At 41.3% G+C, this 72,089-nt stretch overlaps 2 protein-coding genes across 4 annotated transcripts; both read left to right on the plus strand.

The window, feature by feature from the left end:
* Positions 1–395: 395 nt before the first annotated feature.
* Positions 396–40,157, plus strand: HSPA4L (heat shock protein family A (Hsp70) member 4 like; the record flags this gene model as incomplete). Of its 3 annotated transcripts, XM_080697713.1 has the most annotated exons (19): positions 396–502; positions 9,171–9,228; positions 16,146–16,286; positions 17,862–17,984; positions 20,224–20,323; positions 20,555–20,688; positions 22,401–22,645; positions 22,783–22,859; positions 23,454–23,605; positions 24,353–24,459; positions 26,249–26,382; positions 29,852–30,051; positions 30,685–30,783; positions 32,821–32,958; positions 33,960–34,085; positions 34,364–34,471; positions 36,926–37,045; positions 38,184–38,345; positions 39,966–40,157. In XM_080697713.1, 19 exons carry the CDS (start codon positions 396–398, stop codon positions 40,155–40,157), a joined length of 2,523 nt encoding a protein of 840 aa, XP_080553839.1. The 3 variants fall into 3 exon arrangements, with proteins under 3 accessions (XP_080553839.1, XP_080553841.1, XP_080553840.1); XM_080697715.1 differs by lacking the exon at positions 33,960–34,085; XM_080697714.1 differs by lacking the exon at positions 17,862–17,984.
* An 8,063-nt stretch (positions 40,158–48,220) lies between these two features.
* PLK4 (polo like kinase 4) lies at positions 48,221–69,752 on the plus strand (the record flags this gene model as incomplete). The annotated part of the gene is made up of 16 exons (XM_080697938.1): positions 48,221–48,250; positions 48,758–48,853; positions 50,856–50,951; positions 51,031–51,145; positions 54,720–55,746; positions 56,511–56,611; positions 60,891–61,042; positions 62,694–62,798; positions 63,262–63,364; positions 64,360–64,509; positions 65,366–65,499; positions 65,593–65,684; positions 65,818–65,959; positions 66,937–67,080; positions 68,578–68,684; positions 69,650–69,752. The coding sequence occupies 16 exons, from the start codon at positions 48,221–48,223 to the stop codon at positions 69,750–69,752; spliced, it is 2,697 nt and encodes an 898-aa protein (XP_080554064.1).
* Positions 69,753–72,089: the final 2,337 nt, after the last annotated feature.

A 72,089-nucleotide genomic window follows, 5' to 3' on the forward strand; every position in this document is an offset into this window, starting at 1 on the left:
CGGCGCTTTCCAGATCCTTCTGGAAGGCGCGGCGCCGCAGCGGCCGTTCTCCGAGCGCCGAAGGGAGCAGCCGAGCGCCGCCGGAAGTGGCCGAGCGCCGCCGGAAGTGGCCGAGCGCCGCCGGGAGCGGCCGAGCGCCGCCGGAAGTGGCCGAGCGCCGCCGGGAGCGGCCGAGCGCCGCCGGAAGTGGCCGAGCGCCGCCGGGAGCGGCCGAGCGCGCGGCGGGCGGCGGCGCAGTGCGCAGGCGCGGCCGTAACCGCCGTTGGCTGGGACCGCGGGCGGCGGCGGCGGCGGCGGCGGCGGCGGCTCTCCCTCGGTCGCGGCCGGCTCTCACGGCGGCCCTCTGCCTTCCCCGCAGGAGTCGCGGGCCCGCCCCCCGCCCGGTGCGCGCCGGCATGTCGGTGGTCGGCATCGACCTGGGCTTCCTCAACTGCTACGTCGCCGTGGCGCGGAGCGGCGGCATCGAGACCATCGCCAACGAGTACAGCGACAGGTGCACCCCGTGAGTGCCGCGCCGCCGGCCGCCGGCCGCGCCTTTCTTTCCCTCTGCCCCAGGGCCGCGGGAGGACGCCCGAGCTCGGCGGGGCCGTCCGCGGGGCCTGCGGCGGCCGCCCGGCACCCAGGCCACGGCGCCCGGGCTTGCTGGTCAAGCCGGGGAGGTTTGTTGGCCAGGAGACAAGTGACCCCGGGTAGGAGAGGCCGGCGTCTCCCTGTAGGCGCCTGCTCGCAGTTTGGGGAGGAGTATTCTGCTCAGGTATTGCTTTTTATGGAAAGGTAAATAATTTGACCTTTCCGAAGGGCCCAAAACATAATGCTTTATATCGGCTAACCTTAAACGTGATCAGGGCTAAGATGATCTTTGAGTGCCTAAATCTCCATAATTCTGTGAATAGGTTTAAAATGCGGCAGTGTGTTGGGAGAAGGCCGTATTTGATGCGGCGTGCTGGTGTCTTTCCAAAAACATTCTAGAAAGGGTATTTTTCTAGCTTTACCCACATCTTTTGTGGAAATTTTGGATGCTTATATCGTAAACATGGGCATAGGTCGGGTAATCCTTAGAGTACTGTTTGAAGTCTTTGGTATTCTTTTCTTTCCGACTGTAATGCACAGTAAGAGGCCAAAGCAGTCATTGTGAATTATGATTCATCTCTACAAAATTTTTGTTTTAAGCCACAACAATTACGGCTTTCTCCCAAAAAGGACCAGGAAATTTACTCTCTCAGCAGAATAGAAGTAATGTGGGCTTCATCTGTAGAAAGACTTACTCCACAATTTCAGAAACCAGAATTGAAATTCTGATGCCGCGTTTCCAGGCTCAGAAATCTCTTCAGGAATGAGTCTTGAAAGTGTTTGGTCAGACTTATAGAAAGAGTTCTTTAAAATTAGACTTTAGACTGAGAAGTTTCATTACTATTAGCTAATTCTCTATGTGGCTAAGATTTAAAGTGATATTTCTGATTTATGTGTAAAAAAGCCAAGAATCTATTAGATTTGAATGAACCTATTCCCAAGTAGAAAGTTTCTGAGGTGAAAGATCATGTTCTCATTTAGCTTGCATCAGCAGCTCTGTTTTCTCCATAGCTGTACACTATCATTCATGTAAGGTGTACACTTCTGTTGATGCTGAACAAAAATACCTCACAATCCTTTGATGTGATACTCTTGCACTGTCTACTTAGCGGGACTTAAATTACTGAAGGAAGATAGTTTTTCCGGGCCCCCTGGTCAGGAGGAACTACTATGTATTTAATAACATAAACTAGCTTTGCCCCCCAAAAAAGCTATTCTTGATATTGACATCTATATGATATGACATATATATCTAGAATACGATATATTCTAGATGTTGACATCAAGGTATTATGTTCTGGGGGAAAGGAGAGGGGTACTGGGGAGTGAACCCAGGAACAGTCTACCTCCAAGCTACACACTCCCACAGCCATGTTGTCTCAGCCTCTCAAGTAACCCCAGTACTTGAGATACTGGGATAAACTAGGCAGTGGCGCTTAGTTTATGACGTGTGTGTGTGTGTGTGTGTGTGTGTGTGTGTGTGTGTGTGTGTGTTACTGGGATTCCTGGAAACCCTTCTACCTCCGGGCTACACTCCCAGACCTACTTTTACACTATTTTATTTGGAAACAGGGTCTCTTAAGCCAGCGCACGCGGCTGGCTTCAAACCTGCGCGATCCTCCTGTCTCCGCCGCCCAAGCGCGGGGATTATAAGCGTGCGCCCCACGTCAGGCGTGTGACAATTATTTTTTAAGATGCAGGTTTTTTTTTTTTATAAAAGGAGCCTGTGGAAAGAGGAAGTAACTTCAGTTTAGTTGCTGTCACAATTTTTCATATTTGTTAACATATTTGACTATATATACATAGGAGAATCTCATATAAACCAAGGACAAATAATGAAAAAGAGAATTAAGTTTTGGCTTACAATTAAGAGCAAGTAATACAACTTTATTCTTCAGATTCACCTTCTATTAAGTTGGGGTATATTTGTGTTAACTTTCCATTGCTGTTAACAAAGTAGCCTGAGTCAACTTTTTAAGGAAAAAAGGTTCGTTTGGCTCACTGCTCTGGAGGTGGCAGTTCATGGTTGCATATTCTGTTGCTTCTCGCCTTTGGGGATATAGTGTGAGCATGTAGGAGAAGAAGCTTCTCACATGATGGTGGCCAGGAAACTGAAATGGAAGGGGCGAGGGTCCAGGAGTCCCCTTCAGGAACAAGTCCCCAAGTGACCCAACTTCCTTAACAATAGGTCCCACTTCGCAAAGGTTCCACCACCTCCAGAAGGGCCACAGTTTGACAACTAAGATTTCAACTCATGGGTCTTTGGAGTGACAGTCTATAACTGTGTAATAGTCTTTCCTTCTGCATAACTGAAGAGGAGCTAGGTGTGGTGGCACTCACTTGCAATCCCAGTACTAGCGAGGCTGAGACAGGAGGATCACAGGTTTATGGCCAGCCTCAGCAACTTGGTAAGGCCTTCTGCAACTTAGGGAGACGCTGCTACAAATTTAAAAATAAAATAGAGCTGTGAGTGTAGCCCAGAGGTATAACAGACATGTGCCACCATGCCTATCTAATAAATTATTTTAAAAATACTTAATTTACTAAGAAACAATATTTAGATGTCTTCTACACTCCAGAACTTCTCAGATTCCTTAATGTATCAGTAAGCACTGAAACTTTTTAAGAAAAGAATGTTTTCTAAGCTGGGTGTGGTGGTGCACACTTGTAATCCTAGTACTTGGGAGGCTAAGACAGGAGGGTCTCAGGGACACAGCCAGCCTCAGCTACTTAGGCCCTCTGCAACTTAGACCTTGTTTCAAAATAAAGAATAAAAAATAGGGCTGAGGGTGTAGCATGGAGGTAGAATGCCTCTAGGTTCAATTCCCAGTACTGCAAAAGGAAAAAGAAAGTTGTTTTCCCAAGCTTATTTGAACATCTAAGGAATTACATTTCATTGAATACTATTTCAGCCGGGCGTGGTGGCACACAGGCTAGTACTTAGGAAGCTGAGACTGGAGGAGGGCAGGTTTGAGCCAGCCTTGGCAACTTAGTGAGGCTATCAGCAACTTGGGGAGACCTTGTTTTTAAATAAATAAAATAGGCCTGGGGTGTGTCCTGGAGGTAGAAGGCCCCTGATTTCTATATCCCCATTACCACCAAAAAAAAAAAAAAAAATGCTATTTCAAAAATGCTTTAAGGCCATGTGTTGGCCCATGTTTGTATTCCTATATTCCGAGTACTTGGGAGCTTGGGAGGCTGAAACGGGCCAGTGTCAGCTACTTAGTGAGCCCCTTTTTCAAAATAAAGAATAAAAAATAAGGCTGGGATGTAGCTCAGCAGTAGAATGTCCCTGGCTTCAATCCTCAGTAGTGGGGGTGGGGGGGAAATGCTCTTAAGGCAGTGGTTCAAAACTAGAAGCACAAGCTGGGCATGATGGTGCACCCTTATAATCCCTGCACTTGGGAGGCTGAGACAGAAGGATCGTACAGGTTCAAAGCCAGTCTCAGCTACTTAGTGAGGCTCTCAGCAACCTAGTGAGACCCTGTTTCCAAATAAAATAGAAAATAGGTCTGGGAGTATAGCCCGGAGGTAAAAGCCTCTAGGTTCCACCTTCAGTACCTTAAAAAAAAAATTGCCCCCTAAGGGACAATTTTCTACATCTGAAGATATTTTTGGCCATCACAACTAGGAGTGGTGAGGAAGGGGTACCACTGGCATCTAGTGGGTAGAAGTCAGAGATATTTCTAAAATCCTGTAGTACATAGTATAACCTCACTCCTAATAAGTAATTATCTGGCCCTTTTCAAAATGTTTGTAATGCCAAGGTTGAGAATTCTTGACCCCTTGGTTTAAAACTCTTGGTTGCCCTCTCATATCATCATTAATGCAGCTGATCTTAGTATTAATTCAATGAAGTATTGTAAAGAAAAAACTGATCTTCTTGAACTGATAAGTGAAAGTGAAATTTTAAAAAAAAACAGGGCTAAGTGATAAAATTGAGAGATTTTGGACCCCAATTTAGAAAGAGAAGAAGGTAGCCAACGGACATAAAGACAGCTGACTCCTGGGTGACAGATGCCCTAGTCTGCCAGCAGTATGTATTTTCTCCCACCTAGTCAATGCTTGGAAAAATAGAAGCTTGCTAAGAGGTCTAAAAAATTAATCTTAAATGTTAAAGTAAACATACAGATGCTTTTTTAGGATAACATCCTGTCATTTGATTTTTATGCCCATTTCCTACTAAAACAGACAAAGGACATGTTGAGGTCCAAACAGAACTTTGTGGCAGTTCCTGAGATCTGGGACTTCCACAGAAGTAGGAACATTGGATAGTTAAGAGGTAGCAACATTATAAACCCCCATGTTTTTAGGTATGAAGTGTTTTGCTTTTTTGTTTTTTTATTTGTGTTTTTGTTTGCCATACTGTGGATGGAACCCAGGGGCATTCTACCTTTAGCTACACCCCCAGCCCAGTATTTGATTCTTTATTTTGAAACAGGGTCTCACTGAGTTGCAGAGGGCCTCACTCAGTAGCTGAGGCTGGCTGAGAACCCAGATCCTCCTGCTCAGCCTCCCAAGCATGGGGATTACAAGCGTGCGCCTCCATGCCTGGCTTTTTAGAATCTTCTTGAAAGAAAATTGGAGGAAGTAGTTTGGAACTAGGCATTTCCAAACCCAGTTACATTTGTATTTTTCTTTTTTCTTTAGTAAAAGTTGTCTGCCTTTTACTTGAGAGAATATCTGATAGTGATAACTTTTGACTACAGTGTGAAGCATATTTCAAAGAACCTAGCAATTAATAAATGGTAGTTGAATATGAATCTGATTTAGATAAACTGTTCTAACAAATTAAACTCTTGAGATTCAACTTAAGGAAAAGATTTTCTGAAAATCGGGAGTGAAGGCACACATCTGTAATCCAATTAGAAGTATTTGGAAGTGGGACTAAATAATGGAGTTAGGAACAAGACAGATATTAAGGTACCTGAAAGATGGCAAATCCATATTTCCTCTGAATGGTGAGTTTTAGGATGGAATGCCAGCCATCCACACATATTACCCTGTTGAACATAGATATTTGTACTTTGTCAAAGAATATGTTGAATCAAGGAATTACTTGCAGGAGTTGTGAAGATATCATCAGGCCTGGTAGTTCCTGCAGTATCCTTATTTTACTATTTGTCACCAGATCTCCATCAAAGAACAGTAACTTCCATTTTCTCTTGCATCTGACCACCTCACTTTTAATATTTAGTTCTGAATATGTATCTGCATGGATATTTCCAAGGTATCTCTAACTCAGCATGTCCACAAGAGCATGTGATTGTCCTTCCCTAAACCTGCCCCTTTTATATTTTCTCTGTCATTGGATAGCTCCAACATCTAGCCTGTGTGCAAACTGGAAACCTGCACATTATTTGTGTCACTTGCCTCTTCCTCCTGATCTAATTCAGCACTGTCTTTAAAAATAGATGAGCCACATACGTGTTTTTTTTTTTTTTTTTGGTGTTTCAGTAGCCACATTAAAAAAAAAAATAAAACCATATATCTGATATCTTATTTCACAATATAATCAATTTTTTTTTTCTTTGTGGTACTAGGGATTGAACTCCCAGAGGCATTCTACCTCTGAGCTACACCCCAGCCCTATTTTTTACTTTTACTTTGAAACAGGGTCTCACTAAGTTGTAAAGGGTATCACAAGGTTGCTGAGGGCTGGCCATGAACCTGCAATTCTGTCTAAGCTTCCTAAGTACTAAGATTACTTTTTGTGTGCCACCACACCTGGCTATCAGTATTTTCTAAATAAAATTTGCTTTTTAAACATGAAGTCTTCAAAATATAGGGTATATTTTTACTTACAATAAGCATATCTCAGTTCAGACTAGCCACATTTTATGTGCTGAATACTCACAGGTGCTGGTGGCGATTTTTTTATCTCCTAAATGTGTCTCAATTCTTTCTTTTGCTTCAGCTGTCACCATCTTTATACAGATTCCTAGTAACTTCTTGCCCTCCACTCGGCTCACACTGTAGTCGGATGGTCTTTAACAAACTCTGCCACTTCTGTGGTATGTTTACTCTCCCATCAAATTTAATCATTTCCTTGGGTAAGCCTTTTCTGTCCTTCTAGATCAACCCCTACTATTATTGCTCATATCCCCAGTCTGTTGTACCTGGTTTACTTTGATTTGTGTGAGAATAGCATTGTTAAGATTCAAGAGAGCCAAAACCATGTCTGTCTTTTTTTCCCCTCACCATTGTTATTTCTAGCAACTAACAGTGCAAGGTAATATTCAACAAACACTAATAGTAGTAAATTTTCAGCTAATATTAAGTCTACTAAATGAATCTATGTGTGCCCGTGTGTACAACTGAGGGTTGAACCAAGGGATATTTTACCTCCAGCCATACCACACCTTATTTTTTTTTTTTTTTTTTTTTTGGAAACAAGGTCTCACAAGCTTGCTTGGGAGTCTTGCTAAGTTGCTGAGGCTGTTCTTGAACCTGTGACCCTCCTGTCTATGTCTTCCAAGTACTAGGATTACAGGTGTGTGCCATCCTGCCCAGCTTAGATGAACATTTTTAACTATTTGACCTCCTTGAAAATCTAGTGATCCCCAGCATAATAGCAGTTTGTTCAGCCCTTGAAAAGCATTCCTCCAGATTCTTACCTCTCTGTTTTGGTATTATATACCAGCATAAAGTGTTTTCTCTCCTATTCAGAATTTTTAATTAATTCCCATTACCTACTGAATTTCAAATTTATAATCTGGCCTGTGAGGCTATACATAATCTGCCCTTGATATTATTTTACCAAACTGTCCTATGAAAAAATCCAAGTTATAGTCTTCCTAGTCTCCAAATAAGCATTATTCTTAGGTGCTACATTTAGTAAGGACCAATGCTCTCGATCAACACTATCCAGTAGAACTTTGTTATCTGTATATCTGTTTTGCATATATTTTCTCTGTATATCCACTAGCTACATGTGGCTACATAAGCACTGAAATGTGACTAGATCTGAGGAGCTAAATTTTTAATTTTAGTTCATTTAAATTTACTGGCATATTAGATACCACAGATCAAAGCAGTGGGTATATGCTCTCCTACCTTCGTAAAATTTATGTTGTGACACGAAGATACAGGATGTATGATGGTGTGTGTTAGTGGTGATAAAATTGGATGAACGATTTGAAATATATTGTGGAGGAGCAAGAATGTTCATGTAAGGTTTTTAGAGGTAGTATCTTTAATTGAGCAGAGAACTGAATCGGAGTGCAAGCTATGAGGATGTAGTCACAAGTGTCCAGGCCATGCTTTTCAGTAACTTATTGAGCCCTCTTTCTGTATTTTTTTTGTTTTGTTTTTAGAGATACTAGGGATAGACCAAGGGGCATTCTACCTCCTAGCTACACCCCCAGCCCTATTTTTTATTCTTTATTTTGAAACAGGGTTTCACTGTTTCAGGCCAAGGGCCTCACTAAGTAGCTGAGGCTGTCCACGAACCATGATCCTCCTGTCTCAGCCTCCCAAATGCTGGGATTACAAGCATGCGCCACCACACCCAGCTCTTCAGTATTTCCTCCCAAGTAAAAGAACTAATCCAGTCACGGGAAACCTAACTACTGCTGTGAAGTGGGCACTAATCCTCGCTGAGGGTGGTGCCCGTGGGATTTAATCCCTCTATGCACCACCGTTTAAAAGTTCCTTCCCTTCAGTATCTTCATGTCGGGGACCAGGTTTGTAGTACGTAAGGTTGGGGTACACGTCCTATCCAAACCGTAGTAACACTGTATGCCAGGAATATTATTTTCCACAAAACACCTAACAAATGCTTCATCTCCTTCCAAGTATTAATTTATGGTTGCCTCCTCTTGTTTTATAAAAGGAATTATTTGTCCTTGTGTTAATGTTGTTCTTAATCCTCTACATTCCATCTATTGATTTTTTTCAGTAGACATCAGTTCTATAAGGACAGGAATTATGGCTTGTATACACACAGTGCCCGTAAACATTTGTTGATTTAATAGTTTCCTGTAGTTATAACTGAAATCATGGAACATTTTCTTAAATCATAATGTGAAATGGTATTTTGATGAAAGTGTTATATTTAATTTTGTTACACTGAAAATGCAGTAAGTAATTAGATGCAGTTCATTTGTGCAGTGTTTATTATGTACCAGATTTTGTTAAAAGTATTTACCTGTCTTCTCTCTCCTAATCCTCACTAAACCCTGTAATAGGTGTCAGCATCATCGCCTCCCATCTGGGAAGCAGAAACAGATAAAGGTTATGTACTTCCCGAGTTACTCAGCGATCGCGTGGCAGGATCCGAGTACCATCAGCCTTGCCTTACTGAATATAGCTGATTTTTTAATAGTGATAGGACGATAGAATTTGAAAAAAAATTGGAAGGAAAAATAGTAGTATTGCCAGTTATTAGGACCTTTTTAAAAATTCTAGCATTCATTGTGACCACTGTTCCATTATTTAGGAAAGTTTTTAATTATTAAATTTTTGGTTTAGGTTATCTGCTTCTAAAATAATTTATGAGTTTAGCCTTTAAGGTTTAGTGCTGTATAAAGAGAATGAAAATAATGACACATTAGTATAAAAATACCATGGAAACAAACTTTGTTTTTTTCTCTATTTAGGGCCTGTATATCTTTGGGAACAAGAACTCGAGCCATTGGAAATGCAGCTAAGAGTCAGGTACATTGTTAATGTGAATGTTTTGGCTTTTAATAAAATTAAGAGTTGCAAATGTAGCTGGGTGTGGTGGTGCATACCTGTAATCCTGATCCCTTTACTTGTTAGACCAAGACAGGAGGGTTACAGGTTCAAGGCCAGTGCACCATAATTTAGTGAATAAATTTCAAAATAAAGAAAAGAGCCAGGCATGGTAGCACATGCTTGTAATCCCAGTACTTGGGAGGTTGAGACAGGAGGATCACAGGTTTGAGGCCAGCCTCAACTACTTAGTGAGGCCCTCCACAATTTAGTGAGACCCTCTTTCAAAAGTCAAGAATAAGACATAGGGCTGGGGGGTATAGCGTGAAAGTAGAATGCCCCTGGGTTCAATCCTGGTACCACAAAAGGGGGAAGGGGTTACAAATGTGACATATCCTAAGGTCTTTGTATAGATTGCTTTGAGTTGAATAGTATTTCTTGAATTTTATTTTTGAAGTCTTAAGGGTTTTTTGTTTTGTTTTGTTGTTGTTTTGTTTTGTTTTGTTTTGGTTTTGGTGGTACTGGGGTTCCTGGAAGCCCTTCTACCTCTGAGCTACACTCCCAGACCTATTTTATATTTTTATTTGGAAACAGGGTCTCTTAAAGCCATTGCGGCTGGCTTCGAACCTGCGCGATCCTCCTGTCTCTGCCTCTCAAGCGCGGGGATTACAAGCGTGCGCCACCATGCCCGGCACTAGAAGTCTTTAGTTTTGAAGTTTGGGTGTGCTACCATGCAACACTAGTTTTTCCTTGTATAGTAACACTCTATACAGGGATAGTCTATCTAAAACATACTTCAAAGCCCAGTGTGGTAGCATTCACTTGTAATCCCAGCATTTGGGAGGCTGAGACAGGAGGATCGTGGTTTGCAGATAGCCCCAGCTCTTTAGTGAGGCCCTTTATAGCTCAGTAAGACCCAAGAATAAAAAGTAGGGCTGGGTGTATCTTGGAGGTAGATTGCTCCTGGGTTCCATCCCCAGTACCACCAAAAACAAACAAACAAACAAACAAAAAAATAATAATAATAATAAATAGTAATAATAATAATAAAAACACAGTTCAATGAGTAGTAAGAAATGTCTTTGTAAAAGAAGGTGGGAAAAATGGAGGAATTAGTTCCAGGGTAACCCCATATAGCATACCACTACATTTCATGGCATCTGCTTAAATATATTTATAGGCTTCTGAAAAAAAATTTTTTTACTTTGTTACCTTCTCTGAACCAAAAACTATTAATGATTACTATATTTTATTTTTTATATATAAATAACTGGGGTCTACATTTCTTCTTCTTCTTTTTTTTTTTTTTTTTTTTTTGGTGGTAACTGGGGGTGGAACCTAGGGGCTTTTTCTACCTCCGGGCTATACTCCCAGACCTATTTTATACTTTTTTTGTGTGTGGGGAGGGGTCTGGGGATGGAACCCAGGGGCATTCAGTCTCTGAGCTACACCCCTTACCCTATTTTTTATTCTTTATTTTGAAACCGGGTCTCACTGAGTGGCAAGAGGGCCTCACTAAGTAGCTGAGGCTGTCCGCGAACCACAATCCTCCAGTCTCAGCCTCCTGAATGCTGGGATTACAAGCGTGTGCCACCACGCCGGCTCTTTATACTTTATTTGGAAACAAGGTCTCACTGAGTTGCTGAGAGCCTCACTTCAGTATCTGAAGCTAGCTTCAAACCTGTGTGATCCTCCTGTCTCAGCCTCCCAAGCGCTGGGATTACAAGCGTGCACCACCATGCCCGGCTCCCCAGCACTTTTTTTTTATTATTATTCTTTATTTGAAAACAGGTTCTCTCTGAGTTGCAAAGGGCCTCATTAAGTAGTTGAGGCTGTCCACGAACCGTGATCCTTCTGTCTCAGCCTCCCAAGTGCTGGGATTATAAGTGTGCGCCACCAAAAGTCAAAGACTATTTGAAGTTGGGTGTGGTGACACGCTTTTATAATCCCAGTACTTGGGAGGCTGAGACAAGAAGATCAAAGGTTCACGGCCAGCCTCATCAACTTGTGAAGCCCTCCACAACTTAGTGAGACCCTGTTTCTTTTTTAGAATAAATAGCCAGCATGGTGGTCATGCCTGTAATCCTAGCATTTGGGAGGCTGAGACAGAAGGATCGTGGTTCGTCGCCATCCTCAACTACTTAGTGAGGCTCTTTGCAACTCACTGAGACCCTGTTTCAAAATAAAGACTAAAAAATAGCACTGGTGTTTAGCTTGGAGGTACAATGCCTCTGGGTTCCATTCCCAGTGCAGCATTTAAAAAATAAATAAATAAATAGAGCTGGAGGTACAGTGTGGCAGTAGAATGCCCCTGGGTTCAGTTCCCAGTGCCACACATACCAAAAAAAAAAAAAAAAAAAAAGACTCTTTGGCTTTAAAAGTCTCTAGAATGGCAGATAGGAGATCTCAGTAACAGTCTATAGTTTGGACTAAAATCACCTACTTAAAAATAAACCAGGCTTGCACCACACTTTAATCCCAGCGCTTGGGAGGCTGAGACAGGAGAATCACACAAGTTCGAAGCCAGCCTCTGCTACTTAGTGAGGCTCTCAGCAACTTAGACCCTGTTTTCAAATAAAATATAAATATAGGTCAGGAAGTATACCCTAGAGATAGAAAACCTCTGGGTTCTACCCCAGTACCACAAAAAAAAAAAAAAAAAAAAAAAAGCTGGGTGTGGTGGTACATGCTTGTAATCCCAGTACTTAGGAGGCTGAGACAGGATGGTGGCAAGTTTGTGACCAGCCTGGGCAACTTAATGAGATCCTCTTTCAAAATAAAGAATAAAGGGGCCAAGATGGCAGTGGCCAAATAGAACATGTATTCCTCTGAGAAACTCGGGACATCAGATTTTGGTTTAATGTCTGATTGGGACAACATATAGAGACATTTATAGCCATGACTTCCTACCTAAAATATAAGAAAGAAGAGACAGACCTAGATGGCGGGGGCAGCCAGTATTCAGGAGAGGTAGATAAATCCAATCCAACCTGCCTTGAACTATTGGAGAAATCTCCCAAAAAAAGACTGCTCCTGCCTCACATGCTCAGGAAATCTGGACAACATACTATGTAAGAAAAATGCTCTGGAGGAGGGCCAAGATGGCAGCAGCGGCCAGTATTGGGGAGAGGCAGGTAGATTCATTCTAATCTACCCTGAACTTTTGAGGAAATCTCCCCAAAAGTAGGCTGCACCTGCCCCATGTGCTCAGGAACTATACTATGTAAGAAAAATGTTCAGATCACGTCAGATGGAGCCCCACGTAATCAGGTCACCCAGCGCCGTGCGTCCCAGGAGCCAAGGGCACTCCTGGCCGCCACGCTCCTCTGCACAGTTGTTGGGGCTGGGTGCGCTCGAAGCAGCAGAACCCACTCTCCATGGGGAAGCTGTGGGTCTCTGCTCTTGGCAGGGAGATAAAACACATTGCTACTAAGTACTTGGGCCCCCAGCTCCTGCAAAAGACACATACTATTTTCTTTTATTAAAAAATATTGAGCCAGGTATGGTGGCGCACGCTTATAATTTCCATGCTCAGGAGGTGGAGACAGGAAGATCGAACAGGTTTGAAGCCAGCCTCGCTGGCTTAAGAGACCCTTTTTCCAAATAAAATATAAAATAGGCCTGGGAATGTAGCCCAGAGGTAGAAGGGTTCCATCCCCAGTGCCACCAAAAAAGAATATTTAAGAGGGAGGAAGATGGCGCCAGCAGCGGCTGCAGCCACGACCACAGCCAGAGCCATGTAGGTTGGCAGCAGCTGAATAGGACGTGCATCCCTCTGAGAAACCCTGGATAACAGATTTTGATTTAATAGCTGATCGGGACAACACAGAAACATTTCTAGTCATGACTTCCTATCTGAAATATAGGAGAGAGAGTGAAAAATGGCAGAATTAGAGGCAAGACGGCAGTGGGGCCCCGCCACTGCAAGAAAAGTGATTCTTGGAGTGATATCCCAGAAGAGATTAGAAGGCAGACTGCTCTTGCCACACATGCATAGGAATACTTAACAACAACATACTCTAGGAGAGACCACGAAGGCAGTGGTGGCCACCGCCAGTATTCAGGAGAAACAGACAGAATTTTTGAAGAAATCTCCCCAAAAGTAGACTTTTCCTGCCCCACATGCTCAGGAACTCTGGACAACATAATATGTAAGAAAAAGTTTCGCAGAGACACACCAAGATGGTGGCGATGACAGCAGTGGCGGTGGCCAGTATTTAAGAGAGGCAGACAGCCGGGCGTGGTGGCGCACGCTTGTAATCCCCGCGCTTGGGAGGCAGAGACAGGAGGATCACGCAGGTTCAAAACCAGCCGCACGCGCTGGCTTAGGAGACCCTGTTTCAAAAAAAAAAAAAAAAAGCTTTTTAGTTTTTTTAAATAGGTCTGGGAGTGTAGCCCGGAGGTAGAAGGGCTTCCAGGAACCCCAGTACCACCAAAAAAAAAAAAAAAAAGAGAGAGAGAGAGAGGCAGACAGATCCAATCCACCTTGAATTTTTAAGAAATCTTCCCAAAAGTAGACTCCTCCTGCCACACATGTGCAGGAATTCTGGACAACATACTATGTAAGAAAAATGTCTGGGGCAAGTCAGAGGGAGTCGCCCGTATTGCTGGGCCAGCTTGCTGCGCAGGTGTCCTGAGAGATCTCAGCTCATCTGTGCTGTGCTGGGGGCCAGAGTGTGCTTGGAGTAGCGGATCCCACTCTCCATGGTGAGGCTGCAAGCCTCTACTTTCACTGTGGAGATAAAATCCATTGCTGCTAGGGAATTGGGCTCCCGGCTTCTGCAAATGACATATGCTGTTTTCTCCTACTTAAATATATATATGGAGGGGAAAATGGGAACCTCTATAAATGTCCTGCCCACAGTGATAGGGACCAGAGCTCGCCCTGCAGCAAGGCCAGGCCTGGAGCCCTTCACACGGCGAGGCCGGGTCTGGAGCCAACAAGACCGGGTCTGGAGCTGGCAAGGCCGGGCCTGGAGCCTGTTGCACTGCAGGCCGGAACTGGGGCCTGCTCCACAGCAAAGAACCAGCAGGTTTCTTCAACTGTGTGGCCAGGAAGCACTAGGAGTTGCCACTGCCTCACCTAATCTCTCAGCAGATTTCCAGATCCAAGTGACCTCTATTAAAAAAAAAATGGGTCGTGAATGGATCATCTTGTCAAAGTTACTGACCTTCTGGCTTTCAAGTTTTCAGTAAGTGGGAATAAGTGTGGAGATATAGAAGCTCATTGTTGGTGGGATTGCAAGTTTGTGTAACCACTTTGGAGAACAATATAGAAGATCCTCAAAAGAAGGAAAATGAACTTACCTTATGATCCAGCACTACCACCTCTGAGTATCTACCAAAAAGAATGAAAACCAAAATACCAAACTAATGCATGAGCAACCATGTTCATAGCTGCACAGTTCACCATTGCCAAACTGTGGAACCAGCCAAGATGTCCTTCAGCAGATGAATGGATTTCAAAACTATGGGATATGTACACAATGGAATTTTGCCCACCATAAGGAAGAACAAAATTACTGCATTTACAGTGAAATGTCAAAAAATAAGAAATCAGATGCCTTTTTAATGTGCAAAATATTAGGGAGAAATGAGTAACAGGAGGAACTCTAGATGAAGGAGGGACCCTATAGAGGAGCAGTTAAGGTGACATCTGGGGGGATAAGAGGAGGAGAAGGGAAACTCTTTAAAGCACATGGTGTATTTAAACATATCAAAGTCAATCGGGAAGCCAAGCATGGTAGGAGAGAGGAGTTGGGAAGGGGTTAGAGATTGGGTAGGGGCTGATTGGGCGATGAGTGCATGTATATCTCAAGTGTTTTATCCCATTGAGATGTATGACTACAATGCACCAATAAAAATTTATTTTAAAAAACCCACAAAAACATAATTAAAAATAATAAAGCCAGGCATGGTGGCACTTATAATCCCACCGCTTAGGAGGTTGAGACAGGCAAATCGTACAAGTTTGAAGCCAGCCTCAGCTACATAGTGAGGCTCCTGGCAACTTAGTGAGACCCTGTTTTCCAAATAAATTATAAAATAGGAAAAAAAATAAAATAGGGCTGAGGATATAGCCCGGAGGTCGAAATCCCCTGGGTTTTACCCCCCAGTACCACAAAATGAGGGAGGGAGGGAGGGAAGGAAAGGCTGAGGCTGTGTATCAGAGGTAAAATGCTCATGCATTCAGTGACCCCAGTTTCACACAAAATAAAAATCATTTTGCTAAAATATAAAACATTGATAAATTAAGCAAGAGAAGCAACATACTAGTGCATGAAAAAATGAACAAATAATTCGATGTTGAGAAAAAAAGAGGAACTGGATAGTAAAAAAAAAAAAAAAAAACAAAGACAAAAGTGGAAAGAAGATAAAGAGCAATTCACTGGAGCAAAAGCATTAGGAAAACAGATGAGTTCTAGAAAAGGTTTTCATTATAGTATTTGGAAAGTTTTAAAGTTTTGTTCTCTTTATTTGTTTTGTACTGGGGGTGGAACCCAGGGGCTTTTCTACCTTGGGCTATACTTTGAGACTTATTTTATACTTTATTTGGAAACAGGGTCTCACTAAGTTGCTGAGAGCCTCACTAAGTAGCTGAGGCTGGCGATCCTTCTGTCTCAGCCTCCCAAGCGTGGGGATTACAGCGTGCGCCACCACGCCCGGCTGTTCTCTTGTTTTGAAGACACTAATTGCTATGATAAGAGGAGAATATGGGAGGCAGTGTGTGATATGTATACACTTGCACTGTATACCTTTGGTAGCAGAAACCAGAAAAATGAAATATTATTTGTAATTCTGAGCTTGCATGTGTAGGATAAAAAGACCACCAAGACTCTTTTTATCCTAAAAGTATTTTATATTTACTAAGTAAGTGATAAATGTGTTCACTTCAACAGATTGTCACCAATGTAAGAAATACGATTCATGGCTTCAAGAAGCTTCATGGGCGATCATTTGATGATCCCATTGTGCAAACTGAAAGAGTCAGGCTTCCCTATGAACTGCAGAAGATGCCTAACGGAAGTGCAGGCGTTAAGGTACGCTTTAAATTCTGAGTAAGAATGTTTATTCAAACGCAGATCACCAAATACAATCATGTTGCTGTTTGTAGTTTAACTTGTCTTACTCTGGACACAGTAATACACACCTAAGAGATAGGCAGTTTTTATAATCATTTTAGTAAATGTAACAAAAATCTAATTTTGATCATTTAAATTCAAATATTTTCACTGTGCGTAGTTATACATGCTTTTAATCCCTGCATTCAGGAGGCTGAGACCTGAGGGTCGTGGTTTGTGGACAGCCTCAGCTATTCAGTGAGGCACTCTGCGACTTAGTGAGACCCTGTTTCAAAGTAAAGATTTAAAAATAGGGCTAGGGATGTAGCTTGGAGTTAGAATGCTCCTGATTTCCATCCGCAGTACAACAAAAAAAAAACCAGATTGAAGTGCAGATATGTTCTATAACATGTATTAGCTTTGAAACCACATTAAATGAAAAAAGCCTGATTTAAAAAAAAAAAAAGTCCACATCTCCTGGGAGTCATAGCACATGTTTGTAATCCAGCACCTGAGAATCTGACACAAGAAGGTAGCAGGATTATGGCCAGCCTCAGCTCCTTAGTGAGGCCCTCCACAGCTAAGTAAGTTCTGTTTCAAAATAAAGGGGAAAAAATAGGGCTGGGGGTGTAGCCCAGAGGTAGAATGCCCCTGGCCGCCATCCCCAGTATTACAAAAAAATAAATATGTTCCTATATACATACATACATTGTGCTGCCTGAGACAGTTCTCCAGAACTCTTCCAAAAGTTAGTATTATGGAATAAAATTATTTAAGGATCCTCAGGTAAAAGACAGCATTTTTCTTGGGTAGTTAAATGGAGTTATGTTTTATATGGGTTTGAAAGGAGCTTTGTATAGCTTTTAAATTTTGTGATTTTCATAAAGGTTTGATTATTTGAATAAAGTTCAGGTTCTTTAGTATTCCTTGGTCAAGAAACAATTTGAAAAGTTCTGTTTTATATACCAAAATGCATCTATCTATAAAATATTATAAAGTCTATAAAATATATAAAACCTATTTATAAAATGAGTCAATTTATTTTAAAGTGTTAATAAATTTCATATTTAATTTTATACCTAATTCATAGTTGGGTCCAGAATTTTGGAGTAATATATATTAAATTGCCTTTTTCTAAATAACTTTCCTCTGTTTTCATTACCTTTTCCCAAAACTGTAACTAAGGTTTTCATCTTAAACACAGAGAGTTGTAAGTTTTAAAATTATTCTGTCTTTTTCTCCACTGTTTATTGTCTCATTTGGAAATTAATTAAGGTTGTTTTGGGAGGTGGCTGAGCAGTTGAATGCAGTGCCAGCTGTAAGGAGCTGGGCCTCAGAAATGAGATGCCCTGCCACTGTCTTGAACGTGGCCATGATTGTAGGAAGGATCTTCTTGTGGAATAAAGCTTTTTTGAGCCCAGGACTTTGTTTTTCACTATTGTAGGTAGTGAAAAAACATTGTTGATGTCCCATATCTACAATATGGGAGACACGTATTCATGACGTACTCATTGGATGAGTAAGTGCTGCTCATGTCTCAACTTCTGCTTTCAGGTGCGGTATCTAGAAGAAGATAGGCCTTTTGCAATAGAGCAAGTTACTGGAATGCTCTTGGCCAAGCTAAAAGAGACTTCAGAAAATGCCTTAAAGAAACCAGTGGCGGACTGTGTGATTTCAGTAAGTTTTACTTTAGTAAATCATACTTTCCACTGTATTCATGTCATATGGAAATATTTTTCTTACCATTATACTTTCATTACTCATTCAATAAATAGCCTCAATTCATTTTTACTTTTTTTTTGGAAAAAAATGACCTTATTTGGTAAAAAGGTAAAGTTTTTATAAAGTCAACAGTGATGACCAGTGACCCTTAAAAAATTAATAGTTGTGAGCCAGGCATGGTGGCACATGCTTATAATCCCAGCGCTTGGAAGGCTGAGACAGGAGGACCACACAAGTTCAAAGCCAGCCTCATCTACTTAGTAAGGTTCTCATTTAGCAGAGTTTTTGGTTTTTTACCTTTTATTATTAATGATGAACAAAGTCTGGGAATATTAGCTCAGTTGTACAGGGCTTGCTTGGCAAAAATGAGGCCCTGGGTTTGATTCCTGGTACCACGAAAAAGGAAAGAAAAGATATGTTTGGAGCCATGCAAAGTGGCATGCCTGTATTCCCAGTACTTGAGAGGCTGAGAGAAAAATCACAGGTTCGAGGATAGCCTCAGCAATGCGGCAAGACTCTCAACAACGTAGCAAGACCCTGTTTCAAAATAAAAAACTGAGCTGGGCGTGGTGGCGCATGCTTGTAATCCCCGCGCTTGGGAGGCTGAGACAAGAGGATCACGCAGGTTCAAAGCCAGCCTAAGTTACTTAGTGAGGCTCTCAGCAACTTAGTGAGATCCTGTTTCCAAATAAAGTATAAAATAGGTCTGGGAGTATAGCTTGGAGGTAGAAAGCCTCTGGGTTCCACCCCAGTACCACCCCAAAAAAAAAACAAAAAACAAAATAAAAAACAGGGCCAGAGGTATAACTTGGAGGACGAATGCTCCTGGGTTCAATCCCCAGTAACACACACACAAAAAAGCCAAAAAGATGAACAAAGTTCCAGTGCATTAATCCTGTTTTCATTACTCTATCCGAATACTGGAGCCATGGTAACTTTATAAAGAAAACAGGTTTAGTTAGCTCACAATTTCTGGGAGAGATAGCCCATTGATGTGTCCTCTGGTGAAGGCCTAACAACATGTTGCATCTTGGCAGTATTGTGTGTGGAAAGAAGGCTCACATGCCAAAATGAAAGCCAAGGAGATTGGTGTTTCACAATCCTTTCCTAAGTTGAATTCCCCTAAGGACCTACCAGTAGGCTTTAACTATATATATAATATATATATATAAATTTTTTTTTTTTTTTTGTGGTACTAGGAATTGAACTCTGGGAGTTCTACCTCTGAGCTCCTCTATTTTATTTTTAATTTTTAAAGAATTTCACTAAGTTGCAGAGGGCCTCCTTAAATTACTGAGCCTGGCTATGAACCTATAGTCCTCCTATTTCAGCCTCCCAAGTACTAGAATTAAGTGTGTGCCACCACACCCAGCTTAGGCCCCGAATGTCTACTGAGAACCATGTCCCAACATTTCAACCTTTGAGGGACATACAATATCCAAACCATAGCAACCAGACTAACAGGGGAAGTGTTTAAATGTTTAAATTAACACAGCTTTGTCACTCCTGCCATATTATTAATTACTTTAGTGTCCATACTTTTTAGGTCAGATCTATATAGTGTAGAAATTTTAAAATAAAAAATAAACTAGTGCTTTAGCTGGACGTGATGGCGCATGCTTGTAATCTCAGCGCTTGGGAGGCTGAGGCAGGAGGATCACACAGGTTCGAAGCCAGCCTCAGCTACTTAGCAAGGCTCTCAGAAACTTAGTGAGACCCTGTTTCCAAATAAAAGTGTAAAAATGGTTCTGGGAGTGTAGCCCGGAGGTAGAAAAGCCCCTGGGTCCCACCCCTAGTACCACCAAAAAAAATAATAATAATGATTTCCCTTTTTTGGGGGGAGGGCACTGGGGGTGGAATCTAGGGGTTTTTCTACCTCCAGGCTATACTCCCGGACTTATTTTTTTATACTTTATTTGGAAACAGGGTCTCACTAAGTTGCTGAGAGCCTCACTAAGTAGCTGAGGCTGGCTTTGAACCTACGCGATCCTCCTGTCTCAGCCTCCCAAGTGCAGGATTACAAGTGTGCGCCACCACACCTGACTTGTATTTTCTCTTTTTTATTAAAACAATATTCTTCATCTCAAACTATACATAATTTATATTTATGCAATATCTTACATATTTCGTTTGATTAAAGATCTAATTAAAGCCTATATTGTACACTGACATACTTATTATTTTTAAATACCAGATCCCTAGCTTTTTCACTGATGCCGAGAGAAGGTCTGTGATGGCTGCAGCTCAGGTCGCAGGCTTAAACTGCTTACGGCTGATGAACGAAACTACTGCAGGTCAGCACTCTATACTTTGAACATTACTATCAGAAAATAATTATTTCTGGTTAATAACAATTTTCTAAAACTTCATTATATACTAGTTCTTGTAAGCTTGTTGTTTGGGAGTCTATTTTGGTGGAGGTTAAATATGTTACTGTGCTATGTATTAATGTACAGTATCAGTTAACTCTTCTTTTCCAAGTAACTGTTAGTCTAGAATTAACCTAATTCTTTATTCTTACACAGTTGCACTAGCATATGGAATTTACAAACAGGATCTTCCCTCATTAGATGAAAAACCAAGAAATGTAGTATTTATTGATATGGGACATTCTGCCTATCAGGTCTCAGTTTGTGCTTTTAACAAAGGAAAACTTAAAGTAAGTAAATAAATGCTTTGCTATAAATAATGTTAATAATTAGGAGTACAGACTACCTAATCACTGCACTTAAATTCTCTCTCTGCCCCTTAAAAACCGTGACCTTGAGCATATTTCTTAAGAATTTTTCTAAACTTTAGTTTTCTTGTAGGAGGAAAATATCAGTAACTACCTCTTAGAATTTTTTAGGACAAAATGAGTCACTGTATATGAAATGCTAGGAAGCCTGGCATATAGCAGAAGCTATATGAACTAGCTATTTTTATTACTGTTTTAATTGAGGTGGTATGTTAGCAGCATAAATTATTCATAAATATACTTAAAGGAAACATCTTTTTATTTGTGTGTATGTGGTACTGGGAATTGAACTTAGGGGCATTCTACTTCTGAGCTATACTCCTAACCCTATTTTACTTTTCGCTTGGAAGCAGAGTTTCTCTAAGTTTCAGAGGGCTTCCTACGTAGCTGAGGCTGGCTGCAAATTTGTAATCCTCCTGTCTCAGCCTCTCAAATACTGGGATTACAAGTATGCACCACCACACCCGCTCACAAGAAACATTTTCTAAAATGAGTCACATTATTAGTAGAAACGTTTCTAGGAGTCCTAATGATAATTTTGTAAAGTATAACATTTCTTCTATGTGTTTATTTTCTTATGGTCTGTGTTTTGTTTTATGCTCATTTTTACATTGACTTTGTCTAGACAGGCTTTCTCTCTGCCATAAACATATGAGAGTCTACTTAGAAGATAAGGTGCTTTGGCTTTTCCAACTCGTCAAGAGTCTTTTGTCCTGTAGCTTATACAACTATAATATCCTTATAGTCAGAAAAATTAAAGGGAAGTGACTTATGCTAAATATATCAGTCTTTAGCATAAATTGCTTTAATTTTTTGTCTCTAGCCTTAAATTTCAACTTAATTAAAAAGAACATATTCTTTTCCGTGGTGATCACTGAGATTTAGATCCTTCTCCATGCCAGTCTGCTGGGTAGGTGGCACACTCAGATTGTGTCACATCCTGCTGTTAGGTTCACTCGCTCCCACCCCCTTGTGAAGAGCAGAATCCCCAGCAGGGATTCAGGTTTAGTAATGACGATCAGTAAGTAGATACTTTGCCCTAGGTTGAAAGATTAGACATACTGGTTATGCAGGGTTCGTGTTCTGGGACTAACCCTCTCCACACAACGAGGTGGGAGCCACGTGCTCAACAAGGCTTACACAGTTCAACTCTACTTTTTGTTTTCTTTTTTCCTGTCATGTATTTTCTACATTTTTGTAAAAATAAGTTCTTGTTAAAAAATAATCGAAGTCCTAAATTCTGACCTATAAATGGACCAATTACAATATTTTAGATTCAATCTTTGGCTCTGCTTTTCTTGAATAGTTTCTGTTTATATGCTCAGAAAGGGTATTTTGCTTTTCTTTGCTTTGGTCTTTAGTTCAGTGTTGTTGCAAAATCAAAGGATGCAGATAACATTTTAGTTGTAATTCGATGATTTCAGAATTACAATTATTTTAGATATATGAATCTATAAATTTAAAGTAGATAATTTGAAATAGGAGAATATGTTAGTAAGTGATCCTTTAATTCTCTTTGCAAGTTTGGAACCTCTGTGATTTAAACATTCTTTAGCTTTGTTTTTTTTTTTTAATTAGAGATTTTTTTAAGAATATATTTCTAAAAATTCAGTTCTGCCTTTTCAATTAAACAGGTCTTGGCTACTACCTTTGACCCGTATTTGGGTGGCAGGAACTTTGACGAGGCTTTAGTAGACTACTTCTGTGATGACTTCAAGACCAAGTATAAGATAAATGTGAAAGAAAACTCTCGGGCCTTGTTGCGTTTATATCAGGAATGTGAAAAACTCAAGAAGCTAATGAGTGCAAACGCATCAGACCTTCCACTGAACATTGAGTGCTTCATGAATGACCTCGATGTTTCTAGTAAAATGAACAGGTACCATGTATGTTCAGTTTGAAAAGTGTTTCCTTATTTAATAATATTTAGATATGTCTGATTTTTTCCCTATTATTTTGGAAGATATGCTTAACCTTTTATCCCAAAACAATGAATTTTATTTCATTTTCTTATAGGGCTCAATTTGAACAGTTATGTGCTTCCCTCTTGGCCAGGGTTGAGCCACCTTTAAAAGGAGTAATGGAGCAAGCTAGTAAGTAGAAACTGTGCCATTCATAACAGCCAGGCATGATGGTGCATGCTCATAATTGCAGTGCTTGGGAGGCTGAGACAGGAGGATTGCAAGTTTGAGGCCAGCCTCAGCAACTTAGTGAGATCCTGTTAGCAATAAATAATCAAGGTTGCTCAGAGGTAAAATACCTCTAGATTCAATCCCTAGTTCAAAAAATAAAAAATAAAAAGTACTTGACTAGTGAGGCCTTCCACAACTTAGTGAGATCCTGTTTTAAAAAAATAAAATAGGACTAGAGATATATTTCAGAGATAGAATGCCCCTCGGTTCAACTTTCAGCACCATACACATGCACTTTTTCCAAAGCCCTACTGTTCGTGAATTTTTAAAGACTTATTTTTCTCATTGAAAAAATATTTTATAGCTGAGTGTGGTGGCGCACATGTTTAATCCCAGTGCTTGGGAGGCTGAGACGGGAAGATCATGGGTTCAGGGACAGCCTCAGCAACCTAGTGAGAGCCTGTTTCAAACCAAAAAGTAAAAGAGGGCTGGGGGAGCTCAGAAGTGGGACTTCTCTGGGCTCTATCCCCAGTACCAAAAAAATTTACGTTCCAGATTTACAACGTGAAGACATAAATAGTATAGAAATTGTAGGAGGAGCGACACGAATTCCTGCAGTGAAGGAGCAGATCACTAAATTCTTCCTTAAAGACATAAGCACCACCCTGAATGCTGACGAAGCTGTTGCAAGAGGATGTGCACTGCAGGTGGGGTTTCCTTTTTTTTTTTTTTTTTTTTTTTTTTTTTCCCCCAGAATGTTTGTTTTGCCAGAAATGGGTGCTAGCTCTAAAAATGCCTTGCATCGTCTATTGCAGCCACTTGTCAGTAGGCCAAAGTAAGTTTAAAACATTCCTGACAAGTAACTCATACCTTATAGTTTTAAACTTAAAATAGGACTGCTGTGTCTGTGATTATACTGACAGGACATTATTTGAATTATGTCCTTTTGGAGGCTTTAAATGTTCTTATATTTTTGTAAGAGCACATAAAAAGCACCCTGGAGTCAGGTGTGATGATGTACACCTTTAATCTAAGAACTTGGGAGACTTAAGAAAGAGGATTAAAGGTTTGACCTCTTTTCAAAATAAAAAGGGATAAGAAAGCCAAACGTGGTGGGCACGCTTGTCATCCCAGCATTCGGGAAGCCAAGACAGGAGGATCGCGATTCAGGGACAGCCTCAGCTACTGAGTGAGGCCCTCTGCAACTCAGTGAGACCCCGGTTCAAAATAAAGAATAAAAAATAGGATACTTCGGAGGTAGTGTACTTCGGAGTACATTATTTTCATTATTATTTATTATTATTATTATTATTATTTATTATTATTTTCATTATTCATTACCAAAAAAATAGTAATTTAAGATACATAACAATTTTACTATAAAGACTTTATTAGGTGGTTTAATTAGGGATAGCTTAGGGTGTGGCTTATATTTTATGGTATATTTTTTTCAGTGTGCGATTCTCTCACCAGCATTTAAAGTGCGGGAATTTTCCATAACAGACCTTGTTCCTTACTCAATCACATTAAGGTGGAAGACCTCTTTTGAAGATGGAACTGGGTAAGTTATTAAGAAAACCTTGGTTAGAGCTTATCATAAACCTTTAGCCAATTAAACCTCTTTTTCAATTTAGAAAAAAATTTATATTCTTAAAATTCTCTTAACTACTTTATTAGAATAAAGATAAAATAAATGTCCGGGCATGGTGACGCACATTTGCAATCCCAGCATTTGGGAGGCTGAGACAGAAAGATCGCAGTTCACAGAACCTCCGTTACTACATAGTGAGGCCCTCTGCAACTCAGTGAGACCCTGTTTCAAAATAAAGAATAAAAAGTAGAGCTGGGGTAGAGCTCAGAGGTAGAATGTCCATAGGTTCTATCCCCAGTACCAAAAAAGGAAATAATAAAATCAATGTATTACTCATATGTTATAAAAAGCAAAACATTGCCAGGCATGGTTGTGCACACCTGTAATCCCAATACTGGTGAGGCTGAGACAGGAGGATCACAGGTTTGAGACCAGTCTAAGCAACTTAGTACTAATACTTTCAACCTAGTAAGACTTGTTTCAAAACCACAGATTAAAAAGTCTGAAGAATGAGCCAGGCGTGGTGGCGCACGCTTGTAATCCCCGCGCTTGGGAGGCGGAGACAGGAGGATTGTGCAGGTTCGAAGCCTTCTGTGCTGGCTTAAGAGACCCTGTTTACAAATTTTAAAAAAGTATAAAATAGGTCTGGGAGTGTAGCCCGGAGGTAGAAGGGCTTCCAGGAACCCCAGTACCACCAAGAAAATAAAGTCTGAAGAATGACCCTCAGTTCAATCCCCAGAACCAAAAAAAAAAAAAAAGGGTAGAGGAAAAGGTTCATAAAGTGGGATTTTTTTTACCTTTACATAATTAAGGTACTAGTATGATATAAAATTAAAGAGTAAATTGCTAGCCTGCAGCGGTGGTACACACCTATAATCCCAATCCTTGTGAGGCTGACAGAATCACAGGTCTAAGTAGCCCTTGGCTACTTAGCAAGGCCTTCTGCAACATAGTGAAACCCTGTTTCAAAATTAAAAAATAAAATGAGCCTGGGAGTGTAGCTCAGGTATAACACTCCTGGATTCAGCCCCCAGCGCATGCACTATTGCTGAGCCACTATATACAGTAGTCACAAACCATATCTGTCACAGTATTTAAGGAATAGGGATTGCTGTGTCAGTTTAAAAACTTGCTGTGCTGGAGGGGAAAAGATACTGAAATATTTAGGGTTAAAAAACATAATGGGTGTGTTTTAGTCTTACTTCAGAAAAAGATGCCCAGAGAGACAGTGCTTTCAGATGATAAGACAAATAGGATAAGATACTAAAGGAGCGAATGTAGGTAAAGGTTGTTCAGATGTTTCATGTTTGATCTTTATTTTCACACTTTTTGGTAAGTTTAACATTTTTTAACAAAAGCTTTTTATAAGGGAGCTGGAATATAAAGTGTTATATATGCAAAGTATTTGGGAAATTAATGGGCAGAACTTGATCAGCAAATGTTAACAAAAACTAATAATTCCTTCCTATTGTACATTCATGGGTGGTTTTTCTCTGTCTAGTAGTATACAATTGTCCTACTAAAATAGACATTCTAAAACTGAACCATAAGCTTGTCAAAATGCATATTTATACAAAATCAGTCATTGTTTTTCCATTTATTGTGTATGGAGATCCTTGCATTTGCTGTTTATGAATTAGAATGAGACAGGTTCTGTAATTAGGTTAATAAGCAGCATTTTACTAGTTTTTTGTTGTTGTTGTTGTTGTTTTTTAATCTGAATCTACTCGTTTTTAAATAAATGTCTTTCCCACTTCAGGGAATGTGAGGTATTCTGTAAGAACCACCCTGCCCCATTCTCAAAAGTCATTACTTTCCACAAGAAGGAACCATTTGAACTAGAAGCGTTCTATACTAATATGCACGAAGTGCCTTATCCTGATCCAAGAATTGGTAAGAAAACACAAGAAAAAATTTTATAAGTTTTTAATAACTTTAGAAAAGCTTCTATAAGCAATATATAGAATTAAGGAAACACAAAAAAAATGGCTCTGGATCCAGCCAGATCTGGGTTTTTTGTATTAGGGTAGGTGTTGGGATTGAACCCAGAGGCACCTGAGCTGCCTGCCCAGCCCTGTTTTATCTTTGTTTTTGTTTTTTTTTTTTCTTGCGGGTCTTGGGGTGGAACTCAAGGGGATTCGACCTCCGAGCTACACCTCCTGCCCTATTTTTTATTCTTTATTTTGAAACCGGGTCTCACTGAGTTGCAGAGGGCCTCACTAAGTAGCTGAGGCTGTCCGCAAACCGCGATCCTCCGGTCTCAGCCTCCCAAATGCTAGGATTACAAGCGTGCGCCACCACGCCCAGCTTTTATCTTCGATTTTAAAACAGGGTCTCACCTGGGTGTGGTGGCTCACACTTGTAATCCCAGCATTCGGGAGGCTGAGGCCGGAGGATCGCGGTTCGTGGACAGCCTCAGCTGCTTAGTGAGGCCCTCTGCAACTCAGTGAGACCGGTTTCAAAATAAAGAATAAAAAATAGGGTAGGGGGTGTAGCCCGGAAGTCGAATGCCCCTGGGTTCCATCTCCAGACCCGCAAAAAATAAATAAATAAACAGGGTCTCACTAAGTTTCAGAAGACCTAAATTGCTGAGGCTGGCAGTGATACTTCTGTCTCAGCCTCCCAAGTAGTAGGATTACAAGTGTGCACCACACCTGATTAATAATAGAGCATTTTAAGTATAGAAGTCAAAATGAATTAAGAATACTCAAACTTCCTGTTATTCTAAAAATAAATGGAACACTGAGAAGTGCTTATTTTAAAAAAGGCAAAAACATCTTCTTTGAAAATTTGATGGCACATTCTTATAATCCCAGTACTTGGTAAATTTAGACAGGAGGAGGATCACAGATTCACAGATTCTCAGCCAGTCAGCAACTTAGAGAGGCCTTCCACAACTTAGTGAGACCCTGTTTAAAGAAAAGGTAAGGTTGGAGGTGAAGCTCAGAGGTATAATGCCCCTGCGTTTCATCTCCAGTAGACCTACACACACACACACACACACACACACACACACACACACACACACACACACCTAACTCTAATTGCCTTGAAAAGTTTGTGTGAAATTTATTTTTAATAGAAAAACTTTAGTGAAATTGAAGTTGTGCTGACCGTCTATTCTGAATTTAAATTTTACCTTCATTGTTAACTGAAATGAGTACTGTTGGATTAACATGAAAATAGAGACCATATCTGTTAAAACTGTGTAATATGTTAAGTGACATAAGATTTTATAATATTTAAAAATAGAGTAATTTGAGTCTTAAAGTTTTCTATACTGATAGACTAAAAGATGATATAGTTTCAAGTATGTCCTTTAAAACAAGTAGAACTGCCGGGCGTGGTGGCGCACACTTGTAATCCCTGCGCTTGGGAGGCTGAGACAGGAGGATTGCACAGTTTTGAAGCCAGCCTCAGCTACTTAGTGAGGTTCTTGGCAACTTAGTGAGACCCTGCTTCCAAATAAAATATAAAATAGGTCTGGGAGTATAGCCTGGAAGTAGAAAGCCTCTGGCTTCCACCCCCAGTACCACCAAAATAAATAAAATAATACAGGTAGAAGAAGCCAGGCGTGGTGTCGCACGCTTGTACTCCCAGCGCTTGGGAGGCTGAGACAGGATTTGCACAGGTTCACAGCCAGCCTCAGCTACTTACTGAGGCTCTCGGCAACTTAGTGAGACCCTGTTTCCAAATTAAGTATAAAAATAGGTCTGAGAGTATAGTCCAGAGGTAGAAAAGCCCCTGGGTTCCACCCCCAGTACCACCAAAAAAAAAAGTAAAACAAGTAGAAGCCGGGTGTAGTGGCGCATGCTTGTAATCTTAACATTTGAGAGGCTGAGACAGGAGGACCACTGTTCGTAGACAGCCTCAGCTACTTAGGCCCTTTGCAACTCAGTGAGATTCTGTTTTAAAAAAAAAAAATGGGAGCCGGGCGTGGTGGCACACACTTGTAATCCCCGCACTTGGGAGGCAGAGACAGGAGGATCCCGCAGGTTCAAAGCCAGCCGCGCTAGCTTAAGAGACCCTGTTTCCAAATAGAAAAGAAGTATAAAATAGGTCTAGGAATGTAGCCTGGAGGTAGACGAGTACCAGGAACCCCAGTACCACCAAAAAAAAAAAAAATGGGGGTGGGTGTAGCTAAGAGGTAGAATGCTCCTGAGTTCCATCCCCAGTACCACATATATACATACATACATACATACATACATACATACATACATACAAGTAGAAGCTATTGAAGGTTATGTTAGTTAGTAATACCTCAAGCTAGGTGACTTACACAGTAAAATTTATTGTCTCAGTTGCGGGGTCTCACTAAGTAGCCGAGGCTGGCTTTGAACCTTGTGATCCTCCTGTCTCAGCCTCCCAAGAGCAGGGATTACAAGCGTGCGCCACCTTGCCCGGCTTACTACCCAATTTTTTGCCTAAATAATGCTCTCTCTTCGACTTGTGTGTATCATTAATCTTGCATAGGAAGAATCCAGAAGTTTTAGAATTGCTTTACTCAGTCACCAGGTTGATTATGATTTGTAACAGCATACAGCAGCAGGGTAATTATGTTTTCAAACTCAGAAATTTGATTTTGTGAGCCAGGCATGGTGGCACACACTTATAATATCAGTATTTGGGAGACTGAGGAGAATCACAGGTTCAAAGCCAGCCTCAGCAACTTAAAGAGGTTCTCAGCAACTGAGCAAGACCCTATTTCCAAGTAAATAAAATAGGACTGGGAGTGTAACCTGGAGGTAAAAGACCACTGGGTCATATCCCCAGTAACACACACTCACGAAATTTATTTTATTTATTTATTTATTTATTTATTTATTTATTTATTTGTGTGTGCGTGTGTGTATCATATTGAAAATGGCATACATTCAGACTGCTTAGTGCCCTCTCTCCCCCTTCCCCCTCCCAACAATGAGTATCCAGGTTAACCATACTATATTCATATTTTGAAATTGGTTATTTTAGGTTTAGAGTACTAATACTATGTTACATAATGCTTTTGAATCAAATTGTCCTTGCATAAAATTACAGTTCCTTTTTTCCTAGCACTGATGACTTTGGGAAAGTTACTTAACATTTTTGAGTCTTGGTACTAAGTTTGTTGTGATATAACGAAAATAATCTAGGGAAGGTACCTGCCCATAGTAAATAAGGAGGATATGGTCATAATTTATAACTTGCCACCATTTTGAAGGTTATCAATTAATTGGAATAAAGAATGAAGGGCTTAGAGGAGTTAGCTCGGTGTTAGAGAGCTTGATTATATGCATAAGACCTTGAATTCAGTTTGTAACTCTTACAAAAAAAGAACGAGTCAATTTGAGGTACTGATCAGAGCTCTTTTTTCCTTAAGGGAGCTTCACCATTCAGAATGTTTTTCCGCAGTCTGATGGTGATAGTTCCAAAGTGAAAGTGAAAGTCCGTGTTAACATCCATGGGATCTTCAGTGTGGCCAGTGCATCAGTGATTGAGAAGCAGAATTTGGAAGGAGATCACAGTGATACTCCTATGGAGACAGAAACTCCTTTTAAGAATGAGAACAAAGATGATGTGGTACGTAGATGCCCGGTCTTAATGTTCCTGTAGTTGATACACACACACACACACACACACACACACACACACACACACTAATTTCTAATGTTTTTGAATCTGTGCTGTAGGATCAGTGTAAACAATGAGTAATTCCTTTTAAATGCCCTACATTAGGAGCCAGGTGTGGTGCCACGTGCCTCACGTGCCTGTGATCCCAGTACTGGGCGGGTGAGACAGGAGGATTTTAGGTTCCAGCCTTGGCAACTTACTGAGGTTCTCAGCAACGGAGACCATGTTTCCAATTTAAAAAATAGGGCTGTGAGTGTAGCTCAGAGATAGAATGCCTCTGGGCTTAATCCCCAGCACCACAAAATAAACACACACACACACACACACACACACACACACACACACTTTACACTTTCGCGTTGTAATATACTTTTCAGGGGCTTACACATCTTTCATAGCTTTTTATGCAGCATGTGAGTTTGAAGCCATCTTTTCCAAATTCTTACTTTACAGTAAAAACAGCTCACTGATAGAACACCCCTGGATATTTCAGTCTCCAATACCACAAAAGGTGGGGGGAGAAGAAGAAAGAGAAAAGGAAAGGATACTACATGTATTATCAATTGCATATTTTCTTTATAGGATAAAATGCAGGTTGACCAAGAAGAAGGAGGCCATCAAAAAGGTCACGCTGAGCATACCCCAGAAGAGGAGATCGATCACACAGGAGCCAGAGCGAAGGTTTGCTCACGGTTTCTAGAGTTGTATCTTTTGAGATTGATATTTTTAATTAAATATTCTCTTTTTGTGATGCTTTTTTAAATATACTTGACAAGCCAGGCATGGTGGCGCATGTTTGTAATTCAAACATTCGGGAGGCTGAGACTGGAGGATCACGGTTCGTGGACAGCCTCAGCTACTTACTGAGGCCCTTTGCAACTCAGTGAGACCCTCTTTCAAAATAAAGAATAAGCAATAGGGCTAGAAGTGTAGCTCGGAGGTAGAATGCCCCTGGGTTCCATCCCCAGTACTGCAAAAAAAAAAAAAGGATGTACATATGCATACATACATATGCATATAAATGGATGTACATATGCATATATATGTATATTGACATTTTTTATCTTATTTCTGGAAAATATAGCCAGAATCAATTTTAATTTTTTATTTATTTTTGTGTGTATATGTGTGGTACTGGGGTGGAACCCAGGGTTCTACCTCTGAGCTACACTCCAGCCCTATTTTGTTCTTGTTATTTTGAAATAAGAATTTAGGCCGGCCCTGGTGGCACACACTTGTAATCCCAGCATTTGGGAGGCTGAGACAGAATTGCGGATTGCAAACGGTCTCAGCTACATATTGAGGCCTTAGTGAGACTTTTTTTGTGTGTGTGTGGTCCTGGGGATGGAACCCACGGTCCTTCTACCTCTGGGCTACACTCCCAGACCTGTTTTATATTTTAGTTTTGAAGCAGGGTCTCACTGAGTTGCTGAGAGCCTCACTGAGTAGCCGAGGCCGGCTTCGAACCTGCATCGTCCTCCTGTCTCAGCCTCCCAAGCGCAGGGATTACAAGCGTGCGCCACCACGCCCAGCTAGTCCTAGTTTCAAAATAAATAATAAAAAAATAGGACTGGGATGTAGCTCAGAGTTAGAATGCCCCTGGGTTATATCCCCAGTACCACACCAAAAAAAAAAAAAAAAAAAGAATTTAGGGTGACTGTGAATCTGTGATCCTCCTAATCTCAGCCTTTCATATACTGAGATTACAAGTGTGTGTTACTTGTCCAGCTAAATTTCTATGTTTTATGAATGGATAACACATTTTATTCATTCAGTCACCAGTTGATGGACATTGTATTGTTATTTGTTTGTTTGTTTATTTATTTTGCTGGTACTGGGGTTCCTGGAAACCCTTCTACCTCCGAGCTACACTCCCAGACCTATTTTTTAATATTTTTTATTTGGAGACAGGGTATCCCAAGCCAGCAAGTCTGGCTTCGAACCTGCGCGATCCTCCTGTCTCCACCTCCCAAGCACGGGGATTACAAGTGTGAGTCACCACGCCCGGCTTGTTTTTATTTTTTACTTTTCAGTGGTGCTAGGGATTGAACCCAGGAACTTTAACTCTGGGCTATACCTCCAGATCTTTCTTATTTTTTGTCTTTGAAATAGGGTCTCTTAGGTTTTTGAGAGTCTCACTATGTGACTGAGGTTGTCCTCAAACCTGTGATGCTCCTGTCTCAGCCTCCCAAGTACTAGAATTGGATTGTAGTCGTGTGCCACCATACTCAGCTTTTTTTCCCTTTTTTTAATGAATGCTGTTCTTAATGAAAAATTGTATAATCATGTGCAAGTATTTTATGGGTATGTATTTTCTTGGGCATATACCTAGAAATTGAATTAATGGATCATATGGTAGCTTTGTATCCCCCCCTCTGCCCCACCCGTGGTACTGGGGATTGAACCCAGAGGCATTCTACGTCCCAGCTACACCCTAGCCCTATTTTTTATTCTTTATTTCTGAAACAGGGTTTCACTAAGTTGTAGCTGAGGCTGGCTTTGAACCTGCAACCCCCGGTTTCAGCCTCCCAAGTACTGTTCTGATTTGCATTTCTTCCCTTTATTTTTTATATACACTACACAGCGCATGATTGTCAACCATAGTAGATAGCAATTGTTTTGTTGACTTTGTTTTTATTTATCTCTCCAGTCATTCTCCTAAATTTATTTTTCAGCTATTGTTACAAGTTTACGCTTCTTTTGAATTTTGTTTTGCAGGCAGCTCCCACAGAAAAGCAAGAGCGATTAAATCAGAACACTAGAAAAGGAAAAGTCAAGAGTGTCGACCTGCCCGTCCAGAGCAGCCTGTGCAGACAGCTGGGCCAGGACCTCCTCAACAGCTACATTGAAAACGAGGTGTGTAGGTCTGGGCTGGAGTTGACAGCAGGTGGTGTTGACCAGTGACTGTTACCGAAGCTTGGAATTGTTAAAACATTGAACTGCTTTATTTTTAACAAAATTCTGAAGTCTGAGGTGTATAAATGTCATGTAGAATAGCATTCATCTTAGTTATACGAAAAACATAAATTGAGCCAGGCTCGGTGGCACACGCCCTGTGTGCCACCACCCCCTGCCACATTTTTAAATTACATTTTAGTGGCATTAATTACACTCAGTGTTGCACAGCCATTACCACTATTTTTAAAATTTATTGTCAAAAACCAACTCTGCCCCCATTAGCCCCAATTGCTTCCTTCTCTCCTAGTCCCCAGTAAGCTGCCAGTGTGCCTTCTGTCTGCGAATCTGCCTGTTCTAGGTAAGGTATGTAAGTGAGTCATACAGTATGTAACCTTTTGTGCCTGGCTTATTTCAGGTTCACCCACATTACAATATGTATCTGAAGATTTCTTTTTAAGGCTAATATTTAACATTTCATCATATGCCTATATATTTTGTTTATCCATTTGTATGGACACTTAAGTTTATATTTCTCTGGTATTGGCAGTTAACATTGGCATACAAATAGTTCATTTGAGTCCCTGATTTTAATTCCATTGGATATATGCTCAGGGTAATTGCTAGACCAGGAGTAAAATTAAAATTCTATGTTAAGTACTGGGGATTGGACCCAGGGGCATTCTACCTCAAAGCTACATACCCAACCCTATCTTTGATTCTTTATTTTGAAACAGGGTTTCACTTAGTTGTTGAGCGCCTCACTTAAGTAGCTGGGGCTGCCACGAATCTGCGATCCTCGTGTCTCAGCCTCCCAGGCACTGGGATGACAAGCGTGCATCACCACACCCAGCTTTAATTCACTCCTCTTAATAGGTGCGGAATGAGATCTCATTATGGTTTTGATTTGCATTTCACTAATATATGTTCTTATGATAGTTAACCTGGAACTCTTTGAATAGGGGAAGATGATAATGCAGGATAAATTAGAGAAAGAGAGAAACGATGCTAAGAATGCTGTTGAAGAATATGTCTATGATTTTAGAGACAAACTGGGCACTGTCTATGAAAAATTCATCACTGCAGAAGTAAGTACATTGTATAACTTTTATGAGAGCTACTTAAATGCTATTTGAAAATGCTAATTTGCGTTATGGTAATAAGTGCACCAAATTTATTAATGTTCTTGAGCCTATATGAAGATGATTATTATTTTTTCAAATTATAGAAGTGTGGTAGATATAAGCATGTTTATCAGTAAGTGGTCAAAAAATCTGAAGTTTAACTTGGAAATATCCTGTCTTGCCTTAGGTCTTTATTTCCTATGAAAGCATTTGTAATTAATGCCTCTTACTTCTATAACTAGGAGATGAATAAATTGTCTGCAATATTAGAAGACACAGAAAATTGGCTTTATGAAGAAGGAGAGGACCAACCTAAACAAGTTTATGTAGATAAGCTTCAAGAACTAAAGGTAAAGTGTGTGTGTGTGTGTGTGTGTTTTACTAACCTAGGTCATTCTACCTCTGACCTACACCCTTGCCCTATTTTATTTTTATTTTGGAATACAGTCTTACTACTAGTAGCTTAATGAGAGTCTCACTAGTTGCTCAGGCTGTCCTCAAAACTGTGTTCTCCTATCTCAGCCTCCCCAGTACTGGGATTACACGCATGTGCCACTAAGCCCAGCTAAGTCAAGGTATTTTAACAAATCTGTTACCTCACCTACTTTTTAGTGAAAATACTTAAAATCTGCCTCCAGAAGTTTCACATAGAGTGTTTCATTACTGACTGCAGTCACTGTGTTGTTTGATTGTTCCCTTGAACATGGTTTTATGGAGAATTTTGTGTTTCTTGATCGGCGTCTCTTCTTTCCTCCCTTTTCTGCAACTGGAAACCCCATTTTACTTTGCTTTTATGAGTTCACCCTTCTTAGATTCAACATATAAGAGAGATTATGAAGCATTTTTTTGTTCCTAACTTATTTCATTTAACATAATATCCTGTAGATTTATCCATATTGTCTCAATTGACAGGACTTTTCTTTTTTAAATATACTTTTATTAGTGTAATCGTACATCATAATGAAAGATTATTTTCTATTTAAGGATGAATGGTATTACATTTCTTTATCCTTTCAAAAAGACAATCTCATCTCTTTGCTCTTAAGTATGGTGATGTGATGGATTTGGGAATGAAGACATCACTTCAGTAAACATTTTATTTACTATGGATATGTAGCCAGTAGTGGGATTGCTAGATATGTGTTTTAATAACTATTGTAAGAAATTACTGTCAGGTTTGTAACAAGAAATTTCTACTTTTAAAAGAATTTGAAGGCCAGGCATGGTGGCGTACGCTTGTAATCCCCGCGCTTGGGAGGTGGAGACAGGAGGATCGCGCTGGTTTGAAGCCAGCTGAGGCTGGCTTAAGAGACCCTGTTTCCAAATAAAATATAAAATAGGTCTGGGGGTATAGCCCAGAGGTAGACGGCTCCTGGGTTCCATCCCCAGTACCACCAAAAAAAAGAATTTGAAAGTGATAGTGCTACATTGTGATTGGAATCAAAGAATGTAAAGTCCTGGTGCTTGTATATAAATGATTAACAGTTGACCAGAGTTCTTTTATATCACTGAAATGTCTTCCCTACCAGAGGAATGCCCTTCACAGTTTACCTTGTCTCCCCCAAACTGCCATGACTTGGGGTGGCAGTACCACACTGGCCTGTGCTGTTTCCACCCCGCACCTGATGGGCACCCAGTGGGCCAAGGGCTGCACCAGCAGCACCCCTGCTCTTTAATGTCCTTTCATGAAGAAAAAGGAGACTTGGCTACCAGGTCCCTGTATCTAGGTCATGGTATGTTGTTAAGCAAACACCACTGTTGGGTGTTGCTATACAGCTCTCTCCCCACAGGAGGATCGCAGGTTCGAAGACAACCTCAGCAAGTAGTGAGACTTAGCAACCTAGTGAGTCCGTGTTTCAAATTAAAAAAAATAAATAAATAACAGTTGGGGTATGGCTTAGAGGTAGGGAGAGCCTCGCTAAGTTGCTGAGGCTGGCTTTGAACCCGTGATCCTTCTGTCTTCACCTACCAAGTACTGGGATTACAAGCGTGCACCACCATGCCTGGATAAGAGGGATTTTTTTTTTTTTTTTTTTTTTTTTTTTTTTTTTTTTTTTGTGGTACTGGGGATGGAACCCTTCTACCTCTGGCGTACACTCTCCCAGACCTATTTTATATTTTATTTGGAAACAGGGTCTCTTAAACCAGCGAGGCTGGCTTTGGACCTGCGTGATCCTCCTGTCTCCGCTTCCTAAGTGCAGGGATTACAAGTGTGTGTCACCATACCCGGCAGAGGGAACATATTTTAATATTTTAATCTGGCCATCTTTATATTTATCAACCTGTGAAGGCCAGCGAAAAGTGTTAAAGCTCATTAATAGCCAGGCATGGTGGCACAAGCTTGTAATCCCCGTACTTGGGAGGCTGAAACAGGAGGATCACAGGTTCACAGCCAGCCTCAGCTACTTAGTGAGACCTCTGCAATTTAGCGAGACATTGTTTCACAATAAAAACTTTAAAAATAGGGCTTGGGTTGTAGCTTGTGGGTAGAATGCCTCTGGCTTCAATCCCCAGTTCCAAAAGAAAAAATAAGTAATAATTTGCTCTTTTTTTAAAAAACTTCCTACAGCCAGGGGTGGTGGTACACGCTTGTAATCCCAGCGCTTGGGAGGCAGAGACAGGATGATCCCACAGGTTCGAAGCCAGCCTCAGCTACTTACTGAGACTCTCAGCAACTTAGTGAGACCCTGTTTCCAAATAAAGTATAAAATAGGTCCGGGAGTTTATCCCAGAGGTAGAAAAGCCCCTGGGTTCCACCCCCAGAACCACCAGAAATAAACAATAAAAACGTCTTACATTAACAGAAATATGGCCAGCCTATTCAGATGAAGCACATGGAACATGAAGAGAGACCAAAAGCATTAAACGACTTGGGAAAGAAGATCCAAATGGTCATGAAAGTGATAGAAGCTTATAGAAACAAGGTATGGGTTGAGATCGCCCGGCGGGGTGTGAGACCGGGAAAGGTGGAGCGGGCGGGTCTGCAAGCTCTCAGTACAGCGCTTTGGCAGCTGTCACTGCCAGTTTCAGAGACTTTGTATACCAAACTTTAAGAGATAACAGCAGAGGATTCAATAAATTTAACATCTGTGGCTTCCCCCCTCCCCCCCTTGTACTGGGCATTAAACCAGCACACTGTACCATTGAGCTACCTCTTCAACCCTTTCTTTGGAATTTTTTTTTTTACCAGGCCTCACTAAATTGCAAGGCTGGCCTCAAACTTCCTACCTCAGCCTCCCAAATTGTTGGAATTACAGAGGTGCAGCTCAGAGGTAGACCGCCCCTGCGTTCAATCCTTCATACCACAAAAAAGTACATTTAAAGTAACAACCAGCACCACTGTCCTTTTATTTAACTCAAGTGTCCTTCCACTCTCCGTTGCTTTGCTGTTATAATCAGAAGGTTCATCCTTCTTTGGCTTCTTACTTGGATTACCTCTGGTACGTGGCAGCTGCAGTTTTCTGTTTTGGATAGAATTGTCATTCATATTCATATTCTCTCTCTCTCTCTCTCTCTCTCTCTCTCTCTCTCTCTCTCTCTCTCTCTCTCTCTTTGTAGTATTGGGGACTGAACCCAGACGCATTCTACCTCTGAGCTATACTTAGTTTACGTTGTATTTTGTAACAAGGTCTCATTAAGTTGCTGAAGCTGGCCTCAAACCTGTTTTTTTCCTCCTCAACCTCCCAAGTACTGAGATTATAGGCATGCACCACCACGCCTGGTGTCATTCTTTTTCACAATTGAGCATATTCTGTTGTGAATCAGAATATTGTCTAGGTTGCTGTATGCCAATTTACCTAATTTCTCTTTACCCTCTAAAATACTCTATTCCAGGCAGTTTCCTTCCTTCCCACCGAGTATTTTCTACTAATTATCCTTTTCCAAATGTCACTTCTTTAGAAAACCTCCTTTATAAGCCCACACTGGTTTTCTCTTTTTCTCCTTTCATTTCTACATGATGTTTGCCTGTGACTTCACATGGGAATGTATGTGTGAGGTATATAGTCAAAAAGAATCAAATTTACCAAAAGTTCAGTCACATTGAGTAAAACTTTTTAATAGGATGAAAGATATGATCATTTGGATCCTGCTGAAATAGAAAAGGTTGAGAAGTACATCAGCGACGCCATGAGCTGGCTGAACAGCAAGATGAATGCACAGAACAAGCTAAGTCTCACCCAGGAGCCTGTGGTCAAAGTGGCGGAGATCGTGGCAAAGTCAAAGGTGGGGAGCTGTCAGATTCCCTTTCTTAATGGAGTCAAGGACTGAGGCTTTGTGTTTTGTTTGTTTTTTGTTTTTTGTTTTGATACTGGGGTTCCTGGAAACCCTTCTACCTCCGGACTTATTTTTTTTTTTATTTGGAAACAGTGTCTCCTAAACCAGCGCGGCTGGCTTTGAACCTGTGCGATCCTCCTGTCTCCGCCTCCCAAGCACGGGGTTTACAAGTGTGTGCCACCACCGGCAGGAAACTCTTTTTTCTTATAGAGTATCTGCTAATGCCGGGTGTGGTGGCGCACACTTGTAATCCCCGCGCTTGGGAGGTGGAGACAGGGGAATTCTATGTTTTCAAGGACAGTTTCAGCAAGTAGTGAGACTCAACCTAGTTAAGACCTTATTTCCAAATAAAGAATAAAAATTAGAACTGGAGGTGTAGCTCAGAGGTAGAATACCCCTGGGTTCTGTGGAAGGAAGGGAGGGAAGGAGGGAGGGAAGAAGGGAAGGAGGGGACATTAAGGCTTTTTTTTTTTTGCGGTATTAGGGATGGAAACCAGGGACATTCTACCTCCGAGCTATACCCCCAGCCCTATTCTTTTATTCTTTATTTTGAAACAGGGGCTCACTGAGTTGCAAAAGGTCTCACTAAGTAGCTAAGGCTGGCCATGAACCACAATCCTCCTGTCTCAGCCTCCCAAATGCTTGGATTACAGGTGTTCACCACCATGCCCAGCTTCATTTTGCTACCTTTTTAAATAGTCCGAGGTGTGAAATAACTGTTGTTCTTTAAATTTGTCACAAAGGCTTGCTTTTAAATTTCAAAAGTAATTCAGAAGTCAGGCATGGAGGCACACACCTGAAATCCCAGTACTTGGGAGGCTGAGATAGGAAGATCACAGGTTTGAGGGCAGCCTCTACAATGTATCAAGACTCTGAGCAACCTAGCAAGACCCTGTTTCAAAACTAAAAAATAAAATAGGGCTGGAGGTATAATTCAGAGGTAGAATTCTCCTGGATTCAATCCCTAGGACCACACACAAAAATATAATGGTCTTTTATTTCTGTGAAAAAAAGCAAGAAAATCCAAAGTATTTCATATTTTATTTACATCACTACATTGCATTTACTTTCATGGCTTATTTTTCATTCAGTGACTCTAAAAAAAATAGTTATTATGCATATTTATGATTCTGTTTATACTAAAATTTTTTTCAAATAAAGGTGGACTATTTTCAGTTACAGGCGTTATTTGACAATTCTAATAATGCTCAAAGCATTTGGCATAACTTGAAGAATTTAAAATCATCCCTGCCAAACAAAATTGTAACAAAGAAACAAGTTTTTAAAAGGGTAGATTTAAAAAATTATTGTGAAACATTTAGTAGTTTCTGGTTTGTTTCCACAAATTTGCTCTAGTTCATAGGCGAGTCCTTCGTGAAGCATTTGAAAAAAGTTATGCAGCTAAGCTAGTAACGTTCAGGGATGTGGTATTATGTGAAATGTAGAACAAAGCGTGAGAGAGAGAGAGAGAGAGAGAGAGAGAGAGAGAGACAGACAGACAGACAGACAGACAGACTGACTGACTGGGGATCGAACTCCAGATGCACTCTCATTTGTTTATGTCTGTAGGAGCTGGATAATTTCTGCAACCCCATCATTTACAAGCCCAAACCAAAAGTAGAAGTTGCTGAAGACAAAGCAAAAGCGAACAGTGAACATAACGGACCAACGGATGGACAGAGCGGCCCTGAGACCAGACCAGATACCACGAAAGACAGCTCCCCGCACGCCAAGTCTTCCGGGGAGATGGAGGTGGACTAAGGCTCGATTCACACGGCTGGCTCGGTGCAAGCCACCACAGGGTCCGTCGACCCTTACATCTGGCTCACACAACAGATGTTCAGTTGTTCTTAACTACTTTTCGTCATTTGTTTTTTGGAGTAGTTTTAAAGTGTTCTATATTGAGTGCGCCTCTATATTTCCATTGCTGCTTATGTGAAGCTTTAGCTGAATATAGATTGACACATCAGTTTAATCTTTCCTGATGTAGTTTATATCAAACATACAGGATTGGTATGTAATTGGCAATAATCGACCTTATTTAAGCTTCCACTTGGGTAAAATTTAGTTCCTTTATTCCGGAAAGGATATTCTGTATTGCAGTCACCAGAAGCATAGATTTTGCTACATTGTTATTTTGAAAAACAGAAAATGAAATTGAGGTGGCTCAAAGCCACTGAGGGTACTTTTTCTAGTTACTGCATTGTTATAATTTAAATATTAAAACAAATAAGAGGTTCCTTGACCAATTAGTCCATCTCATTGATGTACCATGAGAACTTCAGTTTTGTCATTACATAAATGAACTAAATCACACATGAAAAGAGAAAGTGCACAATTTTATGTTAAAGTGACACCAGCAGTTTGCTTCTTTTATTAGTAATGTGGGTTAATGTTCTCTCAGAATAACTTTTGCACTTGAAACGTGTTCTACTTGTCCTGAAGACTAGCTGCTGCTAAGATCGTGCTAGTTGAGCTATAGAGCCTTGTTCGTGTTCTGGGGAAGACACTGCTACACTACTGAGCATCTGTGATGTTGATAGTCTTGTTTCAGTTTTCATAGTTGTCTTGGTTTTCTTAGTTGATTTTGTTAATACTTAACACAGGGTAGGGAGAAATGATACAATGCATTGCATTAAATTATCATTGATTTACTTAATGTTATAAGCACTAATAAATAAGTGATAATACTTGAAAAGGAGCACTTATACCATGAAACTTAGGAAATAATGCTTGTAATAAACTTAACTATGTATATCAGTAGGCAAAATATATAATGTTACATAATGTAATATGACATAATGTGATTAAATCATAGTTCCTGCTGTTAAAGTACCTTTTGAAACCTTGGCTCCAGTTTTGGTGCTTCGTAATTAAAGGGAGAAGGGACAGTCAACGTAGGCTGTATTACGGACCTAGTCTGTGCTTCATTACCCAGCCTGTTCACATCATTCTCTTCTGTTCAGAGGCTTAGAACTGCTCAGAGATGGGAAAAGACCAAATGGCATTTCGACGTACAGGGAAAGAAGAGAAACAAATGCCTGGCCCTGGTGTGCTTAATGCCAGTCAACTAGAATGACTTGGAAGATTCGTTTTATCCCAGAGCTCAATCTTAATTCCTCCCAAAGCTAACTCTTTATATTAAACAGAATAAGTGTTGACTTTTCTTAAGTAGAAAAAATTGAGAGTATAATATCTCTAGGGATAGTCATTTCTTACAGCTGTTCTCTAAGAGAGATGTTGTTTCTACAATGTAGTCTCCACTGAGAGGAGAGTATGGACCAGTATGTTTGTAGAGATTTTTATTCAGCTTTTTTGGGAATGTGTCCCTATTTTGCATTTAAAGCAAGGCATACAAACCCACCATATTTTTTAATGTCTAATATTTGTCTTAATATTCTTAAAATAATTATTCTCAATAAACAGTGAAATGAAATTCATTACTAAAGCAAGCATTAGTTACTTTTTATTTATCTTTGAAATACACAGTTTCATTTCAGGAAAAGCATAGTTATGTATAACAGTAAATAAGGAGACTTTATGTCTTTTTCTTGGTTAAAACTTCTACCCGTTTGGTTAAGAGCTATGCCTCAAAATCTTACTGTGAATAAGTGGTGGGAACAGCCCTCTTTGTACATCAGAATTGTCTGATATAGTTTGACATTTTTCCATAACTATTTTTAAGTCACTTTAAGTAGTTTTGTGTTTTAGTCAAGTTTAACAATCATATTTTGTAATTATATAAAATTTCATTTAATAAGTTAAATACATCCAAAAATATGTATTTCCTGCCATATAATTTAGCATGAATATTTTGGAAAGCCATCTAACCTTATAACTATTTATTGAAGTCATTAATGAACAAAAATGTGTTCTTAATATTGTTTGGAGTTAACAGTATGGTTTAGTCTAATTTAATTTGCATTGAAATATGCAATATTAGACAATAAGAGAATTAAAGGTATTTTTCAAATTAAACACTACTGTTTTAGAAGTATCCTGCACTTCTATTATGCATTGCAAACCAGTGTTACCAAACAGTAAGCAAATAAGAATTAGGTATGTAGGAAATAAAAACAAAGATAATTGTACCTTAACACTATAGAAAAGTATGTTGTTTGTCTTTGTTTCAGAAACAAACTCTTGATAGCCAGTTGCACTTTGATTATAAAGACAGCAGCAACATTTGCACAGCAAGACAGTTTGCGATGCTTTGATTCGTTAGCAGTACGCAGAATTCTTAATTTTAAAAAACTAGAAACAGCACAGCAAAGAACTGAGCTGATGGAATAATGGATAGCCCCAGTTTTAAAATAGTAATGAGGCATTTGCTAAGAACAAAAGTAGAAATTTCCTCATTATTTTTTGGGAGAAGGGATAGTTTTTGGTATATTTATGATTTTCTAGATAAGAGGCTTTAAAGTTTGGAACTCAATAATCAATATAAAGACATAAAACATTTTATCAAAATTAGCACATATTTTAACTGTCTTGAAAAATTACCCATATGTAAAGCAATCAATAAACATTGAATACCGTGATCAAGCTAGCTCATTTTGACTCCAAATTAGGTATAATCACTCCTATTTTCTTTCTTTTTTTTTTTTTTCTTTTTTTTTTTTCTTTTTTTTTTTTTTTTTTTTTTTTTTTGGTGGTGATACTGGGGTTCCCAGAAGCCCTTCTACCTCCGGGCTCCACTCCCAGACCTATTTTCACATTTTTATTTGGAAACAGGGTCTCCTAAGCCAGCGCGCGGGGCTGGCTTTGAACCTGCGCGATCCTCCTGTCTCTGCCTCCCAAGCGCGGGGATTACAAGCGTGCGCCACCACGCCCGGCTCACTCCTATTTTCATAAAATTGAAATGTAGTAATCTTCAAACATTCCCATTACCACTTTTTGTTTTTGTTTTTGTTGGTACTGGGGATGGAACCCAGGGGCTTCTACCTCCGGGCTACACTCCCAGACCTATTTTATATTTTATTTGGAAACAGGGTCTCTTAAGCCAGCTGAGGCTGGCTTCAAACCTGCGCCATCCTCAGGATCCTCCAGTCTCAGCCTCCCAAGCCCGGGATGACAAGGGTGCAGGATGACAAGGGTGCGCCACCACGCCCGGTTTGGTTTTGTTTTTGTTTTGTTTTGTTTATTTATTTGCGGGTCTGGGGGTGGAACCCAGAGGCATTCGACCTCCGAGCTACGCCCCATGCCCAATTTTTTATTCTTTATTTTGGAACAGGGTCTCACTGATTTGCGGAGGGCCTAAGTAGCTGAGGTTGTCCGCGAACCTTGGTCCTCCAGTCTGTCTCAGCCTCCCAAATGCTGGGATTAAAGCGTGCGCCACCATGCCCCACTGCTTGTTTTGTTTTTTAAAATAGTGTTTGGTAGACTATAACAAAACCTTTCTACTAATTTCACGTATCTTAGAGCTGGAATATTTGCTTTGTATAAAGCCCTAGGTTTCATTCCCAGCCAGCAATAAAAAAAAAGTCTACATATTGTAGAATATTTAGAAGTGATTCTTAAGTGATGAGGAAAACATAATTTCACCTTTCTCACTTTTTAGAATCTTACAGCAAAAAAAAGGCCTTAAAAGGTTATTTTTTGGTTTCAAAATTTAGAAGCAGAATATGGCTTCATGATATTTGTGTACGAAATCAATGACAGCTAATTGTACTGACATACCTATATATTTGAAACCTTGCAGCAGATTAAATAAAGTAAGACACTGATGACTTATCAAGTGATAAGAGATGCTTATAAAGTTTAATCCTAAAATATATTTTGTTATCCTCTATAATGTTTCATAACAATTAGTCCATTTAGTAAATAAATAAAAGCAGCCAGAAAATTTCAGAACATCCAGATCTTATGACTCAGTAAATACTAGTTTAAATATTTCTTTTTTGGGGGGAGGGGTTTCATCTCCAAGCTACACCCCTCCCAGTTTTCTTTTTGTGGGGGGTACTGGGGATGGAACCCAGGGGCATTCTACCTCTGAGCTATACCCCCAACCCTTTTTTTTTTTAATTCTTTATTTTGAAACAGGGTCTCACTAAGTTGCAGAGGCCTCACTAAATAGCTGAGGCTGTCCGCGAACGGCGATTCCCCTGTCTCAGCCTCCCGAATGCTGGGATGATAAGCGTGTGCCACCACGCCAGCCCTATCACTTGATTTTGAATCAGAGTTTCATTAAGTTGCTAAGGCAGGTCTCAAACTTAAAATCCTCCTAGTCTCAGCCACTGGGATTACAGGCATGTGCTCCCAGGCCCATACAGTTTAAACATATCTTTGGGTTTTGTGAGAAATAATTTCCAGGAAGCATATAGGATTTTGATAAGTAACAAAAATTAACGCAAATCAAAACTTAGTAATCTTAACTAAGACAAGAAACTTTAGCTATCACATCACTAGCTTAGAACACTAAAATTAATATCCTTCCATATACTCAAGTTCCTTAAAACTTTGGGTTTATAATGCTGCCAAGTACCTTTTATCCCAAAATGTGCAGATGTTCATTTTAAACATAGGGCACCTGGAAATTTAAGGTAAATGTTTAAAAAACAAACTGCTTAGAAGAATTCCTAAATGTCTGTGGAAGTGGTCAGTCCTTAATACCTTTAAGTACACCTATAAGTAACCCTAAGCCACCTCTAGCATATTGTTAGAGTAAATATTAAATTTGCTTGGCAAAGGATGTTATTAATAGGCTTGGAGCTTTCAAATAAAAAGAAATGAACCTAATAATCATGGACATTTGATTCAGTCTGCCAGGTAGTCAAAATCTAACAAAAGAAATTAATTTGTTTTGGAATCTGTAACTTACTGTAATGCCTTAAGTCACAGGATGAGTTGTGGAAATGTTATCATTTGAGATCAGTGAAATTCAACGTCTTAGTTTAGTTGCATTATAGCATATAAAATACAGATGGAGATGATCTTAGTCTTTACTGTTATCTTCTTAACCTAGTTCTATATTCACTTAACCATCATGGTTTTCTCATAGTATATTTTTTCTTTTTTGCTTTGGTTGTCCTTTAGATCTTTTATGATACTTAATAGTTACACTTGACATTTTATCATTTTGTTAATTATGATTTCCCTTTTAATAGTAAATCTTAACTGTTAGGAATATTTTTGGCTGGGTGTGGCGGCAGGTGCCTATAATCCCACTACTTTGGGAGGTTGAAATAGGAAGATTGCAGATTCAAGCCAGCTTCAACAATTTAGTGTGAGACCCTGTTTCAAAATTAAGAAGGACTAGAGGTATAAGCTTGGAGGCCGAGTGCTCCTGGATTCAATTTTCAGTTTATACACAGAGAACAAAAAAATATTTTACTTAATTCATATTTGATAAACCATGTCATAAATTTCTAAATGTCTTTAAAACCTTAGTAGGGGCATGTTATAGATTATTCATATTGTGGCATTAGAATACTTTTAAGTAGTTCTGGACCAAAAGAAGTCAGTTTTATAAACCGGGTGTGGTGGCACACGCTTATAATCCCAGCATTTGGGAGACTGAGACAGGAGGATTGCGGTTTGCGGCCAGCCTCAGCTACTTAGTGAGGCCCTTTGCAATTTAGTGAGACCCTGTTTCAAAATTAAGAATAAAAAATTGGGCTGGGGGCGTGGCTCAGAAGTAGATTGCCCCTTAGGTTCCATCCTCAGTACCGCAAAAAAATTTTAAAGTCAGTTTTGTGAGTGATGGATTTAAGTAACTATCCTTTTAATCCACATAACTGACCAAATGGCCCAGGTCAAAAATTCAAAATAGACTTAGACAGCTGCCCATGGGCAGGCGGCCCAAGGCTGCATGGCAGACTGCCTCTGGAGCAGGATCTCACTGTTCAGGGCACTCCCAGGGTGTGGTGGCCGGAGCCAGCTGGGGAAGAGGTATTGTAGGACCTTGCTCTGCTCTAGGGTTCCAGCCTCTGCCTAGGCCCGTCTCTGACACCCACACAGGGCTCAGTACTGAGGGGCCAGATGGAGTGACCCCAGGGAGCAGGGAGCGGCGCCCACACTACCCGCGGCCCTGGGGCCCCTGGCACTGGGGCCTTACTGAAGGGCTGGGGAAGAACAACTGTGCTCTCCACCTACAAGGCACGGCCACAGTGGAGGAGGCCCAGAGTTCCTCTGCCACATCCTGCTTCGGGGTCCTCCTGAGGTGAGAAGAGCCCAGAACCAAATGAAGTCCCAAAACACTGGCTCTGACTGCACCCAGCTCCTGTTCCTCCTGGTGGGCATCCTGCTGAAGCGGAAGGAGGGGCTGGCTGTGCACAGTAGCTGGGGAGGCGAGGTCCTGCTCCTGGGGCCGTTGGTGCCACCCCACCACACGGCTCCACTGCTGCCGTCCCCACACCTGTCCGACCTGCTCTGCTGTCAGGACTGAGTGCCACAGGCGGGGTGCGGTGGCTGCTGCCACTGCCTCATGTGGGTTCTCCGCGGAAACCCTCTGATAGGGGTGCCATTCCATTGTAAGAGTAGGCAGGCTGCGAGCAACCCCCGCCACGCTGCTGACACCAAACTGCCTGGGCTCCTCAGGTCCCCGCACTGGAGCAGCCTGCAAAGACAGCAGGTCTGTCGGCTCTGAGGGACACTGCCCGAACTCACAGATCACAGCCGAAGAAGCTACACGGAGCCGGGCGTGGTGGCGCACGCTTGTAATCCCAGCATTTGGTAGGCTGAGACAAGAGGATCTAGGTTCACAGCCTCAGCTACTTAGGCCCTTTGCAACTCAGACCCTGTTTCAAAATAATAATAAAAAAAATAGGGCTGGGGGTGTAGCTCGGAGGTAGAATGCCCTTGGATTGCATCCCCAGTAGTGGGAAAAAGTTAACAGACCACCAGGTCAAGCAAGAGATTGACGAACAATCTTGAAATAGCGCGTTCAGACCAAAAGTAGAAAAGTGCACTCAACATCTTTGGGACACCAGAAAATGAATAAATGCCTTTGCCATTTCCTTGTACTTTTATTGATGCAATGTAGATTCAAAGTGATACATGCACGGAAATTCAAGAGTTTTCGTTGTGATGGTGGGAGGGTTTGTGGCGCACACCTGTACTCCCAATATTGGGAGTCTGGAGTTGGTGGGGTTTACTGGGTATTGAACCCCAGAAGGCTATATAGCCCGGCCCTTATTTTTATTTTGAAACAGGGTCTCCCTAAACTGCAGAGTGTCTTGCTAAATTTCCGAGCGTGGCCTCCGACCTGCGACCCTCCGGTCCCGGCCTCCCAGGTACCTGGGTTAAAAATGCAAGCCACCACGCCCGGCAGTTCACGTACTAGGCAAGCGCTCCACCCCAGAGCCCTTAAGAGATTAAGGCCTTTCTGAAGTAGGACGTGGTTTCCTCGACCATGAAGTAGGAAGTCTACCAGTGCTAAAGGCTCCATGGGCAGGGCTGACCACGGAAAACCTGCCCACAGCCGCCGCCGATCAGACTCCGGCGCGCGGCACTTCCGGCTCTGAGCCCGACGCCGGAAGTCCCGCCCTAGCCCGGAAGTGCGCGCGAAGGGCGCCGCTGCGCACGCGCGCCGGGCCAGCCTCTCAGCGGCGACTGCGCGCCCTACGTCACCGCCAGCCGGCTCGGATGGCAACCGGCGGGAGTTTTTCAAAATGGGAGCGCGGAGGCGCCGCCCGGGCCTCGGAAGGTGTCTAGGAGACCTTGCGGGGGCTTCGGCGCGGTCGCCGCGAGCGGCGGCCTAGAGAGCAGAGCCTAATGGGCACCAAGACCGGCTGGCTGCTTGGAGCGCTACCTCGAAGGGTCTGCGTGAAGGGAGCTCGGCCGCGCAGCGCCGGCCGCCCGGGCCCGGGCCGGGGCCGGGGAAGATGGCGACGTGCATCGGGGAGAAGATCGAGGTGAGGGGCGCGGCCGGGCGCCGGCTGCCGGGGAGGGTCCCGGCCGCCCCGCCGGCTGTCGGGGGCGGAGCGGCCCGCCCCTCCGGGCGGCGCCGGGGAGCCGCCCCGCGCCCCAGCTCTCCCGCCGCAGCTGCCGCGCTGGAGCGGAGGGACGCCACCGCCCCCTGCCCGGGGATGGCGGTTAGCTGCGGCGGGAGCTGCGGCGGGTGCTGCCGGGCCCTGGGCTGCAGGGCTTGGCTGGAGAAGGGAGGAGGCGCTGAGGCCGCACGGAGGTGGAGGAACTAAGTTGGGGTGCTCCAGCTCAGGTCGACCTGCCAGCCCAGGGAGCCCCGCAGAGCTTCGGCATGACTTCTCTCCCTGACCCCTGCGATATCGAGGTGCGATACATGCCTCCGTTTTGTCCGGTTCCCCTCCTGATCCATTTAATCTTATCTTGTCCAATCCCCCCAGTCTTTTCTTCCTTTTACTCCTGTGAATCATCACACATCTCGTATTTTATTCTTTAAGGACTTTAAAGTCGGAAATCTGCTCGGGAAAGGATCGTTTGCTGGTGTCTACAGAGCTGAGTCCATTCACACTGGGTTAGAAGTTGCAATCAAAATGGTAAGAATATATCAGTCAACTTTACCACCATACTTTGCAAATAATTAGAGGTACGCTGTTTGAGATGTCACAGACTCCTTATATATTATTCTTTTCTTTGGTTATGGTGTAAACAATGCATTGTAGCCAGACAGGATGGCCCTCCCTGGTAATCCCAGTATTGGGGAGGCTGAGACGGGACCACAGGTTCAGGGCCAGCCTCAGCAATTGAGTGAGGCCACCTATAGTTTAGTGAGATCCTTTTCAGATTATAAAATAAAATAGGACAGCCTCAGCTACTTAGTGAGCCCACCCTTGCGCAGCAACTCTATTAGACCCTGTTTCAAAATAAAGAATAAAAAATAGGGATGGGTATAGCTCAGAGGTAGAATGCCCCCGGGTTCCATCCCCAGTACTACCAAAAGACAATAGTGCCGAGTCCAGTGGTTGAGCTTCATGACACTTAAGGAGAACCTTAACCTTGCTTAATTATCTTTATTTTATCTTCATTAATGTTCAGTAGTCCTGGCCCATATTTAATTATGCATACTTGGAGCAATGGGTAGAAATTAGATAACATCTTTATAATAATGCATTGTATGGCCCGGAATGGTGGTCCTTGCCTATAATCCCAGTACTTGGGAGGCTGAGACAGGAAGGTTGCTGATTAGAGGACAGCCTCAGCAAGTAGTGAGACTCTCATCAACCTAGGGAGACCTTGTTTCAAAATGAAAATAAGACTGGGGATGTAGCTGAGAGGTTGAATGCCCGTGGGCTCACTCTCCAGTGCCACAATTAATAATAATAATAATAATAATAATAATAATAGCAGCATATTATGTGTAGTTCTGTATTACACTACAACTATTAAATGCCATTCTTGATTGTTGGGAATCATCCTAATAGGAATAACATAAAAGCATATTAAATACTATTTATCAAAAACAGTTGGAAAGGGGAAGTGGAATTTTCCTTTAAAACTTGCCTAAATTTGTATTTTTTCACTTGAGGGCAGTTTGCTTAAATCATTTAAATTGCGAGAGGATATTAGAATGCACTCGGCAAACTCACTAGCTGTCCACTCTGCCAGGCACTCTGCTAAATTTGGAGAGGAAATAGACAGCAGAGTGATTTGATCTCAAAACATACACAGGCCGGGCGTGGTGGGCACGCTTGTAATCCCCGCGCTTGGGAGGCAGAGACAGGAGGATCGCACAGGCTCGAAGCCAGCTGCGCTGGCGTAAGAGACCCTGTTTCAAAAAATATATAAAATAGGTCTGGGAGTGTAGCCCGGAGGTAGAAGGGCTTCCAGGAACCCCAGTACCACCAAAAAAAAAAAAAAAAAAATGCACAAAGCCCGGTGTGGTGGCACGTGCCTGTATTCTCAGTACTTGGAAGGCTTAGATGGAAGGATGCAAGCTCCAAGACAGCACACAGTAATTTAGCAAGACGCTGTTTTAAAATAAAAAGAACTTCGGTGTAGCTTACAAGAGAATGTCCTGGGTTCAATTCCTAGTCAAAAAAAAAAAAAAAAAAAGACGTAAAAACAGTTGGGAGCCTAGAGCCACTGCACAAGCCTGTAATAGCAGTACTTGGGATGTTAAGGCAGGCTAATCACAGGTTCAAGGTCAGCAGGGAGAGGTATCTTAACAACACCCTGTTTCTATCATGCCTGAGTTTAATCCCCAAAACCACACCATAAAAAGATTTCAGGCTTTTATTTTATTTCATTTTATTTTTGGTACTGGGATTGAACCAATATCATTCTACCTTCAGGCTACACCCCAGCTCTATTTTATTTTGAAATAGGATGTCACTAAGTTGCGAAGGGCTTCACTAAGTAGCTGAGGCTGGCTGCAAACCTATGATCCTCCTGTCTTCGCCTCCCAAGTACTGGGTTTATAAGCATGTGCCACCACATCCAGCTTCAGGCTCTTTTGAATTAAGTCTTTTGGAAGGTGACTTTTAGCAACTTCATATTTGAAAGTTTATTGTCTACCATTTAAATCTCTGTCGTTTTCAGATAGATAAAAAAGCCATGTATAGAGCTGGAATGGTACAGCGAGTCCAAAATGAAGTGAAAATACATTGTCAGTTGAAGCATCCTTCTATTTTGGAGGTAAGAGACAGGTTTTATAGAAGTAACCAAGGAAGGTGGATTTTATATATTGTAACTTACTGTGCTTTCTACATTTCAGCTTTATAACTATTTTGAAGATAGCAATTATGTGTACCTGGTACTAGAAATGTGTCATAATGGAGAAATGAACAGGTATCTAAAGAACAGAGTGAAACCCTTCTCAGAACATGAAGGTACGCTTCTTGCTTTGATAAACATTTTGCTTTTCAAAGTGTGGTTTTGAAGAATGTACTGTTTTTGCTAAGTAAAACTTTCAGTCATTACTTTAAGCCAGTAAAGGAAATGCCTACACCCCAAAAGCTTTTACTTCGTATAAACAATCCAATTATTGCAGAAGTGAGAAATTAACGTTCCTTTTATCCCCAAAATTTGTGTAGGGTGTATGTGTTAGTACTAGGGATTTACTAGAGATTGAACCTGGGGACATTCTGCCTCTGGGCTACCCCCCAGCCGTGTGTGTGTGTGCGTGTGCGTGTGTGTGTGTGCATGTTCGTTCATTCCTGGGGAACCACCATGCCACCAGGCACCACCACACCTGGCTATTTTATTTTTATTTGGAAGTAGTCTCACTAAGTAGCTAAGACTGGCCACGAACCTGTGGTCCTGTCTCAGCCTTCTAAATGTGAGGATTACAAATGCCACCACATCCAGCTAAAACTTAACTTTGGGGGGCGGGGGTTCTGGGGATGGAACCCAAGGACATTCAACCTCTGAGCTACACCCCTGCCTCTGTATTTTTTATTTTGAAACGGTCTCACTAAGTTGGAGAGGGCCTCACTAAGTAGCTGAGACTGTCAGCAAACTGTGATCCTCTGGTTTCAGCCTCCCGAATGCTGGAATTACAAGCATGCGCCACCATGCCCAGCTAGCTAAAACATTTTAAATAAAATCTCTGGTAGCCATTTACTAGTTTCTAAATCAAGCACAAATAACACTTAAAACCATTTAAGCCTGCCGTGGTGGATCACACTTGCAATCCCAGCACTTGGAAGGCTGAGACAGGAGGATCACAGGTTCACGGCCAGCCTCAGCTACTTAGTGAGGCCCTCTGCAACTTAGTGAACCCTGTTTCAAAATAAAGACTAAAAAATAGGCTTAGGGATGTAGCTCAGAGGTAAAATGCCCCTGGGTTCAATCCCTAGTACCACCAAAAACAAAAACAAAACAGAATATGGATAGGAGTATTATCATGAACTTCTTTGAACTTGTTGCTCAATTTCCAAAACTTCTGGAGTCCTTTGTACGCTTTTTTTTTAATCAAGGAGGGAACCTGGGGGCATTCTACCTTCCAAATATGCCCCCAGCTCCCGCCCCTTTTTTCCTTTTACTTTTATTTTAAAGCAGGGAGTCGCTAAGTTTTTGAGGCTGTCCTCACACCTACAATCCTCCTGTCTTAGCCTCCCAAGTACTAGGATTGCAGATGCAGACCCCCAAGCCTGGCATTCATACTCTTCTTTATTGTGTGTATAGGGGATTGAACCCAAGGGCACTCGACCTCTAAGCCACACACCCCAGCCCTTTGTATTTTGAAACAGGATTTTGCTAAGTTGCTAAAATATCACTAAATTGCTATTGCTGACCTCAAACTTGGTATCTTCCTGTCTCAATTCCCAGGCATGTACTACCACACCTGGCCCATATCTTTTTTTTTTTTTTTTTTTGGTACTGGGGGTGGAACCCAGGAGCTTTCTACCTCCGGACTATACTCCCAGCCCTATTTATTTTTAATATTTTATTTGGAAACAGGGTCTCACTAAGTTGCCCGAGAGCCTCACTCAATAGCCAAGGCTGGCTTTGAACCTGTACGATCCTCCTGTCTCAGCCTCCCAAGCGTGGGGATTAAAGCATGTGCCACCACACCCGGCCCCATATCCTTCTTAATCCTCTGATTCACTAGAGTGTTTTGAGACCAATCATAGACATCTTTTTATTTATAACTATTTTGTATAGATCTTAATAAAATACAGACTTTAAAGATATATAATCACAAAGTTATTATCATGATTAATCATTCCTTACTATAAAATACAAGGTCAGTTTCAAAGTTCCCCAATTTTTACAGTTTAAATCAGAATCATGTCCATACATTGTCGAATGAATTTTATCATGTTATCTTGTCCTGTTAATTGAAATTGCAGATAAGCAAGATGGGTACTGATTAGTTTTCTGTACTCTGTGTTAATTATTGGGGATTGAACAACCCAGGGGTATTCTACCTTCAAGCTATACCCCCAGTTCTATTTTATTTTTTATTCTAAAACTAAGTTGCTCTGGTTGATCCCAAACCTGCAGTCCCCCTATTTCAGCCTCCCAAGTACTAGAATTACAAGTGTATACTACCATACCTGGCCTTTCTGTATATTTAGATCTATTGAAAAACAATTTGCTCTTATGTTTTGAATTATAGAAACATTCTTGTCCTCTGACCCAAATTTCACTGTTAGTCAAATGTAGTGGCACACATTAGTATCCCTAGTACTCACAAGGCTGAGACAGAAGGACCCCAGGTTTGAATATAGCCTCACCAACTTAACAAGACTCTCAGCAGCCTTTTTTTTTTTTTTTCACTTTACTTCAAAATTAAAAAATAAACCAGGCATGGTGGCTCACACCTATAATCCCAGTACTTGTAAGGCTGAAACAAGAGGATCACAGATTCACAGCCAGCCTCAGCAACTCAAGTGAGGCTTTATCAATCAATTTAACAAGACTATATGTTTCCAAATATAAAATAAAGTAAGGCTTGGGGTATAGCTCAGAGTTAGAATGCTCCTGGGTTTAATACCCAGCACCACCAGACACAGAGGTGTAGCTCGGAGGCAAATAGCCCCTGGTTCAATTGGTAAAACGACACAACAAAGAATATATACAACCTATTGACAGCTAATACTTTTGGGGAGGGTTTAGAGTCATCAAAGAAAAGCTAACTTTTTCTTTCTCACAATTAATATATATATGGACTTATGAGTTGTTTGCACGGTTAATTACCTTTCTTGTTGGGCGTGGTGGCACATGCTTGTAATCCCAGTACCTGGGAGGCCGAGACAGGATGAGCACAGGTTCAAAGCCAGCCTTAGCAATGTAGCAAGGCTTTTAGAAACTTAGTGAGACCCTGTGTCCAAATAAATAAAATAGGACTGGGGGTATATCTTGAAGGTAGAAAGCCTCTGGGTTCAAATCCCAGTACCAAAAATATAAATAAATAATTATCTTTCTTAAGTTATTATGGAATTCTGGTTATCTTAGTTACCCTAATCACTCCCCATTGCCAGTAAAACTTAGTTTCTCTTAATTGAATATAGAAAGCTCATCAGTCAGGAAGGGAAAAGATTAAAAGAAAGGCCTGATTTTTTTTAAAGGGAATGAGGAAGCCAGGCGTGGTGGCGCACGCTTGTAATCCCCGCACTTGGGAGGCTGAGACAGGAGGATCGCACAGGTTCGAAGCCAGCCTCAGCTACTTAGTGAGGCTCTCGGCAACTTAGTGAGACCCTGTTTCCAAGTAAAATATAAAATAGATCTGGGAGTGTAGCTGGGAGGTAGAAAGCCCCTGGGTTCCACCCCCAGTACCACCAAAAGAGGGAGGGGGAATGAGGAAATATTATAATATCAGGAGAGTGGTATTTTATACTAAGCTGCAAGCTAGTATTTTAATGCAATTCTCTGGCACATGTACCTGGGTTCTATAAATTCTAAATGCTGAGTCTTCCAGGTTTTCTCAGTTGCTGATTCTCTTTTGTGCCGTCACAGCTCGACAGTTCATGCACCAGATCATCACGGGGATGTTGTACCTTCACTCCCATGGCATATTACACAGGGACCTCACGCTTTCCAACCTCTTACTGACTCGTAACATGAACGTCAAGATTGCTGATTTTGGGCTGGCGACCCAGTTGAAGATGCCACACGAGAAGCACTACACACTGTGCGGAACCCCAAATTACATTTCCCCGGAAATCGCAACCCGAAGTGCGCATGGACTTGAGTCTGACGTCTGGTCCTTGGGCTGTATGTTTTATACGCTACTCATCGGGAGGCCACCGTTTGACACTGACACGGTCAAGAACACACTGAACAAAGTCGTACTGGCAGATTATGAGATGCCAACGTTTTTGTCACGGGAGGCCCAGGATCTTATTCACCACTTACTGCGCAGAAATCCAGCAGATCGGTTAAGTCTGTCTTCGATTTTGGACCATCCTTTTATGTCCCGAAACTCTTCAGCAAGAAGTAAAGATGTGGGCACTGTAGAGGACTCACTCGACAGTGGACATGCCACAATTTCTACCGCAGTTACAGCTTCTTCCGGTACCAGTATAAGTGGTAGTTTACTTGACAGAAGGCGGCTTTTCATAGGTCAGCCACTGCCAAATAAAATGACTGTATTTCCAAAGAATAAAAACTCAAGTGACTTTTCTTCTTCGGGAGATGGAAGCAGTTTTTGTACTCAGTGGGGGAACCAGGCACAAGAAACCAGCAACGGGGGAAGAGGAAGGGTAATCCAAGATGCAGACGAAAGGCCACGTTCTCGGTACCTTCGTAGAGCGCATTCCTCTGATAGATCCAGCACTTTTAATGGTCATTCTCAAGCGAAAACATACACGATGGAACGGTGTCACTCTGTGGAAATGCTTTCCAAGTCCAGAAGACCAGGGGTAGATGAAAGTGAAGAGACGTACCCACCCCCAAACAGCAACGTCAACGTTTTCCATTTATTTAAAGAAAAGGCATCTAATAGTTCTGGATCTTTTGAAAGACCTGATAACAACCACGCACTGTAAGAATAACTCTACTAAAAGCACTTTCTTTTCCAGTAAACACTATACTAACACAAATACAAGGCTGTGTCTAAATGAAGGACATTGCCAGGACCACGAATGCCTCTTGTAAACACATGCCTCTGAGGCACTTGCAGTTATGATTTTCATTTCTTATTAGGAAGAGATTTGGGGTGATCATTTTAAACGATGGCTTTCTGAAAGTGTGTGTATTGACAAATGTGCATACAGCGTATATTCTTGAGAATCTGTCTCACTCACAGCATCATGTTAACAAGTCAGCCCTAGCGTACACTAATAACTATACAGAGCAAAGGGGGCAGAGCTGAGGCCGAGCGCTCGGCGCCTACTGACTGCTTCTCATGGACAAATGAGTGTCTGAGCAGCTTTTGTGGTCTGAGCTTGTGATTTTTATGTTTGAATTATAAAAGACAATAATATAGAACCCATCACATGCCTCACATTTTGACCTAGGAATACATTCTGGAGGCGAGTTTCTATTGCAAATACTGTTTTCTACAGTTATTTCTAAACTATTGCTACACTTATTCTATAGTTATTTCTAAAATTTTAAAGTATTCCAATCTCTCTTTTCCAACATTTTTGCCTTCAAAAGTGCCTCGGGGCTGAGGTGTAGCTCTGTAGTAGAACACATGTTCAGCATGTACAAGGCATGGGGTTTGATTCCCAGCACCCAAAAAAGAGGGGGGGAGTTGCCTGGTAATTTATTAGTTTATGAGATTTTCTTTTTCCTTTTCTTTAGCTCTAATCATCTTTGTCCTGAAAATATTCCTTTTCCATGTTCAGACCAGACAGCTCAGACTGAAATGGTAAAGCAGTGGTTTGGGAATCTGCACATGAATGGTGAGTTTTTAATGGAATATTTAGTTAAAAAGTAACAATTTGGTAACCAGACCTGGTGAGCAAGCCTGTAATCCCAGTACTTGGGAGACTGAGACAGGAGGATCATGGGTTCAAGACCAGCCTCTGCAATTTAGCAAAAACCTCAGCAACTTAGTGAGACCTTATTTCCAAGTAAAATAAAGTAGGGCTGGGCGTGGAGCTCAGGTAGAACGCTCCTGGGTTCAATTCCCCCATACTAAAAAAAATTCTAACTTGTAGGCTTAGCAAGCATTTTAACAGTTTTCTATTTGGATTTTCTTAAGAAAATACAAATTTTTCAATTAATTTCAGTAAAGCTATATTATAATAATAAGACCACATATTTTGATATTTAGTGTAAGTCAGCTACTGTCCTTACTACTCAATATATATGATTACTCACAAAGAACATATGAGGAAGACACTCCTCTATTACATCATTTTTAAAGGTCTATTTTTATCTCACAGTTGTTTGATTCTGATTTTGTGGTGCTCAGGATTAAACCCAGGGCCTCAGGAGTACTAGACAAGTGCTCTGCCCCTCACCTACATCCCCAGCCCTGACAGCCTTAGTATTTTTACAGATGAAAATGCACTGAATGATTTTTATATGCTACATAATGATTAAGTAGAGAAGCCAAAACTCCAGCTCAAGCCTTACTCTTAAGCCCTCCCTTCTTGCGGCCTCTCTATAAAAAGCACCTACTATCGGTGTCCATAAAATAATAAAAGATGGTTAACCTGACTTATAAGTAGAAGCTGATAGGGACTTTGTGTCTGCTTGTAAGCTCTCACACTGAAACACAGCCACTAAACAAACCCTAAATATTTGTAAGTAGCTATTGTCATCCATAGCCTTTAATTTATAGAAGGAGAGGGTGAAACTTAACTCATTAAATCCCATAGACCCAAACATGGGACACCCATAAAAACTTAAGCTATAAAAACTTAAATGTGGAGCCGGGCATGGTGGCACACGCTTGTCATCCCCGCATTCGGGAGGCTGAGACCGGAGGATTGTGGTTCGCAGCCAGCCTCAGCTACTTAGGCCCTCCACAACTTAGTGAAACCCAGTTTCAAATACAGAATAAAAAATAGGGCAGGAGGTGGAGCGCGAAGGTCGAATGCCCCTGGGTTCCATCACCAGACCTGCAAAAAATAAAAATAAAAACTTAAATGTATCACTTATGGTCAACTTTTGAAATATGTTTATAGAGTTCTTTGTTGTTGTTGTTGTTGTTGTTGTTGTTGTTGTTTTTAAAAAGGTAATAAGTGGATGATTAGAGCATTAGAAATATATATGTATGTGATTTACACACACACACACATATGAAAAATATATAAGGACATATAAACTCTAGATTATCATTTTCAGCCTATTTTAATGCACCTGTGTTAAGGTGCACTAGCCACAGAATTGAAAATCTGGGCTTTGATGGGTTAAACATTTCTCAATAGTGAACATAACAGATAAACAGAAGGTGGGATGGGAAGTAATGATGGAATAAAGAGAATTTTAAAATAACATACAGGGAGGAGGAGATCGTTTTTTACTAAGTATTGTATTACCTCACAGACAAAAGACTGCACAATATGGCTGTAATTAATCTGTTTATGATTTTGTGTGTGTGCTGGGGATTGAACCCAGGGGCATACCTGCAAGCTATACCGCAGCCCTGTTTTTATTTTTAAGCTGGGTCATAAGAAGTTGCTGGGGTCCTGGCTAAGTTTCTGAGGCTGGCCTGGAACTTGCACTCCTCTTGGACTGGGATTTCACACATGCGGCACCAAGCCCAGCGATATATTTTGTTTGCTACAGAGTAGGTTTTTATCATGAGTGTTGGAGAGGAGGAGAAGCCCTGTAAAGCCACTTAAGAAAAAAATCTGTAGCCAGGTAAGGTGCCACACACTTGTAAATCAAGGGCTTGGGAGGCTTAGATGGGAGAATCACAGATTTGTGGCCAGCCTCAGCTACTTAGTGAAGCCCTCTAAAACTTAGGCCCTGTTTCAAAATAAAGAATAAAAAATAGAGCTGGGGATATAGCTGGGAGGTAGAATGCCCCTGGGTTCCACCTCCATTTCCCAAAAAAACCTTTCAGACTTTAGTAGTAAAACATTACAATTTTATATAATATCCCCATGTAAACTATAAAACCATATAAAGTCTAACTTGATAATATTCATAAGAACTTTTTAAAAATATGGACACAAGCCGGACATGGCAGCTCATTCTTGTAATCCCAGTAACTGGGAGGCTGAGACAGGAAGATCACAGGTTCTTATCCAGCCTTAGCTATTTACAGAGGCCCTCTGCTGCTTAGTGAGACCCCATTTCAAAATAAAGAATAGGCCGGGTGTGGTAGGGCACACTTGTAATCCCTGCACTTGGGAGGCTGAGGCAGAGGATCGCACAGGTTCAAAGCCAGCCTCAGCTACTTAGTGAGACTCTCGTCAACTTAACGAGACCCTGTTTCCAAGTAAAATATAAAATAGGTCTGGGAGTATAGCCCAGAGGTAGAAAAGCCCCTGGGTGCCGGCCATGGTGGTGCATGCTTGTAATCCCCGTGCGCTTGGGAGGCTGAGACAGGAGGTTTGTGCAGGTTCGAAGCCAGCCTCAGCTACTTAGTGAGGCTCTCAGCAACTTAGTGAGACCCTGTGTCCAAATAAAATATAAAATGGGTCTGGGAGTATAGCCCGGAGGTAGAAAGCCTCTGGGTTCCACCTCTGGTACCACGAAAGAAAGGAAGGAAGGAAGGAAGGGCGGGCGGGCGGACTCGCTCGCTCCTGGGTTCTATCACCAGTACCACCAAAAAAAAAAAAAAAAAAAGAATTTAAAAAATAGGGTTGGGGATTTAACTTGGAGGTAGAATGCCCCTGGGTTCTATCCCCAGTACCAAAAGACATGTATATATTAAATATAATACTGAAGATATTCATACAGCTTTTGATTGTAGTTGCATATTTTCTAAGGAAAGATTGAATAGACAGCTGTTAGCTTAGAGAGCACGTTCCCATATCTGGGAGCTCTGATCAAATCTGCTCTTGTTGGAACGTTGGCTTACTTTACAATTAGTTTATCCCACAGTGGCTAGACTTTGCCTTAAGTGAAAAACTCATTTTCTGGTAGTATCTATTTGTGATCTGACTTAAAATATCCTTTTAAAGTTAGCATCTTTTTACGTCATATATTAGAGTGCTCCTTAGTTAGAAATTAAGCGCGAGGCATGGTGGCGCATGCATGTAATCCCAGTACTTAGAAGGCTGAGACAGGAGGATTATAGGTTCAAGCCTACCCACAATAATTTAGTGAGACCTTGTTTCAAATTAAAAAATAAAATTGTGCTAAGGGTTCAACCCTTGAACCCCAAATACCAACAAAAATTTAAAAAGAAAAGAAAATTAGGGCCGGGTATGGTGGCGCACGCTTATAATACCAGCATTCGGGAGGCTGAGACCGGAGGATCGCAGTTGGTGGACAACCTCAGCTACTTAGTGAGGCCCTCTGCAACTCAGTGAGACCCGGTTTCCAAATAAAGAATAAAAAATAGGGCAGGGGGTGTAGCTCAGAGGTAGACTGCCCTTGGGTTCCACCCTCAGACCCGCAAAAAAAGAAAGAAAGAAAGAAAGAAAACTAGGTACTTTTTTTGCCATAGAATTTCATTGTGCATATTAAAGCAGTATAATAATGTCATAAGATATATATAATAAAATGGTTGTTTTGATAGGAAAAAATTAATAGATCTATCCATCTCACATATTTACACCACCATTCCCTTTGGCAGGAGCAGTTAGAGATATTTATGAGCAAAAATTCTGAATATAGTGCACTATTATTTTGTTTTGGGTATTTTTGGGGGGGTGTTTTATTAAACCAAGCTTTTAAATTTTATATTCACCTTCAGTCTAAATAAATACAGTACACATGGAAGTAAAGGCTGGTAAATTAAAACTATTATTTTAATTGAAATAATTTTGAGTGCTATTTCTGTATACATGTGGCTTTTTGTTTGTTTACTGAACTGCTTTTCCACTGTTGACATTCTAGCTCATTTAGGAGAAACCACTGAGCTCAGCACCGGCCCAGAGGGAGACTTCCCGGTCCCTCCACATCTTCAGGCCTCCTCGAGGGCGGCCTGGGGTGGGAGAGGAGGCGAGAACTCCCAAGCCGCTGGCGCTGGCGGGGTCCACCCTGCCAGACAGCCGAGCCCCCCGAGGTGCAGGCCTGAGCTTCACAGCAAGCCTGAGCCAGCGCAGCAGGAAGCACCTGTGTTTGGCGTCGGTCCTCCTGCACAAAGCAAGCGTCGGGGCGTAGAGTCAGCGCTGGCTTATCAGAAGCCTACATTACGAAGCATGACATCTCCTTTGATCGCTCATAGATTAAAGCCGATCAGACAAAAAACCAAGAAGGCCGTGGTAAGTATTGTTCTGCTAAGCTATTCAGTACTTCTTTTTAATTAGAATAAAATTTTTGTAAACATAATTTTTAGTTCCCTGTAATGTCCCTGGACTTTGAGATGTGTACATGATAAACTTATTTAAAGAGAAAAAAGTCTGGGCAAGGTGGCGCAAGCTTGTAATCCCAGCATTTGGGAGGAGACTGGAGAATTATGGTTCAAGGACAGCCTCAGCTACTTAGTGCGGCCCTTTGCAACCCAGTGAGATGCTGTTTCAAAAATAAAAAGACTAAAAAGTAGGGCTGGGGGTGTAGCTCAGAGGTACAATGCTGCTGGGTTCATTCCCAGTACCGCCAAAACAAAACAAAAACAAAGATTTGTAATCCCAGTACTTGGGAGGCTGTGACAAGAGGATTACAGGTTCACCACCTGCCTCAGCTGTTAGTGAGGCCCTCTGCAATGTAGGCAGACCTTGTTTCACAATAAAGAATAATAAGTAGGGCTAGGCGTGTAGCTCAGTGGTAGTCTGCCTCTGAGTGCAATCCTCAGTACTGCAAAAAATAAAGAAAATGTTTGGAAGTTGGGCATGGTGGCATGCTTGTAATCCCAGCATTTGGGAGGCAGGGACAGGAGGATCACGGTTCGTGGCCAGCTCAGCTACTTAGTGAGGCCCTTTGCAACTCAGTGAGACCCTGTTTTCAAATAAAGAATAAAAAACGGCTGGGCGTGTAGCTCAGAGGTAGAATGCCCTTGGGTTTTATCCCCAGTAGAGAGAGAGAGAGAGAGAGAGAGAGAGAGAGAGAGAGAGAGAGAGAGAGAGAGAAAGTAGGGTATTCATGCAAATACAGCTGTTTCTTTCTAGCTTTTTATGGATGGTGAATTAATTACTGATAAGTTTTGAATTTTAGATATTGACTTAAAATATTTGAATGTAAGACATTTAAACATAATATTGGCAATGTCAAGCTGGGCTTGGCGGTGCATGCCTGTAATCCCAGTACTTGGGGGCTAAAGACAGGAGGATCACAGGTTTGAAATCAGCCTCAGCAACTTATTTTTAAAAAATAATAAAATAGTGCTGTGTATGTAGCTCAAAGGTAAAATGCCCCTGGGTTCAATCCCCAGCACCACACACACAATAATATTGGCTATATCATTATATCCTAACAATAGTTTAAAATGTTACTTTATTCACAATTCCAATTGGTAAATCAATATTTTATATCCTGCATTTAATTCGAGCCCAAATCAAAAAGGTGAATGGGGGAATATAACTTATTTTAACAGCTGAAGTGATCTGAAGAGGAGGACGCTGCGTGTTTAAATGTGGGGTTGAAATGGCCTGCGAAGCAGGGCCTGGTCTTCCCGGTTTGTCCCTTGCCCTCCCCGCCCTGCTGTGTGTGACAGGTGTTGTGTTTCAGTCTTTGTTCCCTCCCTCTGCTCCCTCTGCTCCCATTTCTCCTTTCACTCCTCATTATCCAGTCTTGCCGCCGCCCTTAAGGCTCAGCTCCCAGTGCTCACGAATCCCCTGGTCTTGGCTCCTAGACTGGAGCTGCTGTTGGTTCTGACTTTGACTTTTATTTCTGCCATGGTTAAGTACTTTTCAGTATCATGTTTGTCAGATGTCCTAGTGAACACGGACGCTTTTGTTGACTTTGTGTTTTCCTCAGGTGAGCATACTTGATTCAGAAGAGGTGTGTGTGGAGCTTCTAAAGGAGCACGCGTCTCAAGAATACGTGAAGGAAGTGCTGCAGATATCTAGTGATGGGAATATGGTGACGTGGAATTTTCTTCTTGCATCTTAAAACTGTCATATATGCATTTAGCGTCTCAGTATTTACAAGGAGATCTTAAAAATTTGCTTAAGCCAGTTTTTCTGATATAATGGTGTCTCTGGAATCCAGAGCTAAAATGAAGTTTCATATCTACTTCATAAATTAGTATGGTCTTAGAAATAATTGTAGGGTTAGGCTGAAGCATGATGTTAGAGTGCTTGCCTAGCATGTGTGAGGTCCTTGCTTCAATCCCTCGCACCACAAGAAATAAATAAAAATAGTCGTAACTGGTAACAAAATCTGAAATAATTGGTTTAAGTTGAAAAACAAAGATTTTTAGAGAGTGTGTTATTTTTCTATAAAATAATATTTAATATATTTTAATCTTTTTATACTTTTTGTTAACAAATGCCGTGCCTTTATTCAATGGCATATAATATGAAATCTTAAAATTTTTTGGCAGATCACTATTTATTATCCAAACGATGGAAGAGGCTTTCCTCTTACTGATAGACCTCCTCTACCTACTGACAACATCAGTAGGTACACTTTTGACAGTTTACCAGGTATGTAAACTTATGGGGAAGTAACTTTCATTGAAAGCAGCTTCTCATACACTTAAAGTCTTTGTGAGTATGCGGGGTTGTTAATATCTTGGAGTTAGTCGTGCTACAGGTATGTTCTTGTATCTGGTCAGATTTTGGTGTGTCTTATTAATGCAGTGTTTGCTATTTATATTCTGTTATAATGGTACCTTTTATTTTTATTTAGGGGAATTACTGGGGGCTGAACCTAGAGGACTTGGACCTACAGGGTCTCGCTAGTTCCTGAGTTACTTTACTTAATTATTTAAAGTAAAAACTAAGGTGGGCATAGTGGCATACTTGAGAGGCTTAGACAGGAGGACTGCAGGTTCAAAACCAGCCTCAGCAATTTAGCGAGACAGAAAATATTTAAAACTAACTCCGGAGCGTTAGTCACATGTCACACAAATATAATTTGTGCATTTGTTTAGTTACTAATCTACTTCGATACATGTTAAAAATTACAACATAAAGTATCTAGGTTTTTTGATTTGGGTTTTGTTTGTTTGTTTGTTTGTTTTTTGTCACTAGGCATTGGATTGAATCCAAGGGCATTCTGGCGCTGAGCTATGCTCCTGGCCCTTTTTATTTTATTTTTTTTGTTTGTTTGTTTTGCTAGTTGCTGAGACTGGTCTTGAACCTTTGATCCTCCTCTTTCAGCCTCCCAAATGCTGGGATTACAGACATGTGTCATCATGACTGGCTCAACACTAGTTTTTTAAATGGTGGCACAGGTTTGTAATCCCAGTACTTGGGAGGCTGAGACAGGATCACAGGTTTGCAGCCACAGCAACATGGGCCATCTGCAAAACAGATGTTGTGTTTCAAAACAAAAGAATAAAATAGGGCTAGGAGTGGAACTCAGAGGTAGGTGGCCCTGAGTTTCATCCCACTACCATAAAAAGAAGAAATCAAAATAGCTAAACTTACATGTCAACACCTTTTTCCGTAATATGAGGTCATTTTTTTCTCCCTAGAGAAATACTGGCGAAAATATCAGTATGCTTCCAGATTTGTACAGCTTGTAAGATCGAAATCTCCCAAAATCACTTATTTTACACGATACGCTAAATGTGTCTTGATGGAGAATTCTCCTGGTGCTGATTTTGAGGTTTGGTTTTATGATGGTAAGTACTATTCAGAATGGTATTTTTTTTCCAGTTTGTAATTTAGTGTTGTGTGTCCTTTAATTCACCACAGAAAGTTTTAAAAATAGATATTTCTCCATACATATAAATTACAAGCATAGTATACTACCTGTTAAGTCATTTTAACCAAAAATTATTTATATATAGCTCAGAGGTAGAATGCCGCTGGGTTCTATCCCCAGTACCACACACAAAAAAAGGTATTTTTATTTATTTATTTATTTATTTATTTCGTGGTACTAGTGATGGAACCCAGGGACATTCTACATTCAAGCTACACCACCAGCCCTATTTTTTATTCTTTATTTTGAAACAGGGTCTCACTGAGTTACAAAGGGCCACACTAAGTCACTGAGGCTGTCTGCGAATCGCGATCCTTCTGTCTCCACCTCCCAAATGCTGGGATTACAGGCATGCGCCACCAGGGCCCAGCCTTATATATCTCTCATAAGATCCAACCATGGTGGTGCGTACCTGCAATCCCAGTACTTGGGAGGCTGAGACAGGTGGATTGCGGGTTCACCCTCAGCAACTTAGTGAGACTCAACCTAGCAAGAACGTGTTTTCAAATAAGAAATAAAATTAGTCTAGGGGTATATCAGGGAGATATAATGTCTCTGGTTTCAATCCTCAGTACCACAATTAAATATATATATCATAAAATTATATATCAGACTTAAAAAAAAAGTGGATAGCCTAAATTTATTGAGTACTGTGATAGTCTTATTTTATTAATCATCAAAAATAAAAATAAAATCTCAGTATAAAATATACTCATGATAATAAAATGAATCTAGAAATATTGAATAAAATTAGTTTGATTCTTATTTTCTAGGTGCAAAAATACACAAAACCGTAGATTTCATACAAGTGATTGAAAAGACTGGGAAATCTTATACTTTAAAAAATGAAAATGAAGTTGTTAGTTTGAAAGACGAAATAAAACTATATATGGACCATGCTAATGAGGTACACACCTACTCAAAGGTTTGTCTACCAAGTAATAATAATTAAAATTATATAGAAGAAGTAAATTGATACACAGCACTCTCTTTAAAACAGGGGCATCGTATTTGTTTAGCACTGGAATCTGTCATTTCAGAAGAGGAGGAGAAAAGCAGAAGTGCTCACTTCTTCCCGATAATTGTAGGAAGGTAAATGTTTGGAGATTTCAAATATGGCTAAAATGTGTGCTATGTTAGAAAGTAGCAGCATATGTTTTATAAACATCCTTTAGTCCTCTATATGTTGAGAGCTTTAAAGGATACATTTGGACATGTCTTTCAGAAAACCTGGAAATACTAGTTCGCCTGTGGCTTCACCTCCTTCTGTGGATCCCACCTACCCGATGAAAGACGGGCCCCCGCTGAGCGGGCTGGTCACCAACACCGCTGCCTCCCCACCCCCGGCGCCAGCACCGCATCCTCCTGTGAGGGAAATGGAGGTCGCTTCTGTACATGAAACCCTTCAGGCTTTGCCTGATGTCTTCATATAGAATACAAACTCAGCCAGGCGCGGTGCCACGTGCCTGGATCCCTGTACTTGGGAGGCTGAGACCAGAGGACTGCAGATTCAAAGCCAGGACATTAGAGCTTACTGAGACCCTGTTTCAAGATAAAAAGTAAAAAAGGCCGAGCACACGTTGCTGTATCACTATAATCCCAGTATTTGAGAGTCTAAGGCAGGGTCTCAGGTTTGAGGCCAGCCTCAGCAACTTAGCAAGACCCTGTTTCAAAAGAAAAAAGAGTAAGAATATAGCTAAGGGGTAGGCGTCCCTGGGTTTAATCCCAGAACCAAAAAATAAAGTGAAAACGGCTGGGGTTTGGCTCAGTGATAGAGCTCTCCTGGGCTTATTCTCACTACCAAAAAGAAATTAAAGGGTAAGGGAAGTGTGTGTGTGTGGAACCCAGGGGCATTCTACCTCCAGTCTACACCTCCAGCCCTATTATTTATTCTCTTTATTTTGAAACAGGGTCGCACTTTATTGCAAAGGACCTCACTAAGTAGCTGAGGCTGTCTGCGAACCATGATCCTCCTGTCTCAGCCTCCCCCAAGTACTGAGATTACAAGCATGCACCATCACACCCAGCTTAATTTAAAAATTTTTGTGCTGGGCTTGTTCGTGCACACTTGTAATCCCTGTACTTAGGAGGCTGAGACAAGAGGATCACAGATTTGCAGCCAGCTTCAGCGATTAAGTGAGGCCCTGTCTCAAAGAATAAAACATAGGGCTAAGGGTGTAGCTTAGAGGTAGACTCCCCCTGGGTTCAATCCCTGGTACCACAAAATAATAAAATAAAAATTTTTGTTTAAGTAATTAAGATAATGAGATAGCAGTAGTTTTCTTTAATTACTTTTGCTTATAAGACACTAAGAAATCTCTTTCTACCCTTTTACTGTTTGTAGGTAGTTGCCCCTGAAGAAGGACTTGGCCATCCTACGGCAGCTCCAGGAACAAACATCTCTTCTAATAGTCTTAAGGATTGCCTTCCTACGTCAGCACAACTTTTGAAATCTGTTTTTGTGAAAAATGTTGGTTGGGCAACCCAGGTGAGAAGTTTCTAAAAAGTGAATTTTTTCAGTATGAATTTCTTTAATTTTCATAATGATTAGACAGTTACTTAAAATGTAAATTATTTTAATGATTCTCTTTACCATAAAGTTTATGTATTTTTTTACATTATGTTGTTAAATTTTTAACATTTCTTTGTACCATTGGAAAACTATTATTGATAACAGGTTGCCAGGCGATTATGTTTAAAGTAGAGGTGATGGCCATAGCTACTTGTGAAGAATACAGAACAATGTCCAAGATGTTGTCACTCTAGAACTTTGTGTTCTGTGCAACTAGAGTGACTCGGATTTGGCAAAAAGAAGAAAGCTTTCCTTATTTAAAGTTAGTCAAAGTTGAGTTTCAGATTTAGTGACGTTTCCTGTGGATGTGAGCCCCTGTGTCTGATAAGAAGCTTGAAGCCTCGCGACGGGCCTGGCAGGGGTACTTTTGCCTGTCGGTGGGTGGGATGCACCCTGCTGTGTTACGGGGCAAGAAACAGCTGTGGAGTTCCTGCTGCGGGATCAGATTTTTCACGTACATAGTCTAGTTTGTGTCCCAAAATAGCCTAATAAAAATGATGCTTCTGAAGTTGGTAAAATTATGATTTGTATGGTAGATGGACTCATACAAGTCTGCACTACTTAAAAGTGGTCAGAATGTGGATGTAAGCCCTCTCTTTTGAGTCCAGGGTCCTTTTCTTAAATCACTAATAGAAGTTTCACAGGCTGAGATGTAACATTCTTGGACAGAAGTCTTGTGGCCTTAGAAAGAGCTGCTGTGGTGATTTCCTAAGTCCCTTCCTTCTTGGTGAGAAATGCTGCAGAATGGCAGGGAGCACTTAGATGCCATACGGAAATTAGAACACAGGATTCATTAAAAATAATTGTGCTGGGCCTGGTGGCTCACGCTTGGAATCTCAGCCTTCGGGAGGCTGAGGCAGGAGGATCGTGGTTCGCGGACAGCCTCGGCTACTTAGTGAGGCCCTCTGCAACTCAGTGAGACCTTGTTTCAAAGTAAAGAATAAGAAATAGGGCCGGGGGTGTAGCTCGGAAGTAGAATGCCTTTGGGCTACATCCCCAGTACAGAGGGGAAAAAAAATGAATTGTAACAAGCTGGGCATGGTAGCACATGTTTATAATCCCAGTACTTGGAAGGCTGCGATAGGAGGATCATAGGTTCAAGGCCAGCCTCAGCAACTTAGCAAGACACTGATTCAAAATAAAAAGTGTCGGGTGGTATAACTCAGAGGTATTGAACCTTAGGTTCAATGCCCCAAAAAAGAAGGATTTTAATATTATAGTGCCTTAGATAATACAGGAATAATCCGGGAAATATAGGAATATTGTCCTATACTTTCTCAGTGCTAACACTATTATAGCACTAAATTTGTCCTTACTAGAGTTGATTTTTAATTGTTTAAAGAACTTGTTATATTGCAGTGAATACCTTTTTAAAACTTAAAATCCACCGCTGTGTGCCTGTGCTTTTTCTAGTTAACTAGTGGAGCCGTGTGGGTTCAGTTTAACGATGGGTCACAGCTGGTCGTCCAGGCGGGCGTGTCTTCTATCAGCTATTCATCGCCACATGGCCAAATGATGAGGTGAGCTGACCTGCTTGAGCCAATCCCTGCAGATAGTAGGGGCCTCTATAACCACTCTCTGAGTACGTGTGTGGGCATCGGGCCAGAAGTAAGCGATCTGGTAATAGCAAAAACAAAAAACAGTTTGACTTTCCATCTCTAAGCTGACTCATGAAAGCGAGGCGGGGTCCAGGAGTGCCAGTGCGCACGCTCTTGCATGAGAAGCACCCGTGATGGTAGACGTACTTAGCAGACAGGGTTTGCACGTGCCTGCCCACTCACTTTTCTGTCAAATGTATATATATGGAGAACAGCACATGAAGAACTACTCTCCCCCACCCCAGACGGCGATGGTGCAGGGGAAGCACTTCCAGGCCGGGCGTGGTGGCACACACTTATAATCCCAGTGCTTGGGAGGCTGAGAAGGAGGATCACAGGTTCGTGGCCAGCCTCAGCTAACTTAGTGAGGCCTCTGCCACTTAGTGAGACCCTGTTTCAAAATAAGGAATAAAATAGGGCTAGAGGATGTAGTTCGGAGGTAGAATGCCCCTGGGTTCAGTACCGAAAAAAATAAAAAAATAAAGGCACTTTCAAATTCTCCAAGAAGTGGAAGGATGCACCAGACCCGTGTTGAGATTTCACCTGGTATGGTCATTTGAAAATTGCCACCTTTTAATAGAAATTATTCATAATGTGTTTAATATAGTATTTCCTTCAGAATTAGGGCCTTGAATGAGGAATCCAGATTTACAGCTTGCTTTAGCAATTAGAAAGTCAGTTAAAGCTTTTATCTAAAAATTGTTATTTTTTTAACAAATCAAGTGTTTGTCACGTGATGTAGATAACTACTGTCATAAATAATTACATGTAATTTTTCTTGAAATGCTTCTTATCGCTTACTAATTACTGAAAAACGTGCGCTTTGGCACTTTTACAAGAACAAGTGACTAGATTACGTTTTCGTCTTTTTCTTCTTCTTCACTTAGGTATGGAGAAAATGAAAAATTACCTGAATACATCAAACAGAAGTTACAGTGTCTTTCTTCCATACTCTTGATGTTTTCTAATCCAACTACTAGTTTTCACTGATTTAAACTCCTTTTAGATATCTATATTTAATAAATAAGTTTTTGGTTGGCTTTCAAATGAAGTGACTTTTTTAAATTTAATTTTACTTCTTCCGAAAGCCTTTCTATTGAAGAGAATTTTTATCTATACTGTAAGAAATGTGTGCTGAGAGAACAAGGTACAATGAAATTTGAATCAGTTATGAATATAGTGGCCATAAAGGAAAACAGTAAGCCTAACTGCACTGCAAACACCCGCAGACTGACTTTGTTCATCGTCTACTGTTTTGAAAGCAGAAATCTAAATGGCGTGTGGTGTGTGTGCGTGCTGTGTGTATGCTTGTATTTCCCCACTTCTCAGACATGTGAGAATCATGGAAAAAACAGTCTGCAGTTTTAGACCTTTTGAACTTGTAAATATGTATTTGTTATGAGTAACATATGTAAACATGTATATTTGTTGTATATTTATTTTTGTAGCACCCGTGTCTGAGTAAACATTTCTGCAAATGCGTTTTATAAAAAATAATAAATACAGTGATAAGTTACTTTATCTATCGACTTATTCAAATGATTTAAAATATGTTACTGAGCCAGGCGTGGTAGCACACGCCTTTAATTTCAGTAGTTGGGAGACTGAGATAGGAGAATCACAGGTTCGAGGCCAGCCTTGGCTACTTAGTGAGGCCCTTCACAACTTATTGAGACCCTGTTTCAAAATGAAAAATAGGACTGGGGGTATAGCTCAGAGATAGAATGCCCCTGGGTTCAATCCTCAGTACCACAAAAAAAAAAATAATAATAATAATAATAATAAGTTACTAGGAGCCAGGTGTGATGCGGCACACTTGTAATCCCAGCATTTGGGAGACTGAGACAGGAGGATCGTGGTTCATGGCCAGCCTTAGCTACTTAGTGAGGCCCTCCGCAACTCAGTGAGAGCCTGTTTCAAAATAAATTAAAAAATTGGGCAGGGGGTGTAGCTCAGAGGTCAAATGCCTCTGGGTTCCATCCCCAGACCCGCAAAAAAAAAAAAAAAAAAAAAAAAAAAAAAGACCTTAGAGTGTAGCTCAGTAGTAGACTGTTTCTGGGTTCAATCCCCAGTACCAAAAAAAAAAAAAAATTTTTTTTAAAAGGAGGAGAGTTCCACTTAAAAAGGAAATAATGTAATTCCTAAATTTTGAAGGTATAAAACATTTTTGCTTTAACAAATTAACTAGGTAACTTTCCATCTATGAGTGTTTTTAGGCTTTATTTATTCATTTATTTTGGTACTAGGGATTGAACCCAGAGGTAGTCTGCCTCCAAGCTACGCTCCCAGGCCAATTTTATTTCTTATTTGGAAACAGGGTCTCTCTGGGTTACTGAGAGCTTCGCTAAATTTGTGGAGGCTTCTGGAAGACAGACCCTGCAGTCAGCTGCACAGGTCAAAGATGTCAAGGTCTGGGCCATTCTAACCACACTACTGTCCCTCCAGCCTGGAGAGTGAAGAAGAAAAAGACAGGGCCGGGCGTGGTGGCGCACGCTTGTCATCCCCACGCTTGGGAGGCAGAGACTGGAGGATCACACAGGTTCAAATCCAGCCGTGCTGGCTTAAGAGACCCTGTTTCCAAATTTTAAAAAAGTATAAAGTAGGTTTGGGAGTGTAGCCTGGAGGTAGAAGAGTTTCCAGGAACCCCAGTACCACCAAAAAAAAAAAAAGAAAAGAAAAAGACAGTAATCAATAAAGCGTTCATCTTGTTAAAACAAGCAATTTAGGTCCCATGTGGGGATGGGGTTGTTCATGAAGGGCTTTCGCTCTGTCTCCAGGACATTCTCACTTTCTCTTCTCCCTCCCAATCCCCTCCCCATACTGGGATTGACCCAGAGCATTTGACTTCTGAGCTACAGCCCCAGCCCTATATTTTTTTTATTTTGAAACAGAATGTCACTTCATTGCTGAGAGTCAGTACATGCTGAGGCTGTCCTCAAACCTGCGATCCTTTTGTCACAGCCTCCTAATAACAAGATTACAGGCCTGCGCCACCACGCTCGTCTCAGGGCTCGTCAGTCCAGCTGTCATGGGCCAGGGTCTCTCCCCGGCAAGTTTCAGGGATGCGAGTGGTGAGAGGCACATCCGGGGCCTTCCCACCTCTCCCTAGCTGCTCGTCAGGTTCCTGACCCTTCGTGTTTTGAGCAGGACCTACCCGGTCCACAGACTGGACGAGATAGAAAGGCGATTCCTGCCTTCACAGAGCCCTGAAAGCATTCTCATAACAGCAATTAATAGTTGCAGGACTTCACAAAGAGTATGTGATTTCCTGCTACATTCACATACTTTCCCCACAACACCAGGAAAAGCCTCCCTTAGATTTAAGCC

The sequence above is a fragment of the Muscardinus avellanarius genome (assembly GCF_963383645.1).
Source record: "Muscardinus avellanarius genome assembly, chromosome: 6".
NCBI classification, from domain to species: domain Eukaryota; kingdom Metazoa; phylum Chordata; class Mammalia; order Rodentia; family Gliridae; genus Muscardinus; species Muscardinus avellanarius.